Below are 72,089 nucleotides of genomic sequence, written 5' to 3' on the forward strand. Positions count from 1 at the left end.
TCAGCAATATTCCATGCAATTGACATGCATCAACCAAGTCAGCGAACCTGACCACCCGATCCCGTTAGTCGCCTCTAACGACAAGCATAGCCGCCTTTTACGGCAAGCATGGGTTGCTGAAAACCTATTCTGGCCCGGATCTTCACGGGTCGCCGACTTTTGTAATAGGGCCTCTTATTTATTGTTGCTGCCGCATATTTGACCCATTGTTTTGCCCTTTATGATTGTAAACCTAATCCCACTTGTTTCAATATAATTTGTTGACTGTTCATTGATTTTGTGGTGTTTTTTTGCTGATTTTATAATTTAGTTCTGTACATACCAGTTTCTAGGTTAACCTTCGTGTTTCAACTTGGGAATAAACAAGTAACAGTCACTGCCGAGAACCTCCATATAGAATCCATGGGACATTCGTGCAAGTGATTCCGTGGCATTTGGTTGGCTAACTGAGAAAATGTTACTCCCAAAACATACCACTTTTTCCTCAACGGGTGATAATTGAACGGGTGGGGTTAGTGTTGTATACAACTGGACGATGCGCTAATTTCGTTTTGTGTTTTAATGATAAAATAAGCAGTTCGTGAAGTCATTGTTGTTGGCATGTATATTTCTTGGAATGGACTTCAATATGTTTAGAGTTATAAACGTAAAAACTTATGTGAATGCCTATATACACAGTGTGCACATGCAAGGTTTGTCATTTATTCCTTCATTAACACAAAAATATTTAAGTAAATTCTTAATAAATCTGGGCTATATATATGTGAATCTGGACAATATCCCTGGGAAAAAGATGATGTCCAGATACTCAAAGTCACTCCAGATGGTCAAGGTCAGAACAGATGATCAAGGTTAGTACAGAAGATCCAGGTCAGTCCAGATGATACAGGTCAGTCCAGATGATACAGGTCAGTACAGATGATACAGGTCAGTACAGAAGATCCAGGTCAGTCCAGAAGATCCAGGTCAGTCCAGATGATACAGGTCAGTCCTGATATGATCAATGGTGGCCTGGGTGGTCAAGGTCAGCACAGATGATCAAGGTTAGTCCAGAAGATCAAGGTCAGTCCAGAAGATCCAGGTCAGTCCAGATGATACGGGTCAGTCCAGATGTTCCAGGTCAGTCCAGATGATACAGGTCAGTCCAGATGATCCAGGTTAGTCCAGATGATACAGGTCAGTACAGAAGATCCAGGTCAGTCCAGAAGATCCAGGTCAGTCCAGAAGATCCAGGTCAGTCCAGAACATCCAGGTCAGTCCAGATGATACAGGTCAGTCCAGATGATCCAGGTTAGTCCAGATGATACAGGTCAGTCCAGATGATACGGGTCAGTCCAGAAGATCCAGGTCAGTCCAGATGATACAGGTCAGTCCAGATGATCCAGGTCAGTCCAGATGATACAGGTCAGTACAGAAGATCCAGTTCAGTCCAGAAGATCCAGGTCAGTAGAGAAAACCCAGGTCAGTCCAGATGATACAGGTCAGTCCGGATATGATCAATGGTGGCCTAGGTGGTCAAGGTCAGTACAGAAGATCAAGATTAGTCGAGAAGATCCAGGTCAGTCCAGAAGATCCAGGTCAGTCCAGAACATCCAGGTCAGTCCAGATGATACGGGTCAGCACAGAAGATTCAAGTCAGTCCAGAAGATCCAGGTCAGTCCAGAAGATCCAGTTCAGTCCAGAAGATCCAGGTCAGTAGAGAAAACCCAGGTCAGTCCAGAAGATCCAGGTCAGTCCAGATATGATCAATGGTGGCCTGGGTGGTCAAGGTCAGTACAGAAGATCCAGATCAGTCCAGAAGATCCAGGTCAGTCCAGAAGATCCAGGTCAGTAGAGAAAATGCAGGTCAGTGCAGATGATACAGGTCAGTCCAGAAGATCCAGGTCAGTAGAGAAAATGCAGGTCAGTCCAGATATGATCAATGGTGGCCTGGGTGGTCAAGGTCAGTACAGAAGATCCAGATCAGTCCAGAAGATCCAGGTCAGTCCAGAAGATCCAGGTCAGTAGAGAAAATGCAGGTCAGTCCAGATGATACAGGTCAGTCCAGATATGATCAATGGTGGCCTGGGTGGTCAAGGTCAGTACAGAAGATCCAGATCAGTAGAGAAGATCCAGGTCAGTCCGGATATGATCAATGGCAGTCTGGGTGGTGAACGTCAGTCCAGAAGATCAAGGTCAGTCCAGATGATCAAGGTCAGTACAGAAGATCAAGGTCAGTACAGAAGATCAAGGTCAGTCCAGAAGATCAAGGTCAGTACAGAAGATCAAGGGCAGTCCAGAAGATCAAGGTCAGTACAGAAGATCAAGGTCAGTCCAGAAGATCAAGGTCAGTACAGAAGATCAAGGTCAGTACAGAAGATCAAGGTCAGTCCAGAAGATCAAGGTCAGTACAGAAGATCCAGGTCAGTCCTGATGATCAAGGTCAATCCAGATGTTTAAGTTCAGTCCAGATTTTTCCACTCATCATCAGCAGAGCTCCAGTTGACTCATTTGGTCATAAATATGTTTCTTTGTCTTTGTGATTATAATAGCTATTACAATTATTTGATAAACAATGCATCATTAACATGAATAAGTGAGTGAGTATGGTTTTACGCCGCTTTTAGCAATATTCCAGCAATATCACGGCGGGGGACACCAGAAATGGGCTTCACACAATGTACCCACGTCGGGAATCGAACCCGAGTCTTCGGCGTCACAAGCGAACGCTTTAACCACTAGGCTACCCGACCGCCCCTTAACATGAATAAACAAACAGAGAAGAGTTTATATATTATTTTTATTGTTGTTATTGACAACTAAAAGCAAAGCTCCATGGGTGTGTAAGGCATGACAAGCAGTGTTTTCTTGGATACAAAGCAATCACAGATTTTTAGATTAGTTTTTTTGTTTTCATTGACTGAAAACATAACAAAGTATCCACCCAAAATCACTTTGAGTAATTAACTTGAACTTACTCATAAATGGAAATGACATCACACCAACACAAAAAATAAATGCAGTTACAGAATGATCATCAAGGTAATGAAGTAAAAAAATGTATTTTCATTATATAAAAAGTAGCAGTCATGATCTATTGGTACATTCGTTTTGTTTCAAGTTCTTATACAACATTGAACACTTTCTCAACAAAAGTGTCATTGTTTCAACCTTGACCTTCAGGGTGACTTTGACCTTTGACCTTTGACATCAAAGCACTGCAGCTGATCTGATCATGTAAACATGGTAAATGTTCAAATACTGAAACAGCTTAAAAACCAAGCAGAAAATGTTGGCTATGCATCCAGTGATGGTATATATAAATGAATTATACATCCAAAGAGCAATTATTAGCAACGCTTATATAAATAAAATAGCTGCAACTCACCATTTTGGAAATTCTGGTCAAAGAAAGTTTAAGTGCAATGGCATATTATGGATGTTGTGGTTTCTGAGAGGACAATGTTTTCTGACGTGAAATGTTCATAAAAAAACAAAGTTCTGCTCTGTTTTGCCAACAGTTTCAAAGTCTGTGACATAAGCTGTTGGAGGAAAGCATTACCTGGTCTACAGACAAATTATACAAATGTTCAGGCTGAAAACCAATCTCATTGAAATCAGATCTCAGTTCTCGCTGCCGCTAAACAAAGCTTTGTTTAGCCGTAGCGAGAACTAAGATGTGATTTTAATGAGATTGGGCTGAAATTGGGACATCACCGTACATTAAGGATACAGCTCAAAAACTGAATGATTGGCTCATGAAGAAAATGAAGAGCCATCCACTGATCATCTTTAATACTTCGTGGGTTCCATAAACAATGCTCCTCCATCACCTGTGTGAACATAAGGCTGTGTTCAGTGTAGTTGGGATGTGCATCTAATTTCAGTCCACAAAGGAAATGAGGCCGGTGTAGTACAATTTTAAATACAGAATCATGGCCTGCTTGTTTGTTGTTTAACGCCGCACTTAGCAATATAATAATAATGATAATAAGTGCATTTATAATGCGCCAGATTTCATTCACCGAGTGGATGCTCATAGCGCTACACTATTATTACCCCGGTCAATGGATCAGTGAGCACTCGATTTTCATTCTCAGCTCCCTGGGGAGTATACAACGACAGCGATCTGGAAATAATTGAGTCTGGACCAGAAAATCCAGTGATTGACATCATGAGCATCGATCCACGCAATTGGGATATGATGACATTCATCAACCAAGTCAGGGAGCCTGACCACCCGATGCCGTTAGTCGCCTCTTACAACAAGCACAGTCGTCTGTTACAGCAAGCATGGGTTGCTGAAGACTTATTCTACCCCGGATCTTCACAGGTTTCCAGCAAGAGGGACGCTTGCAAGTACATGTACTCTCACCAATGAGATTAGATTTCATAACAACACTGGTTCGATGAACACACAATATCTGGGATATCACTTTCTTAGTAAAGCACAGATTTTAATACTTTTAGGGGGTTGAGTCCGTCCAGGATTCAAACCACACTCCCAGAGTAAATTTACATCTTACAGCACTAATATAATACAACACTTAAATATTCTATCTAAGCGTTGTAAGATGTAGATTTACTTGCTGTTTGTTGATCCTCGTAACATGACGGTCAACTCCCTTCTTGTTCTGTGCATGGCTAGTTTGGAAGGTGGCGGTCTGTGTGTTTTAGTGTTCCTGTTTCCATGTTTTAGGCAGCCTGCTCTCAGATTTATGATGCTGTTTCTCAGTTTTTGGTTACATTCTCAATTTTTTCTGTTGGTGATCCCTTGTGTACTGGGGAGCATGGGTGGCCCAGCGTCTAAGGGGCTCCGATTCGCTGTGCAGAGTTGCGTCCCTTGGGCACGCCAGAAACCTATGATTGTGGGTTCGAATCCCGGTTTGCCCCGATTATGTTTCTAGGATTGTCAGCACCATACCTCTGCTTGTGGGTTTCACCAAAGTGGTAAACATCTGAGGCCGTGTCACTTCGGTATTTCCTCCCACATTAAGCTGACATGCTGCGATATAACTGTAATACTGTTAAAAACAGCGTTAAACCCAACTCACTCACTCCCTGTGTACTGTAGACATGACAGTTTTTGGTTGCAGTCTGTCAGTTTTCAGTGGTAGGACTGATCACAGGTTTGAGTGAGTGAGTGAGTGAGTATGGTTTTACGCCGCTTTTAGCAATATTCCAGCTATATCACGGCAGGGGACATCAGAAATGGGCTTCACACATTGTACCCATGTCGGGAATCAAACCCGGATCTTCGGCGTGACGAGTGAACGCTTTAATCACTAGGCTACCCGACCGCCCCATCACAGGCTTGAGAAACAAAACGTGAGTGCATTGGTTGTGATGGAGACAAGCATAGAGTTGTAAACATATATCAAGACCAATTAATTGCAAAACATTTTGTACAATTCAACACATATCAATGCCATCATGCTAAACAGGTCATAAAATCATTTCAGATAAAAAATCAAAATAATACAGCAAACAAAACAAACTAACAATATAATAGGTAATATAGACCCTGGTAAAATCAGAAAATACAATAACACAGCCACTACATTATGTATATTTACAGAATGATCTTTAACATCCACATCCCAGTAATCCCCTTTCAAGCACCTGTCATCAAGGTTCTGTTAAATGACCCACCACTTAATAATCCAGGACTGGAATTGTGTAAGAGACAGAATATATTTTTAGTCATTTTCAAGACATAAAAGTGAAGAAAACCCCTCAAAATATTTTTTCACACCTGTTTTTTCATTGCATGCCGCTATCCAGTGAACAAATTCCTTTATGTGTAGAGCCTGATTTTTATTTCATTTTTAATATTAAGTATTAACTGGGGGTTTCTATTAACTAGAACCTTGTATGTGCACATGCATGCTCTTTCTCTCACAAGCATGCAGACAGGCAGACACACACATTTACACACGCACGCACGCACACACACACACAGGCAGGCAGACACACAAATTTACACACGCATGCACATACGCACTCACCCACGCATGCACACAATGAAGACAAATAATCATCCACCTTAATTCCTCCAGGGAATCCAATTTGTCAGAACACTGTCTACAGTCTAAAGGGACAGGACGTTGACTGTTCTGATGCTTTGTTTGTAAGCAGAAGCCGAAAAAACCCAAGCTTACTCTGACATTTCTGCTTGCCTTATTCCATTTCTGCTCCAGTGGTCACATCGAGGCTTATCATGCGACTGGATTTTCCTCTTACAATGTACATGAAAGCAAACACACTTGTTGTAAAAAATGAACAGACAGGCATAATGCAAGCTTTTCGCTTTACGCTTTGTTTTGAATAATTATATAGATTTACTAAACACTGGCTTCTTATCTAATCAAGCTGGCAGTTTGTATTTTGTAACTCAGCTACAATGTATAAGAAAAACACACAAACTTTCTTTTCAGTTTGCCTCTTTTTGAAAAGCAACACTGAAGCCACTCTGTGCAGCACTTGCATTGTCAGCTTCACTGTGCGGAGCTCTATCGTTTTGGTTTGAGAATTGAATCGGCCATGTGACGTCAAACTCGGAAATTATTTCATGCATGATTTAAAAACATTCGAGGTACTGTCCCTTTAATACTCATCTTGATGAGGACTTAAGTAACCATGGTTACATTAGACCAGATATTTTATTTTTGTTGGTAAAACTATTGTTATGTCAATACTTAAACATCAGCTTACAATATTATGGCGATAACATCTTGTTCCGCAAGTAGGTCAAAGCATTCTTATCACACCAAATATCGTAAGCCTATGGTAAAGTGTTGGAGCTACGATCACCTTAGCGCTAAGTTAGCTTTGTGGAGAGAGGCCCTAGGTTGTTGCACATGATCTTAGCCCCATGACTACTTAATGTTTAAAGTATGGGAGTTATGATCGTCTTAGTACTAAGATCACTTTGTGATTGTTGGTCTTTTGCAGTGTTACACAAGAGGATTTAAGCGATACAAATATTGTAAATCAGTAGGAAACAATGGGAGTTAATAAGATCATCTTGGTACTAAGATTGCTCTGTGCAGTGGGACTAGGGCCCCGTTCCAGAAAGTGAACTTAGCGCTAAGGTGATCGTAACTACCATACTTTAACATAGGCTTACGATCATCGTCGCGCTAAGATCACTTTGTGGAATGGGGTTCAGGGCCCCGTTCCTCAAAGCGATCTTAGCGCTAAGGTGATCGTAAGTCCCATACTTTAACATAGGCTTACGATCATTGTAGCGCTAAGGTGGCTTTGAGGAACGGGGCCCAGGTCTGTTAAAGGGCAAGTTCACACGGAAATGAACCTATTTTTCTTGTACTTTTTCCACATTAAAAGTGTTAACCTAGTAGTGTCATAGACAAAAATATAAAAATATCACAATTAATTAACATATGTTTTGCATTAAAACGATTTATATTTTTCACATTTACCAAGTGTTCTATTTTCATAACAAAAACACCATGGCTTATGCCCCTTGCAATATGACGTCATTGGTGCCAACTGATAAACATTATGACGTCATCATGCTATGTTAGAGCCGCTTCACGTGGTGTAGGTACAGCTGTGTGATTCTAGCGTCTCAGATGCCAGCCAGCATAGTGTTATGCTGAGTCACCACTGCGCCGGAGTGTGTCGTAGGCCATGTTGTTTTACCGAAAACTGGTACTTGATATTTTTTGCGTTGAGAATAGACAGGGATCCAGTTCGAAAAACAAAGGCCTCATAACGGCATATCATTTTCACACTATTGTGAGCTTCCTACTTTCACTGTGAAAAAAATGAGTTTACATTTTCAAACACAGATATTAACTAATTCTAAAATTGCGTTTTGTTTAGAAAAAGAAAGAAAGTGATTTTTGCGTGTACACTTCCCCTTTAAAGACAAAGCCATTTTAGCATTACAAATACTGTAAATCTGTGTTAACAATGGGAGTTTATAAGATCATCTCGGTACTAAGATCGCTCTGTGTAGTGGGACCAGGGCTGTTAAACACAAAGCGATTTTAGCATTACAAATAATGAAAATCTGTGTTAATAAGATCATCTTGGTACTAAGATTGCTCTGTGCAGTGGGACCAGGGCTGTTAAACACAAAGTGATTTTAGCATTACAAATAATGAAAATCTGTGTTAATAAGATCATCTTGGTACTAAGATCGCTCTGTGTAGTGGGACCAGGGCTGTTAAACACAAAGCGATTTTAGCATTACAAATAATGAAAATCTGTGTTAATAAGATCATCTTGGTACTAAGATTGCTCTGTGCAGTGGGACCAGGGCTGTTAAACACAAAGTGATTTTAGCATTACAAATACTGTAAATCTGTGTTAATAAGATCATCTTGGTACTAAGACCACTGAAATGGGCCCTGGTTCATCTATGTGGGAAAAAGGAGAACACATTTCAGTTTCGTCTTTTTTCCTTTTGTTCTTCAAAAGGGTCAGTGTAAATATGAGTAGTGTTTCAGGACTCCCCAATTTACCAGTTTCGCCTATTGAATGCATGCTAGATTTCAAGGTGAGGACAGTTACCTCCCTTTAGTACTTGAATAACAGATGAAATGTTGAACTAAAATAACTATTTGAAACTAACAACGTCTTCCCAGTGAAGTATATTCCTCAGGTAGCTTTGATTATCTCTGCAGTTTAAACACAGATGTCGATAGTTGTACCCTGTACAATCGGGCAACACTCTTCGTTATGTATATGACAAAATACAAGTATGACTGTACACTATCAGTCTCATTAAAATCAAATCTTAGTTCTCACTACCGCCATACAAAGATCTGAGGACACCCCATCATGGGTTAGTCAATCCTTTCATCTGACCAATCACAGCGTCACTTTCCAAATCAGGAAAGTGACAGTCGAAATGTTTTTTTCTATTCATGCAACCTCGAAAAGGTTAACACGTGGGTATTCCAAACGACAGAGAGTGAGTGAGTGAGTGAGTGAGTGAGTGAGTGAGTGAGTTGGGTTTAATGCCGCTTTTAACATTATTCCAGTTATATCATGGCGTGTCAGCTTAATGTGGGAGGAAAGCCCGAAGTGATGCAGGTCTCAGACATTAACCACTTCGGTGAAACCCACGAGCACGGGTATGGTGCTGACAAACCTAAACATAATCTGTGTGGCCAAGGGATGCAACTCTGCACAGCGAATCGCGGCGCCTTAGACGACTGGGCCACCTGTGCTACCCCCAAACGACAGTATGGGCTGTACGAGTGAATCATTGTCTTTCTTTCGCTTCAATAGGATAGACATTTGAACGGAAAAGACCTCGCATAGCCCTGTGAAATACTATCCTACAATTTCAGTCATCTATTAGACATTCCAGAATGTTCTTTCGTTCAATCCTCAAATTCTGAATCGAGAACTTTGTCAAGATATTTTTCAAAGTGTAGTCTGGAATGGAGGTTGCCAGTTTGAAACGAGTGCTGTATATCCTGAGAAAGCTGCTTTCTGATTGGCTAATGTTGATTTATTGTTAGTCATTTCATTGGTCGGTCAAAGTTTTGCAAAAGGTCATTGTGATGTGATCTGTAATGGAATGTCCTTAGAACTAACATCTGATTTTAATAAGATTGGTACAATATACAATATATATGACTGTATAATATTAAATATGTATGACTGTACAATATTCAGTATGTATGACTATATAATATTTTGTACCTACAGATTAAAGTCTTGCTTCTGTCAGCAGTTCAATACTGTTTGAGTTAGGACATCTCTGATAAACATGCAGCACACTTAAAGCAAAGAATGGCAAACAACCACAACGCTTTTTAGCAATCACTGACTAAGATTCTTCCCGTAATTTTTTTCAGCAAAGGACAGGTTAATTTTTTCAAACAAAACACTGTGTTTCTTTGAAAATATGACTTATTTTAGTATCATGTTAATATTATTTTAATATGTGTTATTACTTTATGAAGACAATAACTGCTTGTCAACCGAGAACTGTTTAATATTCATTTTGACTTCTGCATCTTAATGTGTTCGCTGAATCACAAAAAAACAACCAGCTTACTCTTTTCAAATCAACTTCAATTAATTATTTTACAATGAATATTATATCTAAACATTAAATCCATGACAGCTCATGTGGGTTGAGACGAAGTTTAAAGTACAGTAAACTATGGTTTATAACGAACTCAAAGGGACCACTAATTTTAGTTTGTTATAACCGTTGTTCGTTATTTGCATTTTGACCCTCGGACATCTCAGAACATTTGGGTGGGCGGGGCAGTTATCTACCAGTACCAGGATGTTTCTCGTCATGGACTTGTCTAATTCCATAGCCTTATCACTGTACGTGTTACTATTGATAATTGTGGGTGTACTTGATGACCACTTAAGAGTAAATCAATTGCCTTCAATTGCTTTGAACAGCAGCGCTTGGCCGCGGATGTTTTGATAGGCAGATTGGTGCTCAGCTCAGGGATTAACAGTTCGTTATACACTTAAACATCATCGTTGACAGAGTACACATGGGACCAGAAGGTGAATTCGCTATATCTGTTATTTTTTAATAAGCTTGTTCGTTATGTCCATCAATTTTAAATGATAAAATATACAGCAAATGACCTGGACTAAACAAACAATTCGTTATATCTGTCAGTTTGTTATAAGCATGTTCGTTATAAACCTAGTTTACTGTAGTTTAAAGTTAGTCCAATGTGTCCTCATTAAGTGCCAAAGATTGTTAGTGATTATCATAGGACATTCAGTTTGCTAAATCAATCATGACTTTTGTCAAAAAATGGACAAAAAACAACTTAAAACATTTAAAAAAAATAGACATCACTGTAACAAGATGGTCTCTCACCAATATCATTAAAATCAGATCTTAGTTCTCGCAACCACCAAACAAAGATCTGAAGACATCCCATTACGGGTCACGTCAGAACGATCTTTTATCCGACCAATCAGAGTGTCACTTACAAGATCATGAAAGTGACATTCGGAATGAGAATTCTGATTATGCAACCTTGAAAACTTTCACACGGGATATTCCGAACGATAGATATGGGTTGAATGACTGAATCCATACAATCTAGACCATCTATTAGCCATTCCAATTTGTAATCGAGAATTTTTCAAAATATGTTTCGATGCGTAGTCGGCAATTTGAAATTTGTGCTGTAAAGCACGAGAAAGCTGCCTTCTGATTGACTAATGTCGACTTCTTGTCAGTCCTTCTATCGGTCGGTCAAAGTTCGCGCAAGGTCGGTTTGACGTGACCCGTAATGGGATGTCCTCAGATCTTTGTTTAGCGGTAGCGAGAACTAAGATCTGATTTTAATGATATTGGTCTCTCACACTCTTCAAATAGATTAATGTTTGTACAATATAACACTGTGCCATGTTAATTCCATAAAGTATATATAAATATATAATAGACTTAACATTGTAACCATGGTAACAAGCTGCTAAGCAGACAATACACACACCTGAACAAAAACAATGTTTTACATCATTTGTATTGATTAATGAATTTTCTTTGAGAAATTCACTGAAAAATAATTTATGGGAGCATCGTGACAACCCTTGTGATCTTGGGTGGCTGTAACTTACTGCAGATTGCAGTATCTGATGCTATACACTCCTACAGGTGATAACAAACATGACTAAGTAAACAAACAAACATCAGGACAAATATAGTTCACATAGTATATCAAAAGGATGTACCATATTCACTGTATTAACCCCACTGCTCCCATGGACTTCCCCTGACAAACTTTTAGACCAATCTGTAATCTAAAAAAGTGCCCCCTACAACGATTTTATTTATTTTTTTAGTCCATATTTTCTTGAGTACATTACAGATTCTGTTACAGAAAACTGCAGTGCAGGAGGGGTATAGATTTGTCCAGTAATCACTTTTGGAAAAGTTTTAGTTTAATTAACTCTTGCTTATCTGAAAAGACACTGTGTATGTTTTTTGTAAGCGCAGCGTCTTTGTCAAGTTTTTAAGCCACAAGGACGGTTAATAAGTAAATATGGTAATTCAAATTAACAGGTGATGTCGGAAAATTGCAGAAAAATGTCCCAAGCAACATTAATGATAGAAACATCCAACTCTGAGGGAAGACAAAGGGACCTGTCATAAAATAGCAGGGTACAATAAACCCTCTCACGCTTGCACTCCCACAATACTGACAGGATCCCGGCTGGGCACCTTCACAACACAAAGAATCAGCATCAAATGCATGTATGTAGTCCAGAGGTTGAAGCTGACCTTGACCTTTTAGCCACCAATCTCAATAAAGTCCATTCTTTCACCCAATTCCTCTGATGACACCTCCACAGACGGTCGTATCAGGTGAACCCTGAGAGAACTGTAACCCCCCATTCTAAGTTTGTTTTCAAGATACAGAAATCAGATATGCGGTTCTGAATGCTTTACTCACTCGTACCGAGAATTTAGAAGCCATTGGCAGTTAGAAAGCTCCCCTGTGGAGGTGTTGTACAGTTACATGCAGAGAGGTATAGTTTCCGAGCAAAAGATCTGATTTTGTCACTATAAGCTTTTATATCTTCTACTTTCCTTTTGATTCATAAGGAGGTGGTTGGGTAGCCTCATGGTTAAAGCATTCGCTCGCCACACTGAAGGCCTGGGTTCAATTTCCCATATGGGTACAATGTGTGAAGCCCATTTCTGGTATCCCCACCGTTAAAATGCTGGAATATTGCTAATAGCAGCATAAAACTATACTCACTTACTCATAAGAATTTGACCTTGTTTAATGTCTGCTACACTTTAACCTTTTTAAAAAAAAGTCTGCCCTTGACCTTGTTTCACAAGTCTGCTACACTTTGACCTTGACCTTGTTTCACAAGTCTGCTACACTTCGACCTTGACCTTGTTTCACAAGTCTGCTACACTTCAACCTTGACCTTGTTTCACAAGTCTGCTACACTTCAACCTTGACCTTGTTTCACAAGTCTGCTACACTTCAACCTTGACCTATTTTCACAAGTCTGCTACACATCATCCTTACTTAGGCTTACAAACCTGAAATACCTTGTTTCACATCAACCTTCACCTTGTATCAAAAGTCGGCTACACAATGACCTTGACATTTACATGTCTGCTGGATGATGACCTTCACCTCCTCCAAGCTGTCCATGAGGGTGCAGGGGGGGAAACACAGGAGGACCATGGTCATGATTGTGTAGGTGAGCGGGCATGGGATTGATTGGTGGTTGGAGAGGCTGGAGATGGGACGACACTGTGACCAGAGGCTGCAGGGTGTGGGACTGACCAAGAGCAGTCTGCATCGGGTCGGGCTGATGAGGGACTCCAGCGTTCAACATATGGTGCGATGGGCTCTCCCTGTGGGGTGAGGCAGGGCAGGGGTAGTTCCGGGGGGACAGAGGAGGCTGATACATCCCCGCTGATGGGGACATGGGAGCTTGGTACACATGGGCGCTGGGAGACACAGGTGCTTGGTACACTGGCTGGGGAGGGGAGACTGGAGACGGTTGGTAGTTGATTGGTAGCTGCATATTCACACCCCGAGGAGTTTGGTGGATTGAGGTTTGATTGTGGCTTGTCTGAGGGTACACTGATGCATCCTGGGTTTGCGTTGATACCTTCGGAGCATGAAGCTGAACGTCGGTTTCAGCTTTGGATAACATCTGTCTAGACAACTCTAATGACTTCTCAGCTATTTCTTGAATATCTTGATTATCGCCGGATGTTAAGATCTCCACAATGAATTCAGATGCATCCAGGCCACCAAGTTCTTTGCCGTGACTCTTGATGTGTGTTCTCATGTTGTCAGCTCTTGTCCCGACCTTCCGACAAAGCTTACAAATAAACTGCTTCTGTGGTGAATGAATGGTCCTGATGTGCTTGGTGAGTCCACCTTTGTCTGGGAAGCAAGCCCCACAAGTTGAACACATGAAGTTTTTCTTGGCATTGTGGCGTTTCTCATGAGCCTTGCAACAGTTCTTGGTCTTGAAGGTCTTTGTGCAAATGCCACATTTGAATGGCGTTGTTGTCTTGTGGGTATACTGGTGGGTGTAGAGGGAGGACATGCACTTGAATGACTTCTGACAGACGTTGCAAACAAACGGCCGCTCATCCTGATGAACGAATGAGTGTGCCTCGAGGTTACTCTTGAACATGAACTGACGGCCGCAGATGTCACACATGAACCTGTTCACATCACTCGTGTGACGTCGCCGGTGGACATTTCGCAGATGTTCAGACTTATAGAATTTCAAGCAGATGTCACACTGGAAGTTCCTCTCTTGAACATGGTACGACTCCTCGTGAGTCTTCAGCGCTTGTCTGGTGACGAAGCCCTTCTCACAGATGCTGCACTTGTATGGCCGATCCCCCGTGTGGATCATCTGGTGAGTCTTGAGGCTGTTCCTGTAGGTGAAGGTCTTCCCGCAGGTATCACACACAAACTGACTCATAGTCCCAGTCTCATGGATGGCCTCCTTGTGTGCCTTCAAGTGGGTTGCAGTCAGGTAGGACTTCTGGCACTGATCACACTGGTAAGGCCGCTCGCCGCGATGCTTCCTCATATGCAGCTTGTAGCTGTGGTGAAAGTTGAAGGTCGTTCCACACTCCTCGCATGAATACGGCTTTGTGGAGCTGTGGAGGCCTCGTTTATGATGAGTCAGCGAATCCATAGAGGAGAATGGTTTCCCACACTCATCACACTGAAAACTCTTCCAGTGACGATCAGAGTGTCTCTTATATGCTCTCTTTGTATCAAACTTCTTTTGGCATAGTGTGCATGTTAAGTCAGCTGGTATTGGTTGCTGTGGCTCTTTTTTCGAATCTTTCTTCACTTTCGTCTTTGGCTTGACAGATGTCAGCTGTTTCAACTTAATTTTCAGTGACAGTTTGGCAGCAGTTTTTCTTCCTCTCTTTTTTGGAACAACAGATTTTGTGACAAGCTTCCTCTTGAGGCCAGGCTTCCTCTTACTTCTCCGTTTGGATTCCAACCAGTCTTCATCATTATCAGCTTCTTCATCGTTGTCAGCCTCTTCCTCATTGCCATCTTCCCCCTCTGCATCATCGGCTACAGCAGCCTCTTCTCCAATCTCGGGCAGGTAGTCTTCGTCCTTCTTGTCCTCATTGTCCTCCTCAGCATTGTCCTCATCCACCATCCAGTCCTCATCTGGATCCTGTTCCGGTTCTAGTTTGATGTCCTCGGATACTGCCAGGTCATCTATTGGCGTCTCTGTGCTCAATCGGATTGGATGGTCTTGGCTCGAGCCTGCAGATCCACTGGTGGCAGATCCTGTCCATCTTGTGTCGGTGGTAGGACTGCCTGCAATTATACCAAATATATTTTCAACATTTCGTAAAAATAAACAGCATTTCCAATATTGGAATTCTAATTTATATCATATATTTATTTATATTTATATTCCAATTTATTTGTGAATTAGTGAGTGAGTGAGTGAGTTGGGTTTAACGCCGCTTTTAACAGTATTCCAGTTATATCGCGGCGTGTCAGCTTAATGTGGGAGGAAAGTGGGAGGAGGTGCTGACAAACCTAGAAACATAATCCGGGCGAACCGGGATTCGAACCCACAATCATAGGTTTCTGGCGTGCCCAAGGGACGCAACTCTGCACAGCGAATCGCGGCGCCTTAGACGACTGGGCCACCCGTGCCCCTATTTGTGAATTAAGGTATCAGTCCATGGCCCACTTGCACAAAGTAGCACTTAGCACTATGACTATCCAAATCATGACCATTACAATAGTCTCAATACTAAGAATGTTTTGAGCAAGTGGAACCAGATCCCCAAAGACTGCTAGAGATTTTGTACATTTGGCCATTTGTAAATTTGGAATACTATCACAAGGTCATTAATATTGGTCCTGGTACATGTGGAGTACTCAATTTTCAAATATTTGCCTAAATTGTGAATCAGGTAGAATTCATGGCTGAATGTAGGTTCTAACCCCATTCACACAGAAAACGAACTTAAAACAAAATTTGTCGTTAAGGGAACACATGACAGAAATATGTGGGTATATTATATTTGATAAACATACTCATTTAAAATATATGTAACTTGTTTTGTATTTACAATAGATTTATTTGTTCATTATTTTTATTGAAATAGTGTGCTGATTCAATTTAGAAACACGATATTAACTATTAAAATTGTCAATTAATAGCACCAAAATTGAGGTTGCTCCTTTTGAAAACAAAATAAATTGTATCATTAATTAAATTCTAAAACTACAATATGTTATTATAGTCTCCTTTGATAAGTGACAAAAAAAATTAGAAGGAAGAATTAGAACAAATTATACGAACACCAACTCATTCATCATGTTCATGATGCAATATGAATAGTGAAAACTCCAAATTGTCTCCCTTGATGTGTAAGGGGAGAGAACTCTAGTAAAAGCAACATGGCTGACATTCTACTGAAGTCTGTTCCATTCGTCCTCGACTTTCTTGATATAGACAATACAGACATCCTACAATCAGGTATTTTGAGTGACAGTTCCTATGATGATGACATAATTGCTGTAATTATCCATGCAATGAATCGGAGAGCGTCTGAGAATGGAACAGAGCACTATCCCAAGACAAACAGACACGCGAGGGTCGTGCCTATTTACAGATTCTGCAGCGAAGAGGACTACAGAAGGCACTTTAGAATGAGCAAGGCGATGTTTGAAGAGTTACTGAAAACACTTGAAAATCAGACAGATTTGCAGCAGTCTACAAGTGTGGGCGGGCGACCAGAATTATCGACAGAAATGAGACTCTACATCACCTTGAATTACTTAGGTAGTCGCAAAAGTATGAGGCAACTGGCTAAGATTTATCAGGTTAGTGAAAGTTCAGTTTTGACATCTGTGAGGAAAGTCGTTTCTGCAATCTATCAGGTCATGCAAACGTTCATAAAATGGCCTGAATCTTCAAGACTGTCAAACATAGCTGAAAACTTTAGCCAACAAACTGGAATGCCGCGAGTGGTTGGTGTGATAGATGTCTCACATATTCACGTGAGGGCACCTGTGGCCCAAAAAGACTACTACACAAATCTAAGAGGGAAGCTTTCAATCATACTTCAGGCAGTCTGTGATCATAAAATGAAGTTTCTACACTGCTGCACAGGCTGGCCTGGGTCAGTGGACGATGCAAGTGTTTTTCATGATTCCGATTTATATATGGATGTAATGACCAACCAATCAAAATTCTTTCCTCCTGGGCACTACCTGGTTGCAGATTCAGCTTACCCCCTTCAAGACTGGCTACTGACTCCCTTTGATGAAAGTGAAAATTTGAATGAGTCTCAAGTGAAATTCAATCAAACCCACAAAGACACTGGAGAAGTGATACAGAGAGCATTTGCACATTTGAAGGCAAGGTTTCCCAGACTCTATTACATTGATATGGTGGACATGGAAGACATTGTAAAAGTGATATTAGTTTGCTGTGCCCTTCACAATTACTGTCATGAGAAAGGTGATGTTGAGTTGTTCAAAGATACTGAAACAAACGAAGAGGAGACTGCTGTTCACGATGCAGACTTCAACACTCACAGGGAGGAGGGGATTGTCAGGAGAATTGAGATCACTCAGATTATTGCTTCTCCACAGAAATAATTCAAGTCATGTGTGAACATTCAGAAAATGGGTTGGTCAAGTTATCACTAATATCAGACATAAGACACAAATTACCAGTGCAATCCTTAGTGCAAATGCAGATGTGCATATTATAACATATTGGGAAGAATCCATGTCTGAAAAACAAAATAGTGTGTTGTGTCAGACTTTGATAAATGCATCAAGTGTTATTGCTGTTAATGGTACAAGGAAATATCAAATAAATACAAGTATACATTTTGCTTTGTTATTATTTATTGATTTATGTGATGACAGCATGACCTCTCCCCTAATCATACTAATTGTTTTAACAGCTTGCAAGTACATGTACGTGATAGTGAAGGGTTGCTTCTGTTTACAAACACCACTAGAACCCTGTCAGTACAACTGAATTCTAGAGGATAATACTTCTGAGGATGAAATGTTTGTCTATTATCATGAAGTAACAAATGTTATATTTGGGATAACACTTTCTGCGTAAAGAACAAATTCTAGTACTTTTGGGGGTTGAGTCCCATCCAAGATTTGAAGCCACATTCTCAGAGTGAGGCACCTAATCGCAAGTACACAAAGTCCGAGATCTAACCCACTCAGCCACCGAGGCTTCCACAACAATGAAAGTCTGACAACTGGTAGTCTAGATCACTTACTTTGTGTCCCCCTCTCACAGGTGTAAATTGGCACTGCTCCCAAAGTTATCAGTACACAATGCCATTTAGAAAGTGGTCAAATGTGACACTTTCTTAGTAAAGCACAATTTCTTGTACATTTTGGGGTTGAGTCCCATCTGGGATTCAGCAAACTGGTGTGGTATTCTGTTTCTTATAAGTTTTTGAATTAAGATTCCAAATCTTGATCCTATGTTGAACATGTTAAGGAACTTAAGCACTAACACAGAACATCTTCATTGAACCTGCTTCAGTCAAAAGTAACACTGGGGCTCAGATGACCATGCTTACACTTGTTTGAAAAAGGCCTACCGTATTTGACGTAATAAGCGCCCACAGCGATATTTGCTAATATATTGGCTAGTGAACAATCCCAATTAGCACTCCTTCCGATTGATCAATGTACACAACACTTATTTATTCGCGTATAATACGCACTCGTGTGTTATATGCATTCTTAATTATGGGCAATTAAATTCTGGAAAAATGTATCTGTCGCATATAAACATTTCAGTGTGTCAGCATAAACCACGAAATTTATCTTTCAACTCTCTTTTCCCCCCAAAATAATATCTAATAAGAGCCCCCTATTTCTAATTTTGAGAGCGCCCTGGGCGCTTATTACGTCGAATACAGTATTTAAGTATAATAGTCCTACTTTATGAAGCTGGTAATGTATTGTTAATACAGTCTGGGGAAATTAGTTTAAGATGCATACATTAAAGGGGCAAAATAACTTTTTAATTCTATTTTCATAAGAAATCTGTAAAAAATATAATTTTGCATTGCAACCAACTCTGCACTCTTCATTGAAATGTCTGAGGGAGCATATGATATGTTTGTGATTCAACAGAAACAAATTTAGGTTGACACTTTGGTATATCCACCAGAAAGTAACAGTTTTATGCTTTTCCTGAGGTTCACAGTTTAAATTAGTTTCATTTTTACATGGGTAGACCCCATTGATCATATCCAACTAGTCTGCAGCTCATTTTGGACTAGGGGCGGTGGGGTTTGAGTATAGAGTCTTTTGAATATAGTGTTTTTCAGTATGTCTGATACACCTATATACACTATGCCATCTCACTCTCACTAAAGACGGGGGCGGTGGGGTAGCCTAGTGGTTAAAGCTTTTGCTCGTCACGCCGAAGACCCGGGTTCAATTCCCGACATGGGTACAATGTGTGAAGCCGATTTCTGGTGTCCCCCGCCGTGATATTGTTGGAATATTGCTAAAAGCGGCATAAAACCTCACTCAATCACTCATTTTGGACAAGTGATAAAATAACTTGATCTTGGGATAAAACAACTAGTCCGTCTTGATTGTTACTAGTCTTGGGCTGACAGACTAGTGGCTGTGTCTATCCCTGGTTTAAGATACATAACTGGGACAGGAAAAACAACAACCTTTATTCCATTTCCATTAAAAATCTGCAGCTTTATTCTAAAAAATTAAAACTAAAAATATACCAATGTGTTGTGGCTGAGCATAAACATTCCCAGGTTGACAGTTGACGGCCATCTGCAGCCTAAACTATTCCAGGTACAGACAGTGATTTTCAGCCGTCTATGCACATGATGCAAGCATGGTTGAAGATAATTTAAAAGGGAGGGCTCCAGTGGGCATTTCGGGTTAGAACTGGTCCTCACCAACCTATGCTGGTCATAAGAGGTGACTAAATGGCTTCTGTGGTCAGACTTGCTGACTTGGTTGATGGCATGTCATTGTACCCTGAGCGGATATATCATTGCTCATAATATCAATCACTTTATTGTCTGGTCCAGATTTGGTAATATATGGATCCCTCATAGCTCGAATATTGCAGTGTGTGGTGTTAACAACAAATAAACACACAACGACAAAGGGGAAGGTTGCATTTTGTGATTTGATAATTCGTGTTTAGTAACCAGGAAGTTTTGTTCAAAATACATCCCTAATGAAGCTGGCATAGTGTTGTTACACATTTACATTTAGTATACCTATAAACATTGAGGGTGTGAATGATGAGTATGCTTTGCAAAGGGGTTGTGCACACCCTTACACCCATCTAGATTTGCATATTCTTTGTACCCCTTTTACCTACCAACTGTCAGATTCTTTGGTTGAGGCTGCTGGTCATTATCTACACTGTCATACTTCCTCATCAGCTCCAGCCTTCCAAGGGAGGTAACTTTGTCAAACCAGTTCTTATCGAAGACCTTCGGCTTTGGAGGCAGCGTTGGGAAGGGTTTGGCCATCTTTGATATGCCACTGACCTGACTGCCCTCTTTCTGTGAGGGTGCACCAGGACTAGAATACGAGGCGGCAGTGCTGCCTCCATATTGTTGATTAGGGAACACATCTCCAAAAGAATTTCTTTCCGTGGTTTCAGAGACTTCGATTATGCCTATTTCTTCATTTCCGTTGATACTGATGGACAGGGTGCCATTGAGGGACACAGAGTTGACGGTGAGAAATGTTTGGTAAAGGTACTGTGCCTCCTCCAAGAATATCAGTTTGATCTTTTCCTTCAAGCTGTAAGTACTGGCTGGTACGGGGGAATATGTGGAGACATCTGGAGGAGGCCTGAAGTAATGAGGAAGGATATATAGTTTTGGTTTTGTTTGTTTGTTGTTTAGCACCGCACTCAGCAATATTCCAGCTATATGATGGCAGTCTGTGAATAATTGTGAGCAGACAATACTGAGATCGAGATCACTGTTGCTTGCATCAACCAAATCAGCAAGCCTGACCACCCGATCCCGCTAGTCGCCTCTTACGACAAGCAGGGGTTGCTGAAGACCAATTCAGACCCGCATCTTCACGGGGATAACGATATGTAGAGATGCACCGGTTAACTGCAGTATAGTTTATCATGTTTATTACACACAGATACAATTTTAAAACCATAAATTTATAATCATCATAACACATCTTGATTATCCAGTGCATACCTCCATTCTATTAGGCCTTATATATTTTTAGTTTTTTTACGAAACTGACCAACAAAAGTATTTTTAAAAATTAAAGGCCTTTTGACACTTATTTTTTCGGCTGACTGTTTTACAATTAGCTGAACTGAAAAAAGCAACAAGATTTTATCCTTGATGATCATAATAAATGGTGAATAACATATAATATTATTTATTCTAACTGAAACACAATCAGTTATCTCTCAGTATTGTTTTGCTAGCGTTCCTCCATGACGGTGTGGGCTACAAGTGTGTTTTTCATTCATTAGTAGGAGAACTAATCTTGAAGTTGAAAATTATTTTACTTTTATCAGTGCACCTACATTGAATATTAGGCCAAACAGTTTGTACCCTGGACCTTTTTGCAATAACAGCATTTTGTTGCAAGTGATATCACCATCTCAAAGTCTCATATTTTGCACAGAATTTTGCTTACGTGTGATTTCATTAGATGGCTATTTGTAAGGCTGTGTCCGTCCAGTCGAGCTCTCACCATAGTTTGGAAGTAAACAGGTCCAGGGTATTTATAATGATAATATTTGTTTGTTTGTTGTTTAATGCCGTACTCAGCAATATTCCAACTATATGACGGTGGTCTGTGAATAATCAAGTCTGAACCAGACAATCTAGTGATTGACATCATGAGCATCGTTCCATGCAATACGATGACATGTATCAACCAAATCAGCAAACCTGATCCCCCAATCCCGTTAGTCGCCTCTTACGACAAGTATAGTCGCCTTTTACTGCAAGCATGGGTTGCTGAAGACCTATTCTATCCTAGATCTTCACGGGTCTATCATGATAATAGAATGGAGATATAATTGCCCGGAAAGTCTTCATGGTTTGAGGTGATATAGAACACAACAAGACACAGAAGAGATTCATCAAACGGAAACAGCAGCCAGTCTTGAAGCTGGATAGCTGAATCTGCAACCATAGTGCCCAGATGAAAAGAATTTTGATTGGTTGTTCATGACATATATAAATTGGAATTATTTAAAATTGGTTTAATAGACAGTCCTAAATGTCTGTGTGAAAATGTTTATCATTACTTAATAGAGTGTCAAGTTTATCAAACTGCAAGAAAAATAATGTTTCATAGTATAACTAAAGTTGTAAAAGCAAGCTCGTCCGCGATATGTCAATATTGGTAAATGGGATCTCCCATTTCAGCAGATCTGTGAAGATCCGTGATAAAATTGGTCTTTAGCAACCCATGCTTGCCATAAAAGGCGACTATGCTTGTCGTAAGAGGCGACTAAAGGGATCGGTTGGTCAGGCTCACTGGATTGTCTGGTCCAGACTCAATTATTAACAGATCTCCGTCCTATAGCTTGAATATTGCTAATTGTGGTGTTAAACAACAAACAAATCTCTCATCTCCAAAAACAATGTTATTTCACTTTTTCCATTAGTATATAAACCACAGAAATAGATTTAAGTAAACATGTCAATGTAAAAACATGTTTCCTGCTGCAACTCCACAAACCAAATATTTGTTTACATGAATTTGGATTTATTTAAATTCTGTGTTGGGAATTTTACAGACATTTGCTGCAGATTCAAGGCAGCATTAAACACAACTCTCACTCACATCAACCAGATTCCTCAAATATATTTATGTAAACAATATTCTATTTTCAAATTATTTCATTTAAAAAATAAATTGTTCAACCAACTGCCATCAAAACATTTTCATAAGTTTCTATTTATGTGGATAGCATCTTTAGAATCTGCTGAGAGTTTTGGTATTTGGTTTATTTGGGATAAATATATATGGGGGCAGAATGGAGAATTCAATACACACTATTCAACAAGGAATACTGTTATTACTTTTACATAAATATACAGTCAATATTTGTAATTTTTATTTTGAGTTGATAACTGAACAGTGGAATCCTTGAACATTCATGTATGTTTACATCTCAATAATTAGTATATCAGGATATGATTATATATTGATAACCATGTTTAACAATTATTAATTATTCTTATTAGTCAGCTTGTTTTTAGGGGCCGGTTATAAATTATCATCTTGAATATACACTTCCAACAAATATTCATACACCAATACCCTATATTATTGATCTTTATTGATATATATGTCAGAGGAAATGCAATCGTAGTACATATTCAATTTATTTCAATTGATCCAAATTCGTTGGAAATGTATTTCCGCATCACTGAGAAAGGTTGTCAAAAGTTACCTCCCCTTAACTAACAAAGGTGATTTTTAGTCCGGGATCGACTGACTGTTCACGACCTTAATTGGAGCGAGAGTATATATCAGGGAAGCTGACATGCATCACCACATCTGTTTTGAAGACATGTACGTCACATGGATGTGTTATGTGGACAAAACAATGTATAATTATCCCAAGAAAATTTGGGGAGAATTCGCTAGGCCACGCAAATAGACATAGTCGCTTTTCATAATAATCTACCAAACACACCTTCCATATGCGTCAGAAGTCGGACAGGACTGAATTAACACATTTCAGATATACAAACTACAAAGCACGAAGAAGGAAATATAAACAGTTAACAGCATTTCTTGGAGTTTAGCGGTTCCAACTTACCGATCCGAAGCCATTGTGAGAGGGCGCTACGAGCGGGCACTTTGGTGTGGCCTAGTTTCAATGCAGACTCATAAAAACGCTTCTTGGTTTTTAGCTATTTTACTAAGACATGTTTAAATTCTTCCAATATATGGTTCGAATCCACCTTCTCTACACGATGGCCCATCTTGGACCATGTTTGTTTTGCACGATCGAGGACCTGAATTTTGACTTTAAGTATTATTTTGGAATTATTTTATTGACCGAGTTATTATTTTTTTTTACATCGACTGGGGAGTTTAAGGTAAATGAAACATAGGAAGTGTTTTCACGAAACATATTAGGTTGTTGATGTCTTTTATCGGAAATGATAACAGAATATGCAAAAGTTCTGAAGATATATTTTCATGCAGTTACCTTTTTTATAGGTATGGTAACAAGTAAGGTGTTATCATTTCAATAATGATAATTATATACTGCTGTTTTGCCTTTAACGCCCAGTGAAATACGTATCGTGGGATAATCACTGGAATTGAAGCTTTATATCATGTATATTAACTTGGATAAATTTGGCATATATGGTGTATAACTGCTGATATCATCCGTTTTACGTCATCAAAAAATAGCATGACGTTATTGTGACGTCACAACAACGTTTTCTTGTCTGTTCACGACAAAGGACCGGCATTCCAGTTATCAAACAAGACAAGATCAGGGACCTGATTCATAAAACAACATTGCAATTTGCGAAATGCCGCACCCAGGATCATATTCAGGATAAGGTCCTTGCATGAAGTATAGGGCAAATAGAAAGCTACGTTGCAAGGTTTGCAATGCATCGTGCGCAGTTTTAAAAATATGCACTGCATATATAGTGCCAGTCTGTGTTAACGTTGCGGATCGAAACTTGCATTCATGCGTGTCACACAATATCATTTATGCATACGACCGCCTCCGTGGTCTAATGGTAGAGCGTCCGCCCGGAGAGCGGAAGGTCCGGGGTTCGACCCCCAGCCGCGTCATATCAAATGACGTTAAAAGATGGTACTTGTTGTTACCCTGTCTGGCGCTCGGCATTGAGGGGCTAAAACAAGGACTGGTCGGCTCGGAGTCCGTATACTGTGTCTGAGTGGGGTATTCATGTTAAACTGCGGCATGGTATCTCAGTGTGCTAGCACTATAAATCGGCATCAGTCCGGACTAGAACAAGCATCCACACACGTGCATGCACGCCGCTATATACGTTAAGCGGCGTTAAACCCCATTTCACACACCTCATGTATGCATACAATTATCCACATATTACAGTTTGTAATATTCTGAATGGTCTCTCCATCATTTCAAAATTGATCAGATTATGTAAGATTTACACAATGTTATTTTTTTTATTTAGCCACCCGGTAGCCCAAACACTATTTCACCAACCCTTATATTCCTTGGTGCCGTTGTACAAAACAACCTTAGACCAACGACTTTCATAAGTCTATGTTAGGTATGGAGTTACGATCACCTCAGCGCTAAGATCGCTCTGTACAAGGGCACCCAGGCATACAGAGAACGGTCCGACGTCAGGCAATATTTCTTGATTTTCTGATATTCTTGCACATGGAATCTTTTGCCTCATGAATATATAAGGGCCATTTTGTACGTTTATTTTTAAATATTTTGTTACATAACTAATGATGTGTGCAGCCATGTCAATAATGAATTATTATGGATATATAGATGCAATACTAGAAATGTGTGATACGTTTGTGTCTAAAATCGACTTTGGGAAATCTAAAATATCTTCTCAATAAAACGAAGGGTTTATTTTTTTAAACCAACACAAAATGCACATAAAAGCATCAACAAAATTTATTTAATAAAAATATACAAAACCAAAACTATATACAACGATCAAAATCGCAGGCAAAAAAACCCTAAATTACAATCAATCAATCAATCAATCAATCAATCAATCAATCAATCAATCAATCAATCAATCAAAAGAAAGAAAGAAAGAAAGAAAGAAAGAAAGAAAACAAACATTAAATCTTCAACAAAATTAATTAACAAAAATATACCTTATATACAAATGACTAAATACAACGACTAAAACTACAAACAAACAACGACAAAAGACTTTGAGGCTCGACCGGAGAGTACAAATTGGCCTCCATCTCATTTTGTTATCAGGTGGATGAGACAATCTACAAAAGGTATCCCATGCTCACGTGACATGTTATATTTACAAAACGAAAGTAGCTGACGGGGAAAGATTTTGACAACTCGTCTACTGCGCTGTGACGAGCTGGCGAGGCGACCACACGTACGTATCTATTTCCTCTTGTGTAATGGGTGACTGAAAACTGCCTCTTAAACTTTTTTTGATGGACTATGCGCCCTGTCAAAATAACTAACACCTATGTGTCTATTTACTACATAGGTAATGTCAATAGATAAGACGCTTCCCCGTAATGGCAGCAACAGCGCCTTCCCGGAAGTGTCTAATTGTCGCATTTCGTGGAATTATTTGTTAGATAGATAAACATTCATTTCAGGGACGTTATATGAAAGACACCTCCCATTTCACGTATACAATGTATCTTGCTCCTTGTCTAGGGGTGTCGTCACATACTGTTTCTCTACTCCTTCAGTGGTACGCTTAGGCGAAGTCAATAATATTTTGTTGTTGCAGAACGTTTTATACAAGGCCGTGGTTAACCTTTTTGACAGGGGGGAGCAAATAAGATTATTCTTTTTTTATTCAAGTTAACTTTCACAGGGAAAAATGTTTTCTGTAAAAAATCCACGGGGGATAAAATATTAAAATTGATCCCACAGTCCAACAGCCTTACAGGCATTGTAGGATGTGTGTATTCAGTTCTTTACTTTAACCCACAGATACATTTTAGTTCAGTTATACCATCCTCTATAACAATGAAATGAAAGCTGGTGTGAATATCAATATACAGACATTAATGAGTCCCCCCCCCCCCCCCCCCCCCCCCCCCCCTGCCCCCAACCCCTCCAATCCTGCTTTGCCCCATTCCTCCTCCTAAATTCCCCAACCACCAACAGCAATCCAGCCACACCACAAGAACAGATGCCATACTTCCCCCATAATTGTCCCCACCACAAGAAAAGATGTCACCCTTCCCCCTCCCGCCAGCTATCTAGCCCCACCCCAGCCAAATCCAACAAAAGTGGTCCCCCTTCCTCCCCATAATCCCTCCCCCCTCAGCCATCCAGCCCTACCCCCACCCCAATAATAGATGTCCCCTTCCTCCCCATAATCTTCCCAGCTATCTAGCCCCCCAGCCCATCCTATCACCCCCCTTTCCTCCCCTTACCCCCCCCCCCCCCCAATCCAGCCCTACCCCAACCCCAAGAAATGATGTCCCCTTCCTCCCCAATATGCTCCCCCCACCCCAAGACCAACCCTAAGAAAAAATGTTCCCCTTCCTCCCCAACCCCAGCCCCACCCCAAGAAAAGATATCCCCCTTCCTTTCCCATAATTCTCCCCCACCAACAGTCATACCCACTACCCCCAAAATATTTGTCAGTTCTTGACAGTTCTTCACTGCACTATCAATACACAATGTTATTGTTCAGTGTGATGCATCTGGTATTATGAAAAGCTGAAACACCTGTAAAATCATTGAGGTGACTGTCCTATGTATTTCATTTCCAGTGACCAGGTGAGAGGTCAGCCATGAAGGTCGAACTGGTGACGGGCAGCATCGCTGACCAGCAGGTGAGTGTCTACTGCTTCATGCCTACATGTGCAGGAATACACCACAGTTCAACATGACCATAGTGCTGGGATGGCCTCATGGTTCAATAGCCACATGCTTAAAATGTGTGAAGCTCATTTCTGGTGTCCCATGCCATGACACTAACTCACTGACACAATAACTCACTGACACAATATCTCACTGACACAATAACTCACTGACACAATAACTCACTGATTCACTAACTCACTAACTCATGGACTCACTAACTCACTGACTCACTAACGCATGGACTCACTAACTCACTGACTCACAAACTCACTAACTCACTGATTCACGAACTCATGGACTCACTAACTCACTGACTCACAAACTCACTGATTCACTAACTCATGGACTCACTAACTCACTAACTCATGGACTCACTAACTCACTGACTCAAACTCACTGACTCACTAACTCACTGATTCACTAACTCACTGACTCACTTACTCATGAACTCACTAACTCACTGACTCACTTACGCATGGACTCACCAACTCACTGACTCACAAACTCACTGACTCACTAACTTACTGATTCACGAACTCATGGACTCACTGACTCACAAACTCACTGATTCACTAACTCATGGACTCACTAACTCACTAACTCATGGTAAATTTTGAAATGTTGGAAAGACTGTTCATTTTAAAAGCTGTAAAATGGGGATAAATTGTCTACATCATTGTAACATGCATGTTAATACACTGTCTGCACAGAGCAGCCATATGCAGGGCATATTTATTTAACTGGATGATCGCAAACCTTGCGACCTGGATTTCTATTTACAATATGGTTTAAGCAACGGTCACATCCTACACAGGACTGTGACATATCGCAGAACACCAATGCTGTTGCGAATTGTGATTGCTCTTAGTTCTCTAATGTACACATAATGGACCCTGGCTCTGACTTGAATTAAACTTGCTAGACCTGCCACTTGAGTCTAGTTCATTCCTCTTTAAGACACAGTTGCTTCTGTCTTGAGAATACCTGTGAAGATCCAGGTTAGAATTGGTCTTCAGCAACCCATGCTTGTCGTAAAAGTGACTATGCTTGTCGTAAGAGGCGCTTAACAGGATCGGGTGGTCAGGTTCACTGAATTGGTTGATGCATGTTATTGTATCCCAATTTCGTAGAATGATGCTGATGATGTCAATCACTGGCATGTCTGGTCCAGACTTCATTATTTACAGTCACTGTCATATATATCATGGTATAACATTTATACTAAGTTATCCTATAATAATTAGATCTACATCAAGTGCTTTTATGAGTTATAATGGTGTAATATTTATACATCATTTCATATAATTATAGTTTAGCAAGTAATACTTATCATCAGGTAAAATGCATATATAAAATATCAGTAGTTTCAGTTATAGCTTTTTAGATAGATGCTAGCCTAAGGTATTGGGAGCGCATCTTCTAGACATACTATTCAATAAGACAAGAGTTACGTCTACATAGTTTAATAGATTTGAAGCTTTTAGATAAATGCTAGCCTAAGGTGTCAAGATCCCATCTCCCAGATAAAAGATATGTCTACATAGTCTTATAGATTACCTTAAACTATTTTAAAGTAAATCTGTCATCACCTATATTAGAATAACATTCAGCAATAACTTAAATTTAGACTCATTAAGGATTAGCCCCCATACAAGCTCGTCTATAGGGCATTAAGGATTAGCCCCAACACAAGCTCATCTGTAGTGTCACCATAATCTCTTTCAAAGCATCCAGTAAATATGTCAACAAGATTAGTGCCAGTCCAACAGGATTAACAGGATTAAGTATTCCCCTCTGTCTAGCCATTCATTTAGCATAGGTCACAACCCATCGTGTATCAACCAATCATATTCCATTTTATTGTTCTAATTTTTGTTAAATACATACAGTAACCTCTTGTTAGGACCGTGTGCGAAATACGCTCCAGTCGGAAAGCGCACGTAAAATCTCCTAATATAAGTAAGTAAGTAACTTGTTAGGACAGAGAAGGGGTTTGACTCTCTTACCAAGCAGACCTCTCTCCCACAGCCCAGAGGGTTGTACCGACTCTCTGTGGCACCCTCAGCTATTTTTCTAAGTATATTGTAATTTATTCTTGTAAATAAAATTGTGATTAGTCTCCTGTGACTCCGGCTCTTTGCTGACTAATTCCCAAAGAAAACCAGCACGCCATTTGGAAGGTATTGTTCACCCAGAACAGTTCCATGATATATAGCTGGAATACATCTTCCTGAGGCAAGGGAGTTAACTGATTATCTAAGTCCAGTTTCCACCCATGCCCAACTAGGTTTGAATTCCAGAATTACATTTAGGCTGGACTAAGGTATGGTTTTCAACCAATCTCATCAAAATCAGATCTTAGTTCTCGCTACCACTAAACAAAGATCTGAGGACATCCCATTACGGGTCACGTCAGACCGATCTTGCACAAACTTTGACCGACTAATGGAATGACCAATCAGAAGGCAGCTTTCTCATGCTTTACGGCACTAATTTCAAATTGGTGACTACGCTTCGAAACATATTTTGACAAATTCTCCATTACATATTCGAAACCTGAAAAAAAGAACATTCTGGAATGGCTAATAGATAGCATAGATTGTATGGTTCGGTCGTTAAACCCGTAACTATCGTTCGGAATACCCTGTGTTAAAGTTTTCGTGGTTGCATGATTAGAAATCACATTCCGACTGTCACTTTCATAATCTGGTAAGTGACGCTCTGGCTGGTCGGAAGAAAGGTCGTTCTGACGTGACCCCAATTGGGATGTCTTCAGATCTTTGTTTAGCGGTAGCAAACTAAGGTCTGATTTTAATGAGATTGGGATTTCAACGTGCAGATTTCAGTTGATTGTAGGATTTGCAAAGCATGTGTACAGTCAACTGGGCACTGACAGATATTTTGCCAATCTTTTCATGTCTTGATCAAGGTGCTCAATTATATGATGCACTTCGCACGGGACCAGTAAGACCAGTTTTAGTACAAAATAGACTTAATTATCGACAAGATTGTCTTCACTGGGTGCCGCCATTTTGTTTGAAGCACATACAAGTTATATGAGAGATGGAATCTGATTGGTCAGTAGGAGGGACATAGAAGGGATTTAATTTGTAATAGCCACTGGTGGCGCTATGATCGAGCCTTGAAATTCAAGCCTAGTTCGTCAAGGGTGGAAACTGGACTTTCATAGTCAGTTAACGCCCTAGCCTCAAGAAGATGACTGGAGTATTGCTGAGAACGAACGAACGAACAAACAAACAAACAAACAAACAAACAAACAAACAAACAAACAAACCCTTAAGACACGCTTGCATCTACCCAAAGTTAATGAATTGCCCAATTTATGATGTCCGCAGGTTGATGTCCTGGTGAACACCACAACGAAGGACTTGGACCTGTCGTCGGGGCCGGTGACGAAGGCGATCCTGAGTGGGGCCGGGCAGGGCATCCAGCAGCAGTGTCGGGATAACTGCCCCGGTGGGATAGACTTTGGGGAGATATGTGAGACAGATGGCGGAAGTCTCACCTGCAAGCAGATCTACCACTCCTCTCTGCCTGTCTGGAGTGATGATGCTGAACAGGTAATGCTGGGGCGTGGGGCTATGGAATCAGGGGTGTATGTGTAATTATAAACCTACTGGCTGTTTGTGTAACTCGACATGTACTTTTTGAAATTGTGGTAACATCTTGAAGGAGGTATAACAACGATTGTAACACCTCACAGGAGGGCTTACAATCATTGTAAACCCTTGATAGAACAAAAACTATGAACACCCTACAAGACGCACATGCAGATTTCGTGCCATTGTGAGACACACGTGGAGGTTTGGCACTGTTGCGAAACCCATGTGCTGAGGTCACCAGTTTCAATGAACCAAGTTCACGACTGCAGGCGATATTTCATCTCTGATACAGGTTATACATTTGAGTGTTTTTATTACAGTTATTTAATTAAAAACGTTGTCTATGCGATGAGTCGGTTTATAAGTTGGACAAACCATGTCTCCTCGAGATTACTAGATATTGTAAACCCTCACATTCGGGAATGTCCCTCAGGTTAAGGTTTACAATCTCTAGTAATCCCTCGGAGACATGGTTTCTCCTACACGTAAATCACTCCATGTTGGGTTGGGAGTACTGTATGTGTAAGTGGATCACTCCATGTTGGGTTGGGAGTACTGTGTGTGTAAGTGGATCACTCCATGTTGGGTTGGGAGTACTGTATGTGTAAGTGGATCACTCCATGTTGGGTTGGGAGTACTGTATGTGTAACTGGATCACTCCATGTTGGGTTGGGAGTACTGTATGTGTAAGTGGATCACTCCATGTTGGGTTGGGAGTACTGTATGTGTAAGTGGATCACTCCATGTTGGGTTGGGAGTACTGTGTGTGTAAGTGGATCACTCCATGTTGGGTTGGGAGTACTGTGTGTGTAAGTGGATCACTCCATGTTGGGTTGGGAGTACTGTATGTGTAAGTGGATCACTCCATGTTGGGTTGGGAGTACTGTGTGTAAGTGGATCACTCCATGTTGGGTTGGGAGTACTGTATGTGTAAGTGGATCACTCCATGTTGGGTTGGGAGTACTGTATGTGTAAGTGGATCACTCCATGTTGGGTTGGGAGTACTGTATGTGTAAGTAGATCACTCCATGTTGGGTTGGGAGTACTGTATGTGTAAGTGGATCACTCCATGTTGGGTTGGGAGTACTGTATGTGTAAGTGGATCACTCCATGTTGGGTTGGGAGTACTGTATGCGTAAGTGGATCACTCCATGTTGGGTTGGGAGTACTGTATGTGTAAGTGGATCACTCCATGTTGGGTTGGGAGTACTGTGTGGGGCTATGGAATCAGGGGTGTATGTGTAAGTGGATCACTCCATGTTGGGTTGGGAGTACTGTATGTGTAACTGGATCACTCCATGTTTGGTTGGGAGTACTGTATGTGTATGTGGATCACTCCATGTTGGGTTGGGAGTACTGTATGCGTAAGTGGATCACTCCATGTTGGGTTGGGAGTACTGTATGTGTAAGTGGATCACTCCATGTTGGGTTTGGAGTACTGTATGTGTAAGTAGATCACTCCATGTTGGGTTGGGAGTACTGTATGTGTAAGTGGATCACTCCATGTTGGGTTGGGAGTACTGTATGTGTAAGTGGATCACTCCATGTTGGGTTGGGAGTACTGTATGCGTAAGTGGATCACTCCATGTTGGGTTGGGAGTACTGTATGTGTAAGTGGATCACTCCATGTTGGGTTGGGAGTACTGTGTGGGGCTATGGAATCAGGGGTGTATGTGTAAGTGGATCACTCCATGTTGGGTTGGGAGTACTGTATGTGTAACTGGATCACTCCATGTTTGGTTGGGAGTACTGTATGTGTATGTGGATCACTCCATGTTGGGTTGGGAGTACTGTATGCGTAAGTGGATCACTCCATGTTGGGTTGGGAGTACTGTATGTGTAAGTGGATCACTCCATGTTGGGTTGGGAGTACTGTATGTGTAAGTGGATCACTCCATGTTGGGTTGGGAGTACTGTGTGGGGCTATGGAATCAGGGGTGTATGTGTAAGTGGATCACTCCATGTTGTGTTGGGAGTACTGTATGTGTAACTGGATCACTCCATGTTGGGTTGGGAGTACTGTATGTGTAAGTGGATCACTCCATGTTGGGTTGGGAGTACTGTATGTGTAAGTGGATCACTCCATGTTGGGTTGGGAGTACTGTGTGGGGCTATGGAATCAGGGGTGTATGTGTAAGTGGATCACTCCATGTTGTGTTGGGAGTACTGTATGTGTAACTGGATCACTCCATGTTGGGTTGGGAGTACTGTATGTGTAACTGGATCACTCCATGTTGGGTTGGGAGTACTGTATGTGTAAGTAGATCACTCCATGTTGGGTTGGGAGTACTGTATGTGTAAGTAGATCACTCCATGTTGGGTTGGGAGTACTGTATGTGTAAGTAGATCACTCCATGTTGGGTTGGGAGTACTGTGTGTGTAAGTGGATCACTCCATGTTGGGTTGGGAGTACTGTATGTGTAAGTAGATCACTCCATGTTGGGTTGGGAGTACTGTGTGTGTAAGTGGATCACTCCATGTTGGGTTGGGAGTACTGTATGTGTAAGTAGATCACTCCATGTTGGGTTGGGAGTACTGTATGTGTAAGTAGATCACTCCATGTTGGGTTGGGAGTACTGTATGTGTAAGTGGATCACTCCATGTTGGGTTTGGAGTACTGTATGTGTAAGTAGATCACTCCATGTTGGGTTGGGAGTACTGTGTGTGTAAGTGGATCACTCCATGTTGGGTTGGGATTACTGTGTGGAGCTATTGAATCAGGGGTGTATGTGTAAGTTGATCACTCCATGTTGGGTTGGGATTACTGTGTGGGGCTATGGAATCAGGGGTGTATGTGTAAGTAGATCACTCCATGTTGGGTTGGGATTACTGTGTGGGGATATTGACCTTTTTTACACTTTCGCCATCTTGGATCGAAAACGAGGCTTGGAGAGCATAGCTCCATGCAGTGTGAGTCGCATCAGCTGATAGGGAACAGACAGTATTTCACTGATGGACATTTCAAACAAACAAAAAATGGTATCCTCTGTATCTAATACAGAAGATATTTCACATTTAATCCTGAGGTCCAACTAAAATATGCCTGTAACACACTCGAATTAGCATTTTGCTGTCAAGATCCCGGAAGTGAATCGAAAGGTGCATTTCGAGATATGTATTTCAGAAATAGATTGTTTTATCATAACCTTGTCGGCATATAGGTACAATGTGACAGTACATTCAATGACAGAATTTTGTATCGTAAATGAACCGCATAACATGAAACAGGTCAGTGTACTTTTGCAAACTTATTAGTCAATGCGTGGCTTGGCGAACTCGAGCTCGTCGATCATGTTTATTTCACGTTTCATAGTGGTGTTTGCTGCATAACGCACTATCGTTTTGCCATGAGTCCAGTTGACAAAAAAACACTTTTTCTGCTATGATTTTCATCTAAACATATTACGATGTAAATGAAATCAGCGATAACTCTATTCAGTGTGTACAATGACAGATGAAACTTTACTTGTTCTTCAAACATCACTTATTTAACCGATTATTAACGATTGAGATTGCACCGTGCATGACAAAAGCAATAATGTGTGAAATGTTTAAATAAGTTAAAAGGAAACTTAAAATTGATAAATATAAATAATGCATGAAATTGAAGAAATATAAGAATTGATACAAACACCAACTTCTTGAACACCCTCACCTAATCCTGTATGATGATAGGTAATTGTATATCAAAAGGAAGATACTAATACATTTATCCTGAATAGTTTGAAAATGTCTTGATCAGATATGAGTACAGATAAAATAACATAAGATGAAAAGGAGTGAAATGAGTTATGATTGCAATACGCATGGGAATTAAAAATAATTCTGTTTATACTTTAAGTTTATAGTAATGTCAATATCAATTTATGAAATTTGAAATACAGACTGTTAAAGAGTTATCTGTTTCTGTAAATTATATACAGATCACATGTAGATTGAACACTTACTGGCCATTAATTAGTAGTGTTTTTGTTCATTTCATGACATGATTAATTTGGTACAGTAAAGTAAATATCATTTTGGTAGAAATATTGTTTACAAAATTGCAGATCAAACTGTATTTAACTTCAAATATTTACACACCCTTTATGTAATAATTCAGTTGAAATATTACACCTCATGCTATCTAATCTGTCAACATTGACAATCAAAATAACAACTGTTCACAATCACAACAGCACAAGTAGATCTAGAGGTCTAATATTTTATTGGAATGCATTTGAGTCCATTACAATTTACATCAAATACGCAACTGATGCAAAATTCTGATTTGTTACGATTGTAAATTCTCAGTAGGTTACAATTTGATACATTATATCAACATATCAATTAAGTTAGTTTCTGACATATATCTAGATATGGTCAAAATGTCAATATTTCGACTTCAAATACAACCCGTAAAGTTATTTAAACTAACAATAAATTGTTTGGCTTAATGGTGTGTAAACAATCAATTATTCTTTACAAGATTTCAGTAGCATTTGTATTAAGCCTGTTCAGCTACCATAAACTGCACTGGGAGTTACCAGGTGGTCATGGATATTTTAAATTGAAATCACAACAGAACGGCCAGACTCAAATTTATATCGGTAAGGAGACCAGATAACAGTAGAATAGTTTGTCAATGATAAGAATAAGAATAATGTTCAATACTTACGATAAATGTACCTGGATTGTTAAATTGTCACAGTTTGTCCCGAGTGCGTGCCTTGTTGACATCTCCATGTGTTTCATGTGCTATCCAGCCTTCACCTTCTGCTCTCCAAGCCTCGATCGCTTTCAAACCGGAAGTAGCGAACTGTGAAAAAGGTCAATAGGCTGGTGTTAAGACATAGAGAGGGTTTAGTGCTGGGGAATATGGACAGATGTTGAAGCTGGTGTGGGATAAGGTCTGGGTAGTATTGTTGGTGTTAAAGCTGGTGTGAGATAAATCCTTGGTAATATGGTTGGTGTTAAAGCTGGTGTGAGATAAGTGCTGGGTAGTATTGTTGGTGTTAAAGCTGGTGTGAGATAAGTGCTGTGTAGTATTGTTGGTGTTAAAGCTGGTGTGAGAATCCTTGGTAATATGGTTGGTGTTAAAGCTGGTGTGAGATAAATGCTTGGTAGTATTGTTGGTGTTAAAACTGGTGTGAGATAAGTGCTGGGTGGTATTGTTGGTGTTAAAGCTGGTGTGAGATAAGTGCTGGGTAGTATTGTTGGTGTTAAAGCTGGTGTGAGATAAATCCTTGGTAATATGGTTGGTGTTAAAGCTGGTGTGAGATAAGTGCTGTAGGAGAAAGTAATTTGCTAAATACAAACACAATAGGTGTTTACCAATCACAGTTATAATCTTAATATATATTTTTCTCTGAAGGTGCTGCAGAGTTTCCTAGAGACGTGCCTCAAGGAAGCGGACGACTGTGAATATAACAGTATAGCTTTCCCTGCCGTCGGCACCGGGGTGTTAAAGTATCCTCCAGAGACTGTCGCCAGGGTATTCTTAAGGACAATTGTTGACTTTGTCAGTGACACAATCAATATTAGCCTGACTGTAGTCAGAATTGTCATTTACCCCTCAGACAGTGCAGTCATACAGGTGAGCTTCAGCCACAACTTATCATAAAAGCTGATATATACTCATCAACAAAAGAAACGTGAATACCATACATGTTGGTTAATATATGTAAACTTAGTCATGTTCAAGAGATATTTGATTATTTCGATGCACAAATGCACAATCTGATATGTTGTGTGAACCGACGCTCATGAACGAATCACATGTGACGTTATAGATCCATGACACGAGATGCACCATTTGTCAAGATTAGCTTGTAAAGTTTGCAAATCACGTGCAGCATATCGTGATAAGAATAAAGATTCCATGGTTACACTTGACTGATAGTTAGTTTCGTCTTAGTGGTACACATTGGAAACATTTCTTCTTAACGTACATACTTCTCTGTATGTTTCTTTGGTTTGTGGTTGGCCCAGTCGTCTAAGGCGCCGCGATTCGCTGTGCAGAGTTGCGTCCCTTGGGCATGCCAGAAACCTATGATTGTGGGTTCGAATCCCGGTTTTCCCCGATTATGTTTCTAGGTTTGTCAGCACCAAACCCATGCTCGTGGGTTTCACCAAAGTGGTAAACGTCTGAGACCTGCATCACTTCGGGCTTTCCTCCCACATTAAGCTGACACGCCGCGATATAACTGGAATACTGTTAAAAGCGGCGTTAAACCCAACTCACTCACTCACTCACTTTGGTTTGTGTTTCTTTTGGTGGTGAGTATATTTTTTTTCCATGTTATTTTTGAATGGTAATGAAGTGCCTGGTAACTTTGTCCTTGTTTGATGTGGTGTACATGCGCCAGATACATAAGGAAGTGGTGTTGGAAACGCCAGACTCTTTCTGTCATGTTTCTTGTTCCTGTCTGTGTCACATCACATCAAGTTTCAGATCCATAAATAGATAAATAAGACAACAGGCAGTAGTCCAAACATTATAGTTGGTTCTTTCACCTCTGTTGGTCTTACGGAAGCTTGACATTTTCATTCTTTGTTAACAATGAAGGCATTCAAAGCTGTGAAGACAGACTTCGCTCAGGAACTTGACATCTCAAGTTCTCTAGACAAAGTACAATGTGTGCCTCGACTTAAACCTCAACCTCAAGGTCAACCTCAGGCATCTAATGTTGGTGAGTTTCTAGTCACATCTAAACCATCCTCTTCTGTTACATAAACTTATTTGTTAAGCACAGCATAGTCTGATTTAGGGGCATGGGTTGCCTATGATCGCTACCTTATCTTGTTAAACTGTTCTTTTATAACTGAATTAAATGGCGTTATGCCCAGTACTCGATTTGACTTTTGTGTGCCGTTTAAAATAACATTTTAACTGAAAGATCCTATAGCAAAAGGACTTCCCTCACACAGTCAGAAAAACATGTTTTCAAACTAAAAATTAATTTACAACAGTCATCTGATTCTATTGATATTATAAGTGAAACGATACATCAGTGCACCGCTGCATTGTGAGTTTTCATGTGACGATATGATTAGCGATATGTTTTTTTACTGTATTGATGCACTTGTTGAAATAAATTACTTACTATTCATTTAATGACCCCTTGCATTTTTGTCAGTCAGATACAGCAAAATTTGTTTTAATTAGCGTTTCAAGTTCACTACTCAAAAAATAGCCGCTACAAACATGTGTCTACAGCTGGCTTTTCCTTTTGAACATGCTCTGAAATATTCATTGTCAAGAAGCTTTCATGCGATTTGACGAAAAAAAGGGTATCAAGATATGTATGGTATCGGGACCTATGTATCATGATACGTATCATACCGTGACCTTGCTGTATCGTTTCACCCGTAATAAATATATTGAGGGCTTGGATGAGACCGTGATCTGTGCCAAACTCGTATTCAAAAATTAATGAGTGAGAGAAATTCTGTGAAATGGAGAGATGGAGAAAGTGAAATTAGGAGATGGAGAAATGGAGAGAGTGACATTTCGGAAATTAAGCTGTGTTGGTGAATGGGTACAGGGTATATACCATAATAGAATGAAGATGTGACAGATGGTGCCAACCCTTCTTGGTATACCGGATGCCGACCCCGGGCAGGGTGGGGAGGGTGTATTTTATGCAAATACGCAGTTTATCTGAAACTCTGAGAAGAGATTAACACCCTCATAATTCCATGGATAATCCAGGATGATCTTCCCAGGAAAATGTTCACTTGTTACTGGTGCTTTGTTACAGTGGTTGTCGCCTCTCTACTGACTGGAGACATAACAAAACAAACGGTAAGATAATCTTTTTCTCATATTATGAGATTGAAGTGTTTTTGTGACTCTAGCTCAACATCTTCCCGAGGCAAGAGACTTTAAAAGTCCAGTTTCCACCCTCGCCGAACTAGGATGGAATTCCTTGGCTCGATTGTAGCGCCACCAGTGGCTATTACCAGTTATGTCCCTTCTATGCCTCTCCTATGGACCAATCAGATTCCACCTCTCGTATCATTTGCATGGTCTTACATTACGAAATGCATCAAATCACGTGAGCACCTTGATTAAAAACATGAAAAGATTTGGAAAATATCTGTTGACAACGAGTTGGCGGTGCACTTGCTTTGCAAATCCTGCAAATGACCGAAATCTGCACGACAGTTTACGAACCAGATTTCAATTTCGTTGCACGATTTTGATTGGACTATGCATAGACTCATTAGTCCAGCCAAAATGTAACTCCATAATACCAGTCCAATCAAAATCGTGCAACGAAATCAAAATCCAGTTCGTAAACTGCCGTGCAGATTTCGGTTGACTTTTAAAGTCAGTTAACTCTCTTGCCTCGGGAAGATGGAGTGCTTATTACTTTGTTTTTATGTTAGCTACAGACAAAGGATTGTTTGTTTCAAAGTTGTACTGCATTGGACACATATTTTCCCAAATCGTAACAGATGTTATTTAACCGGAAGTGTTTATATTATTAATAAGCTATATTGTCTGGACAATCCTAGTAATTTTCATCCAACAGACATTTTTGGCTAATATATTCTTTAAATCTGGTATCTTTGTACAGGGAGAGGTAATATATTGAAATGAAATATATATGAATTATTAATTGTTAAAAACGGAAAAATGTTTATCATTTGATGAATGTTGGTGTTTAGACTGATGTGATCATTAACACAACCAACCCAGCTCTGAAACTGGCACATGGGGGGTTGTCGAAGATCCTGCTTGAGGCAGCTGGGGATGACCTTCAAGATGAATGTAACACAAAGTATCCCTCAGGGGTCAAGGTCGGTGAAGTGGCAGTGACAGGGGGAGGTAATTTGTCCTGCAAACAGGTGTACCATATCACCCTGACCGATTGCTGGCGCAGTGATCAGCCAGGTACTGAAAAGGTATGCTGTTGCTACAACTGTCTGAATGAATGGCGAATATAAATTTTGGAAGTCCTGTCAATAAAAATATATTTATTATCAGCTAACCATGCACTTTAATAATTTCGAGTAAGAGGTGACCAAATGGATCAGACGGTACCCCAGCAGCGTGAATCATTGCTCACCCCCCTGTGAAGATCCGGGATAGAATAGGTCTTCAGCAACCCATGCTTGCCGTAAAAGGCATTGTAAGAGGCGCCTAACGGGCCCGGATGGTCAGGCTTGCTGATTTGGTTGATGCATGTCATCCATCCCAATTGCGAGGATTGATGCTCATGATATCAATCACTGGAATGTCTGGTCCAGACTCAATTATTTACAGTTAGCTGGATAGATATCATATAGCTGGAATATTGCTGAGTGCGACGTTAAACAACAAACCAACCATCCAATCAATCATTGCTCACAATATCAATCACTGGATTGCCTGGTCTAGATTATTTGCAGTCATCTGTCATGTAGCTGGAACATTGATGCATGCCCCGTTAAGCAACAAACAAACAAAACAAATAGTGTAAAATGTTAATACATTTTCAAACTTTCAGAAATATTCTGCCATGTCATATTAAGTGCACACTACCTATGTCTATGTCCTTGTGATGTTGATGTTGCAGCTGCTGAAGGCCACGATGTTGAAGTGCCTGAAGACGGCAGACGATGCCGGATTGACCAGTCTCAGTTTCCCGGCCCTAGGCACTGGGAAGCTGAAGTACGACCCCTCGAGAGTGGCCCAGCTGATGTACGACGTCTGCCTCAGCTTCAGATCCAGGGGCCTCTCCAAGGTCATGTTGGTGGTGCATGCAGGCTCCCCTGACGTCAAGCAGGTAGCCACAGCAAGGTCATATGTGATGGACAAAGCAGTGTTAAACAATTCAGAATCAAGTATCATGTTCTTTGCATTTTAAGATGCGGCGATAATGGTGCATCCACACCAATTATCAATCAGAGAAATAGTTTCTTACAATGTATCTAGACCCGTGAAGATCTGGGGTAGAATAGGTCTTCAGCAACCCATGCTTGCCGTAAAAGGTGACTATGCTTGTTGTAAGAGGCGACTAACAGGATCGGGTGGTCAGGCTTGCTAACTTGGTTGATGCATGTCATCGTATCTCAATCGTGTAGATCGATGTAAATGATGTCAGTCACTGGATTGTCTGGTCAAGACATGATTATTTACAGAGCGCTGTCATACAGCTGGAATATTGCTGAGTGTGCCATGAAACAAATAAACAAACAAAAATCATATGGGCGCTTATATGCAGATTGGACTCGAAGTTGGCTAGGGTGCGATTATTGGAGCAGAGCAGAGCGGTTAATACGGCAAATATGGTAACTAAATTGTTGGGCAAAAGAAAGTACACACTTGAAAATTGGATTTGACCCAAAAATTACAAATGATATAAAATGTGACAAGCCTGAAAAGTGTTGCAAAAATACTGCATACTTAAGGTCCAAGACACGGCTGTGATGCCTATAACAAATACATCACCACCAAATAACCATTTTTTTGTTTGTTTTATTTTTAACCACCATGAAACATGGGTGTATATTGTCTTTTGCCCGCAGTTTATATTAGGTGAACTTCTAGAAAGTGTCAAATTTGCTCATTCAATTTTTCAATATGGCATCCATTGCGGCCATTTTGAAAATCCAAATTCAGGCATTCTGAACCTTCACTCAGCTGTATGTATTAATGTAAATACATGAATGTGAAATTCAGCCTGAAGGTTGGATGTAGTGTGAACTTATATCTGACATTATTATGCATGTTTGGACTTTGTAGCTTTCTTTGGAATTTGAACTTTGATAATTAACCCCTAAATTATAGTGGCACAAAAGGGATTTCTTTTGACCTGACATATTTCTATGAATGTCACACTTGTGGCTTGTCATGTAATAACAAGAAATATTTTCCAGGCATTTGATAATGAGTTGGCAAAAAGGAAGAAAGCCAAGTCAGCCGGATCCCCCAAATCGCACCCCTCGCTTGCCATGACAATAGGTAGGTGTGAGGGAAGTAGTATATATCTTGTTCTGTTGCCATGACAATAGGTAGGTGTGAGGGAAGTATTATATTTCTTGTTCTGTTGCTTTGACAATAGGTAGCTGCGAGGGAAGTAGTATATATCTGGCAGAGCTCCAGATAACTTTTTGAGCAATTGAGTTTTTTAATCTCGGGTTTCTATTTTAATTGGGTTATTACATTTATCATTGGGTAACCAATATTCTTTCACTCATCTATTCATCACTCTAATGGGGTTTTCCCAAAATTAGTGAACGTTTTAAGATTTAAAAAAGTGAAATATTGTTTTAGATGTATATAACTGTTCTAAATCTATAGGCCTGACTCGGAAAGTAAATTAGCTCGTAATTGTGTTTCAGAAATTAGCTCATTTGTATGCATGTGGAGAAAGCTTCACTGCATTTTTACGCGAGCTGTTTTTATACGTTTTAGTTTTTGATTTAATGTATACGTTCCTGTAAGCAAGTTAAGTGAAAGTAATTGGGTTTTGAATATTTTGAGGGTGTATTTTACGCAAATATGCTGCTTATCTGTGTCTCTGATCTTGTTCTGTCGCTATGACAACAGGTAGGTGAGGGAAGAATTATATTTCTTGTTCTGTTGCCATGACAATAGGTAGGTGTGAGACAAGTAGTATATATCTTGTTCTGTTGCCATGACAACAGGTAGTAGTACATATCCTCAAATTGGAGATAGATGTGATGGATCTTCATCTCAAGACAAGCCAATAGTTGGGTGTTGGGATGTATTTTTTTTATGACCAGGTGTTTTGGAAAAAAGTCTTTAGTATAAATTTAACATGCTGTTTATGAAATTCTACTAAGTATAAGGTTAAAATATGAAATTGAGACAATTAGGGTGTTTGTACTGGGGAGAGCCATAGACTGGTCAGACCAAAGGATATTGATGGGTTGGGGATAGAAATATTTGTTCATGTGTAGAAGGAAATTAGCAAGGAAATGGAAAAATGAAGAAATGGTCAAGCACGAAAATCAATCTCATTAAAATCAGATCTTAGTTCTCGCTTCCGTTAAACAAAGATCTGAGGACAACCCATTATGGGTCACGTCAGAATGACCTTTCATCCGACCAATCGTTGATAAAAGTGGCAAAATTCTCGGCAAGCCTTGGAATTTTTCCACTTTTATCAACTTGTGTTGATATATTTGATATCAAAAGACACTCAGGTGAGATTCTCTACATCAATGAGTGTTGATATATATGATATCAAAAGACACGAGGGTGAGATTTTATTTATCATCCAACATCATTCTTCCAACTTTTTCAATTTGTAGACAGTAATTAGCAGTGTTTTCAGTGTAAAAAGTACTGCTAACAGCTTCAGTAGCAGAGCCATTAGTGATGTCATTTGATTGTGACGTCATGGTAATCAGTGATGTCACAATCGTCTGCAAAGCATTGTGATGTAATTTCATTGCAGTGATATCTAAAGTGTAGATATCGCTTGATCTAATCCAAGCGATATCTCCTGTGGGAGCGAGTTTTGGATGATAAATTCTAATACGTGTATTTTCCAGGGCAAGTATCATCTGTGAAGATCACCCTTGTCAAGGGCAGCATTGTTGATCAGAAGGTAGGAAGTCTGGACTTATGTCTTTTTACACATAAAAGTGTGTAAAAATATGAACAAAACAGACTATTGTGAAAATGAGCATAACCAGGTGTTAGTAGATCACCTTGACGACAGGTGAAAACAGGTGCTTGAAACCCACGTGCATGTGATTTGTCAGTGGTTAGTGATTTGTGAGTGACATTGTGGGATAGTGAATCATCGTCAAAATATCAGAACGTAAAAGTAACATATTCTCTTCTCAAACAACAACTTACATGTCATTATTATTATGTACACAAACATAGCTGTTATTTTTATTGTTGTTTTGATAACTTTTTTCCAGGCTAATTTGCATAATGCCTATAGCCTGTTTCTGCCATGTCAATTTGGACTTAGTTTTTGAATGTTGAAAGTGCCTACAAATTACCTCCTGTAAAGTACATTTTGTATTGAGCACTGAGATAAAACTAGCAAATCCAGACTAGTACTTTTCCAGTTGTTTTGTTATTTCGTATTTACATCTACGTAATGCTTTGTGTCGATTATTAAATCCAGCAAAACATATTTTTTTTCATTTCCATGAGTACTTTAGTAGATGAGTTCAATAGCACATATTAGTGTGTCCTTATGTGTGGTACCCGATGACTGTGAAAATGGTAACAGCAAAATGTCAAGCCTGAGAATGGATGATTTGGTCACGCTTACCTGCTTGACATGTATATTTGTTTGTAATTAACTTCAATCAAACAGTTTTAGAGAATTCTAGTATCGACTTGTCACATCAACCTCTTCTTAACAGTCTTCTGTCCATGGGAGAGTAGTCAATTTTATTGTCATGACCTGCACGCTTACTTGGTGTCATCGTATCCCAATTGCGTGGATCCATGCGCATGATATCAATCACTGGTTTTCTGGTCCAGACTCGATTATTTACAGACCGCTGTCATAAAGCTGGAATATTGCTGAGTGCAGCGTTAAAAAACAAACAAACAAACAAACAAACAAACAAACAGTGGCCACCTGACCCGAGAACCTACCGGTACCATCCACGGATAACTAGTTATGGTGCATTTGTTCCCCATTTCAGGTAGACGTGGTTGTTAACTCATGCACCCCGAACTTGAACCTGTCTAGCGGCCCGTTGACGAGAGCAGTCCTGGCAGCCGCAGGGGAGACAATCCAGGGTGAGTGCAAGCAGACGTACCCCAATGGAATCAAGCCAGAAGAAGTCGCTGTGACGAGTGGAGGCAAGATGAGCTGCAAGCAGATCTTCCACATAACGCTGAATGATTGGAAACCTGATGATGCAGAGCTGGAGAAGGTAGGATGTTTGTGCACATGTATTTTTGAAAACTCCTCACAGCATTGCCTCTTTTCGTCCACATTGAAGGCATCGCAAAGACAACACTACCATGTGTGGAGCTTGGAATTCTCTTTTAACTCTATTTGTTTTGTGACAGATTGATATCTATTTTTAGCCAATACCTAAGTTGGGAGTGCCACTTCGATGAGAGCCCAGTACCTCATTACATTTTTGAGTAATATTTATCTATTTATTTATTTATTTATTTATTTATTTATTTATTTATTTATTTATTTATTTATTTATTTATTTATTTATTTATTTATTTATTTATTTATTTATTTATTTATTTATTTATTTATTTATTTATCTATTTATTTATTTCAGGCATTCAAGAATGTGATCCACTTGTGTCTGAAGACAGCATGTCAGGGAATCCATTCAAGCATCGCCATCCCGATCCTTGGCTCTGGAGTTCTGAAATATCCACCTCAGTATGTCACAAAGTGGGTGTTTGAGACTATACGTAACTTTGGTGCCCGGAATCCTGCGTGTTCATTGGCTGAGGCCAGGATTGTTGTTCGTCCAGAAGATTCGAAAAATATACAGGTGAGATACTGTTGAGCAGTAACACAACGTGGGGCTTTGAAATGATACACGCCATTAATCAACATTCAGTGAGTGAGTATGGTTTTACGCTGCTTTTAGCAATATACCAGCAATATTACGTCGGGAACACCAGAAATGGGCTTCACACATTGTACCCATGTGGGGAATCGAACCTGGGTCTTTGGCATGATGAGCGAACGCTTAACCACTTGGCTTAATCAACAAGAAGGTGGATTGATTAAGATCTCAAATATAATCCATGATCACAGGCAGCCCTATGATCCATGCTCTGCAGGGTTGTGTCCCTTAGCCATGTCAGGATCCGTTACTATTACAGTAACAGTTGGGGGCCTGATGTATTACAACAGTTCAAAACACTGTTGCAATCAGGGTAGAACTATTTGAATAGTAGAACTATATTTCAGTTTTAAAAAAAATAATTTTCAGATAATATCAATACCATATTTTAGAAGATTATAATAAGAAATATGATGTTGCCTATTGAATAGTCTGTAGAGGATAACATGGAAGACAGTATATAAAATACACACCTGGAAAAAAGTAGGTGCAATTTTATCAGATGAACCCGATTATTCTTGAAAAATAATTATGATGTCTCAAAACCAAAATGATATGTATTAATATGGACTAGCTGCCCTCTTGTAAAAAACATCTCACGCTCTAAGGATATGTGTCAAGGTCATAGGGACTGTTTTATAAGGCCAAACAGAAATTTAGCTGCGGTTCCGATTACACTTCCTTCAAAATTAGGGTAGGTAGGTTGGGATTTTTAGGGAGGTCAGTTATTTTTTTACACATGTTTAAACTTGTAACATAAAATGTGAATTTGCAGCAGAAGAACAGGAAAAGATACAGAAATTTTAAAAGATATTTTATGGTTTGATGGTTGAAATACTGCTTGAACTCAAGAGAAATAAATCCAACATGATTGGACCTTAGAACATACAATAAAACAATTAAATAAGTACTACCGTATTCGACGTAATAAGCGCCCTGCTCTTATAAGCACCCACAGCAATATTTGCTAATATGTTGGCTAGTGAACAATCCCAATTAGCACCCCTTCCGATTGATCAATGTACAAAAGACTTTTTAATTCATGTATAATACATACTCATGTGTTAAATGCACCCTTAATTATGGGCAATTAAAATCTGGAAAAATATATCTGTCATAAATAAACATTTCAGGCTGTCAGCATAAATCTCGAAATTAACAATCTTTCAACTCTGTTCTTTTCACTACAATAATATTCTTATAACAGCCCCCTAATTTTGAGAGTGCCCTGGGCGCTTATTACGTTGAAAATGGTAAATGAGTAAGGCTGCTATTAGAGGGGAGGGGCATGTTGACTACTAGTACAGACTGTACCAAGTGTGCTGTGTGGGATGTTCCAGGCCCTGGAGAGTGCCGGCGCCGGTGGTGCGCAACCTGTCAGTGCCACTCCCTCTATTGCAGGTAAGGAGCTCCGAAGGCAATACCAAATAATGTGTTCTGGAGACTACATGGAAACAATTCTTTTGGACAGGAATCTAAAGCTAATAAAAGCACTTTGAAGCAGTCATTCAGTTATATCAAATGTGTCCTTGTGTTAGAAAGATTGTGTGCCATAGTCAAATATTTCAAATAAATAAGATATATTACTCCTACATGATACTTCTCTGCCTGAAGATCTGAGGAAACCTCCACAAGTCATCTCAGGTGCATCTTCCCGAGGCAAGAGCGTTTACTGACTTTAAAAGTCCAGTTTCCACCCTTGCCGAACTAGGCTGGAATTCCTGGGTTCAATCGTAGTGCCACCAGTGGCTATTACCAGTAATGTCTTTTCTATTTTCTCCTATTGACCAATCAGATTCAACCTCTCGTATCACTTGCATTTGATTCAAACAAAACGGTGGCGCCCAGTCAAGACGATCTGATCAATATTCAAGATCTATATTGTGATCAAACGAGTCTTACATCGCGAAGTGCATCAAATCACGTGAGCACCTTGATTAAAAGCATGAAAAGATATAGAAAATATCGATTTAGCGGTGCACATGCTTTGCAAATCCTGCAGTCGACCGAAATCTGCATGACACTTTACGAATCGGATTTCGATTTCGGTGCGCAATTTTGATTGGACTATGCATAGACTTGTTAGCCCAGCCAAAATGTAACTCCATAATACCAGCCTAGTTCGGCAAGGGTAGAAACTGGACTTTTATAGTCAGTTAACTCACTTGCCTCGGGAAGATGTGTCAGGTGAACCCTGAGCGACCTTGACCCCCAATCTAAATGAAGGGTTTGTTGGTCCGTGAGCCAATCTGATGCCAGATTCTAATACAATTCAGCTTTGCACCTCCATTAATTCCATTCAAATTTTTGTTTTAACAACATTCCTTCGAAGGAGCTCCCATTCCGTGGCACTCAGAAACAACTGGGTGTATGAAATATTCACAACAAGTAATGGCATGACCTTAATTATTTCCATTTGGAACTGGTCATTTTAGTTCATTCTTGAGATACAGAAATTTAGTATGCTGGCTGCATTTCTCCCTTGTACAGAAGATTAAGAAACATCAGCACTGATTGGCTGATTAGAAGGGTCCCCAACTGCACCCTCCTACAGTGAAGCTGTTAAATATTCATGCATGAGGTATCGTATTTGAGTAAAAGATCAGATTTTAATGAAATTGTTTGATTATCGTGACCTGTTGGGATTCTAGGCCAGTGAAGTTAGGTAGAATGAACAAATGTTTGACCTGGCTGAGTGTATGTCACCATGCCCTAACAAAGTGGATTGTTGCTCATGCTATCAACCACTGGTTTGCCAGGACTGTTCATGCTTCTGACAAGGCCACTGTGACATGGATGAAATATTGCTGACTGTGGCATTAAACTGTTCCCTCACTCACTTAAGTTATTCCGGCATCATACTGACGGTCCCCATGGGGATTCAGTGTTAGAATTGGTCCCCAGCAACCTATGCTTGTCGGCAGAGGTGACCAAATGATTGGATGGTCAGATTTGTGACTTGGCTGACAGCCTGTCATCGTACCCTGATTGTTGTGGATCCGTCCAGACCTGATTGTCTACAGGCCACTGAGTGAGTGAGTGAGTTGGGTTTTACGCCGCTTTTAACACTATTCCAGTTATATCGCGGAGTATCAGCTTAATGTGGGAGGAAAGCCCGAAGTGATGCAGGTCTCAGACGTTTACCACTTTGGTGAAACCCACGAGCACGGGTATGGTGCTGACAAACCTAGAAACATAATCGGGGCCTCACCGGGATTCCAACCCACAATCATAGGTTTCTGGCGTGCCCAAGGGACGCAACTCTGCACAGCAAATCGCAACGCCTTAGACGACTGGGCCACTCGTGCCCCCTACAGGCCACTGTCATATAGCTGGAATACTGCTGTGTGCTGCGTGAAACAATCAAAACAATCAAACATCATATATTGTATTAAGGTGTGAAACAACTCCTGTATTTCCTGTTGTTTAAGAAAACCTGCTGTGTCCCCCCGAGTGGACTCCCATGGCCCATGACACCTACTTCGAAGTGATCCCGGTCACGCCAGGAACCCAGGAATACCAGGATGTGGCGACTCACTTCGGTCAGTCGATGGGATCACATACCATCGTGTCTGTAAGTACCTAACTGTGGATTATCAAGCATAGATTGACAGTAGACACTAGGGCTGGGACGAGTCCAAATTTACTCCCCGGGTACCCACCCCCTATTACCCGACCCTACACGGGTACCTGCTGTAGGTCTCAGGAGATGTCTCAAAATGTCTGATTGGGAACATTTTTATCATAACCCTGCCTAATAAGTATTTAGATACACGCATTAAACAATCTGATCATTCATACACTGAAGTTGAATAAAGTTATATCTTTATTCAACCATATGAAAAATCAGAAGGAATGTGTGCATAGTCAGAAAGAAATGCGAACATTAGTGACTAGTAGTGTAACCATAGGGTTCTAGATAATTTTTGTCATTAAACAATATATCACGTGACTAACCACAGGTCTGGGTAGTCCTGCGGGTACCCGGGTCCTACTCAGTCTCCACCCGACCCGAGTACCCGAGTTACCCATCCCAGCACTAGTACACACTGATAATGGACTTCACGTATTAAGTGAGTGAGTATACTTTTATGCTGCTTTTTGCAATATTCCAGCAATATCATGGTAGGGGACCACAGAAATGGGCTTCAAACATTGTACCCAAGTCGTGAGTAAACGCTGTAACCACTAGGCCACCTCACCACCCTTTCATGCATTTTTTAATATACTTCCTTTCCCATATTGACCCTCAATGGGGATTCTTGATTAAAGTACTATCAAAAATGCTCGAAAAATGCTTTTTCTCGTTAAAAAAGGATAGAAGTATTCACAGACTGTTGCTATTGTTATATCAATAATTACCAATCGACCTACTTGTGGTGTGAAGTATTTCAGTCACAATTTACAAACATTCGAAAGAAAACAGCAAGTTCAGATTTATTTAGTCAAATAAAAGAAGCGTGAAACGGACTATAGAAATATGCGCCAACTCAGGTGACATTTGTTGATGTGAGGTCATCACCTCAGGACAGGTGTTAGGTAATTACCTCAGGTTAGTTATAGGCCGTTTCATACTTGCATGACAACACACAAATATTTACAAAGTTTATCATCATTTTACCTGTAAAAGTACATTTTAAGGCTTATTACATTGTCAGTTAGGATAGGCTAGATTAGGTAGATTTGCGTTATTTCAATATATGCTATTTTCATAGCATTTTCGACAGTAATTTAGTGTAGCAACCAGCTGCCATTCTTATGGTAAGAGGGGCGGTCGGGTAGCCTAGTGGTTAAAGCGTTCGCTCGTCACGCCGAAGACCCGGGTTCGGATCCCGACATGGGTACAATGTGTGAAGCCCATTTCTGGTGTCCCCAGCCGTGATATTGCTGGAATATTGCTAAAAGCGGCGTAAAACCATACTCACTCACTCACTCACTCTTATGGTAAGATTCAACTGAAGGGATAAGGTGACACGCTCGGCGACTTGGTTCACCTAGTGTCATCATACCCCAGCTGTGTGGAACATTACTCATAATATCAATCACTGGTTTATCTGGTCCAGACTTCATTATTTACAGATCGGCATCATATACTGGTGATATTGCCAAGTTCTGTGTTAAACAAGAAACAAAACAAACAGATCCTATCCTGACCTGCCTTGAAGCTATTTCCCTTCACAGAAAAATTAAAAAACTTCAGCAGGAAGAAAAGAAGACTGTTCTTATGATTTGATCTCAAACTCATTAAAATCCCATTAGGGGTCACGTCAGAACGACCTTTCATCCGACCAATCAGAGCGTTGCTTACCAGATCATGAAAGTGACAGTCGAATTGTGATTTCTCATCATGCAACCTCGAAAACTTTAACATGGGGTATTCCGAACGATAGTTATGGGCTTAACGACTGAATCTATACAATCTAGACCATATATCAGCCATTCCAGAATGTTCTTTTGTTCAGGTTTCAAATTTTTAAGCGAGAACTTGTCAAAATATGTTTCGAAGCGTAGTCGCCAATTTGAAATTAGAGCTGTAAAGCATGAGAAAGCTGCCTTCTGATTGGCTAATGTGGACTTCTTGTCAGTAATTCCATTGGTCGGTCAGAGTTCGCGAAATGTTGGTCTGACGTGACCCGGAATGGGATGTCCTCAGATCTTTGTTTAGCGGCAGCGAGAACTGAGATCTGATTTTATTGTTGGTTGTTGTTGGTTTGTTGTTTAACGCCGCACTCAGCAATATTCCAGCTATATGACGGCGGCCTGTAAATAATCGAATCTGGAACAGACAATCCAGTGATTGATATCATGAGCATCAATCCACGCAATTGGGATCGATGACATGCATCAACCAAGTCCCGTTAGTCGCCTTTTACGACAAGCATAGTCACCTTTTATGGCAAGCATGGGTTGCTGAAGAACTATTCTACCCCGGAATCTTCACAGGTCAGATCTGATTTTAATGAGATTTGAGTTAACTTGGTCATATAACGTTTCAGATTGAGCGGGTCCAGAACCGGACACTCTACATCCAATACATGGCCATGAAGCAGAGGCTGGAGGTGGATAGGCCTGGTCTTCAGAATGAGCGGATGTTGTGGCACGGCACCAGTGAGGATGTCACCATCAACATCAACATGAGGGGATTCAACCGCAACTTCTGCAACAAGAATGGTAAGACCATCATAGGCTCCAGGTCGGTTTGACTTCCATTAGCAATATGCATTCAAGGTCACATCATTGCACCCTTCCCTGACTTGTGATGGATGCTGATGCTGAAATAGTCATACAGTTTATGTACTGCAGGGGATTGGTGCCACAAATGGTTAAAAAAATATAGATTTATTTCAGTTTTCATTAACTGAAAGTTCAGGATTGCTAATTTCGCAACAACATTCCATCTATCCAGATGTTTCCCTTTATGGCGTCTCCTTGGAAGCCATTAGACCTATGACACTAGATCTACAAATAGAAGCTCCGAGCTTCCAATTCTGAACATAATAGCTGCTTTCCCTGTTATAAACTTTTACCCTGCTGTAGTAATTAATGTCACATTTCTGAGTTTTCCCCAACACAAAATCTAATTCTTTAACAAAATACGAGCAAAGGTCTCTCTAAAGTTTGCCCTTAAACTTGGGTCTTATTTTAAACATGGCTGCCATGTCAGCCATATTAAAAATATCATTTTCCTGTTTTGCCCATTTTCAGCCATTGTTAAATGTAGCACTTTGAAATTTGATAAGCATTAAGTATGACTAAAAATAAGTGCGTATTTGTGTATTTTGACCTTCACTTGTACCATATAGGCTGCAACTTTAAAAATAATTTAGATTTTGACCCTCCAAATTTAGTTTTATTGTATTAATGTGTAATTCAATGTATATGCATTGTACATCTTCAAGATCTAATGTTGCAAAAACTAAAAAAGATATTTAGGTGAGCTACAGGGCCTTGTCATTCAGTGTTTGCAATCAGGTTGGCAATGGATCCACATTTAACAAATCCTGAAACAAGAACAAAATCTTGGATGGGACTAGTGATGACAAACTAACTGAGATGCCTGTCTCTATGAAACCATTACTACAGTCTCCTCTATTCCTTCTCCAGTGATGTACGGTGAGGGTGTCTACTTCGCACTCAACTCCAAGTATTCCGCCCAAGACCAGTACTCCAAGAAAGACCAGCAGGGTCACAAGCGGATGTACCAGGCCCAGGTGCTCACTGGGGAGTTCACCGCGGGGACCAAGGGCATGAGGCACCCTCCCCCCAAAGACCCTAGCACCCCCCATGATGCCTTCGACTGCCTCGTCAACCGTGTCAGCAATCCAGAAATATTTGTGATATTCCATGATGCACAAGCATATCCAGCATATCTGGTCACGTTTACTGACTGATGTTATCCCGTTTACTGACTGAGGTTATCCTGTTTACTGACTGAGGTTATCCCATTTACTGACTGAGGTTATCCCGTTTACTGACTGATGTTATCCCATGTACTGACTGAGGTTATCCCGTTTACTGACTGAGGTTATCCTGTTTACTGACTGAGGTTATCCCATTTACTGACTGAGGTTATCCTGTTTACTGACTGAGCTTATCCCATTTACTGACTGATGTTATCCCGTTTACTGACTGAGGTTATCCCATTTACTGACTGATGTTATCCCGTTTACTGACTAACGTTATCCCATTTACTGACTGAGGTTATCCAATCTACTGACTGAGGTTATCCCATTTACTGACTGATGTTATCCCGTTTACTGACAAACGTTATCCCATTTACTGACTGATGTTATCCGTTTACTGACAAACGTTATCCCATTTACTGACTGATGTTATCCGTTTACTGACAAACGTTATCCCATTTACTGACTGATGTTATCCGTTTACCGACCGAGGTGATTTGTGGGTCTCCCCTGGAGTTCTGAAATGTACAACAAGTCGGTGTGGCTCAGGTGGGCTTATTCTCAAGCAGACAGAGTCTGTCTGCTTGAGAATAAGCCCACCTGAGCCAGGTCAATTTCATATATGTGACCATGAAGTAAAGCAAATCTAAGAATAATGTTGATATTTCAGTTGTTCATTAACTGCAACTGGATACTTATAATCAGGTAGGAATTTTAATTTTAATCTCTTTAATATTTGAAAAACGAGTAATTCATGGAAATCGTCTGTATGATGCAACATATATAATTTGTCAAGATTAAGAAATTTCCAGATAAACAGAATCATGTCTGCTTTTGGAGTAATCTCCATTTTGTTGTAATAACATGAAGTCTCAGATTATCTTTAATGAGTAAACATTAAAATGCAATTAAAGGTATGTATTCAGAACACTTGAGGTAAACAATATCTCTGATATTTATTTTGATTATTTGGAATCCATTTAGAAGGGACTGGGTGCATTCAGTGTAGATCCTGGACTAAATTGTCTGGATTAATTAATATCAGATCTTTTACTCCAATACAATACCCTTCTGCCTGCAGAAATTTGTAGGACACCACCTCGCGTCTGGTGAACTTTCTAATCAGCCAATCAGCATTGAGACCTCTAAATTCTCGGTATGAGCACCAAGTGTTCAGACCAACTTATCAGGTTTCTGTATCTCAAAAACTAACTACAACGACCAGTTCTGAATGTAAATAATTAAGCCCCCAGTTGTTTCTGAGTGCCATGTATCTTGACAAAAAAACGACCAGGTCCAAATGAAAATACTTAAGGTCATGCTATTACATTGTTGTGAATATTATACACCCACTTGTTCATGAGTGCCATGACATGTATCTTGAAAAACAAAACCGACCAGGTCCAAATGGAAATAATTAAGGTCATGCCATTACAATGTTGTGAATATTATTCACCCAGTTGTCCCTGAGTGCCATGGCATCTTCAACAAATGGAAGCTCCTTCGATAGAATGTTTGTGGTCTGTGTGTTTGTCATTTAACAAAAAGAAATAAAGCTGAGTCATTTTAGAAAGCTGACATCTGATTGGCTCAAGAACTCACACAGCCTTCATTCAGACAGCTGGGTGGTCAAAGGTCACTCAGGGTTCACCAGGCGTGACCTTCTATGGAGGTGTCCTCAGGTCTCAACACAGAGAGGTATCAGATCAGACTAAACAATCTGATTTAATGAGATTGGGATACTGTTTACCAAACTGATAGAAGGATTTGGCAGCTTTCATCAATATTTCACTTTTTGGCAATCCTTATGAGTACCTATGTTGTAAAGTAACTTGTTTGTTTGTTTTTTGTTTAATGCCGCACTCAGCAATATTCCACCTATATGGCAGCGGTCTGTAAATAGAGTCTTGACTGACAATCCAGTGATTGACATCATGAGCATTGATCCATGCAATTAGGATAAGCTGGCATGACATGCATCAACCAAGTCAGCGAGCCTGACCACCGATTCCGTTAGGTGCCTTGTGCCATAAGTCTGGTCCCCTTTTACTTGAAGCATGAGTTGCTGAAGATCTATTCTAACCCGGATCTTCAGGGGTCAGCAAAGTAATATCAGATTCCAAAATATCAAAAACTTCAATGAACACCCACTTATTATTCATGTTTGGATCAAATATCATTTCCCATCCATCACCTTGTCTCAGTGCCTTGTTTTGTGAACATAATATCAAAGACCATATACCGGTATATGGTCTCTGATTATATATTTCTTGACATAGGAACTTCTAGTGTTTCAGACATGGATGCATTAAGTAGACGGAAATGTCGGAGTAACTCTCCATTCCTTAAAATAATAGAGCAGTGTCCCCGCAGGGCCAGAGGTCCATTATATTTAAGAGTTGAGAGTTACGAGGATATTCCCCTACCTAAAACATATCCCTACTTTTTCACTTTGACAAAATATTCTCTTGTTGAAAATATTTAAAAAATATACCAGAACTCTTTGTAGACTGTATTTATGCTGTGTGAGTCGTTCTTGCGTGAGGCACAAGGAATTTATTCTCTGCCGCTGTTGCACGTGCGCCACGCTCCATCGCGAGCTGACATTTACAATGCATGGTACACGGCTTGACATAATTTTGTGGGGCCCTAAACTAGTATTTATTAATCGCTTGCACATTGTAAATACATGCTGATGGGAGTGATTGGAAATTTTAGACCCCCCCGAACAAGGATATATATTTTTCCTGATTTGTTTTTTCTCGTCAAAGGTTTATCTATTTGCTATAAATATGAACATTGTTTAGGTAACATGCTCTAACACAATATTATATACATATTATTTTGAGCTTTAAAGCATTATGCAAACTTATGAAAATATTTAATAGTTAATTTCACACTGTACGCTCATGTGTTGCTGTAGTTGAGGTTGACAATTACACATTCTCAAATCAAACGATGTGTGTTCAAACCCCGCTGGCGACACATGTTTTCGGAAAATAATTGAAATTATTCACTTGTCAATAAATGTAAAAAAAATATCCGTCTATTCCAAGTGGAAGTTAACTGAAATGTTTTGTTGTTGTTTTTTTCCAATCATTTTATTCCAGTTTCAGTGGTTACATACACAGTGATATATACATATATAGCATTATTAACAATTTGACACCGCATATTTGGAGGATAGGCCTTGATCTTGTAGGATCGAGCAAGATGTTCTGGCATGAAAGTAGTTAACACCATATTTATGAGCAATCGTAGAAAGATAAGCTAATAATAAAAGAATAAACAGTACCGAATGAAAACTGAAATGTTAGTTCAAGATAATGTATGATTGATAAACAACTCTCCATTCCTGAAAAATAATGGAGCGTTCAAACAATAGAATGATGTCACGGATGTGGGTTGCATTAAATTTATGACTAAAATCTGACATTATTACATGCATTTGACCTTGCGTAATTGCAATACACAATAATCAGTCAGTATTAATAGTATCAATACTTGGCCAGTAACGTGTGTCCAGTGTGCTATGTAGCAATTGTCATCTCTCAAAAAATGTTTTCATATAACAGGGAAGTTTGTTAAAAGGGGTAGATAACTCTACCAGGCAAAGAAATGATCATTATTCCAGTCCAGTTTGTTTTGTGTTTTTTGAATAAGCCGAATCTGAAGAGTAAGAATTTATTTAAAGAATATTGTTTGGGGTTGAAAACAATCTCATTAAAATCAGATCTAAGTTCTCGCTGCTGCTAAGCTTTGTTTAGTGATAGCGAGAACTAATATCTGATTTTAATGAGATTGGGTTGAAAATAGTCTTGTTTAACATTAAATATACATTAATTTGGGATTTGTATTTATATTTAAATTTTTAGTTCAAGAGTAGATCAAAATATTTTAGAAAAGAAACCTTAATTAATTCCTGACAATATTGTATATTTTAAATTTTGTTTCTTTATATATTGACTTTAAAAAAACCTTTTAAGACAAGAAATTGAATTTGTATGTCTTTCACCTCACTAACAGGTGGAAAACCTCCCTGAGCTGTAGAACTCGACCCGGAGGGACACTTGTCTTTGCCTGACCATGTATGTTAAGTGTGTATATATATGTGTATATATAATATCTGCATTTACTCAACCCTTTCTGGTGTGTGCTTGGGCATTGGGGGAATTCCTGTGGTGCAAAATGTAAAAAAAATATTTTTTTAAATTTATCTAAAATAAAACTTGTGAGACATTGTTTGCCTAGTCACAGGTTGTGGATCCCCGCCTCAGTGTTTGTACTTTAATATTACTGCAACTCCTATATATAACCTTTATAGAATTTATAATGGATGAATAAATATATAAAGTTTGCGATTTATTATTTTTATAAGTTGTATTGAAAATATGTTTATTTTGCTACAAGTTATCAAGGTGTTTCTAACAATATTAAACTGATATCAAACTGAGTACATAGGGATAATTTTGTTTTATTTTCACCCTTGAAAATCTGTACAGCAAATAAAACATTGTTCAGTTGTACAGATTGTCTTGACGGTGCTTTGTTCAGTTGTTCAGATTGTCTATAAGGTGCTTTGTTCAGTTGTACAGATTGTCTTGATGGTGCTTTGTTCTGCATATATTTTATTGCTAAATGTTTGTCATTGTATGTATCAAGTTGTTATTTATCATATAAAGTTTGATTGTGACGGGGCTGTACGTTTAGAATTGTTTTTTTTTAATATTTGCTTGGACATAGCCGAAATATTTGAGCTAGATTTATCAACACTATGAAACTTTTTTTAATTTCTTTTTGGTTTCCTATTAAAATTATATTTATCTCAGTCATTTCCACATTTTCTGTGTTTTGGCCGATGATGAATAGTGATGTTTGGTTCCAGAGCAGATAAAATAACATCACTGTAGTCTAAAACATTCCTAAAGAAAGCAATTTGACAAAATTAAAATAATATTTTTTTTTGCATGATATGGATAACTTGTGTTCAGCTATGAGAGAGGGTCACATGACTAGACTAGACCCTGCCTGGGACTGGTCCATTCAGGATTGATTTATAGCATATTCAACTTGTAATCCCCACATGGTCTTTGGTATGTTGAACATTTACGATCTCTGGAATGTGAACCATATATTGTCTTTGGTATGTCATCCATTTATGGCCTCTGGTATATTAACCACATGAATGGTGTGCCCTGATCGTGTTTCTAGGTTTGTCAGCTCCATACCCATGTGGGTTTCCAAAGTGGTACTTAAACGTCTAGGACCTGCATCATTGTAAGATGACATGCCCTGGTATAACTGAAATACTGTTCAAAGTAGCGGATCTCATAAATATCTATGTATAAAACTTTGTTTCTTTTGGGGTATTTAGTCAAGATTCCACAATGTTGTTTCATTACACTGTTTTAAAGTTAAAGCTTTACACATGTGTATTGTAGCCTGTACTTAGCTTTCAAAAGAAATCCTATTCTTTGTTGTAAACATTTGACAGGAAATAAAATAGGTCTTTGTGTATAATTTGTGCTTATTGTCTCCAGGGTATGCTATACGGGGGACATAGTAATAAGCTTGTGCGTCCGTCAGTCCGTCCAACTGCCTGGCTGTCCGTCTGTATGTTTGATTGTCCGGCCGTCATCATTTTTCGTCCGGATCATATCTCTAAAAGTAATAGGTATTCTTTCAAGAAACTTACACGCACAAACAAAAAAACAAGACGGGAACATATGGTACAAGTGAAAATTGCATCGGATTTCATTGTCACTGATGCGTAAAAGATGTCAAGATGCTTAATGCAGTCGATATACATCAATTGTTATTTAATCTTAGTCAATATTTTCATAGGTTGAAAAGTTCACAACGGCCTTGCAGTATGATGTTTTAGCCGAACACGGCTTCCACACCTATCTCTTCTGAAATATGTTGTATGCAGTTACGTTACAATTCTGATTTTCATTTCGAAAATCAAAATCAAAATGGCATCCAATGCATCACTAGTTAAAAACGTCCATTGTCCAGTAGGAATATAGGGACCCACTCACGTCACAGTTGGGGGTAATACTAACAAGCATGAAACGCTCATACCCCCTGTTAATACCCCCTTTTGCAGTCGAAGTCAATGTCATTGCCATGGAAATTCGAAAAATATATTTTTCAAAACTCCCAAAATATGAAAAAGCACCAATTCACCACTAGACCTATCTATATGCCAAGTTTGGTTAAGATATCTCTCATGGTTTTTGAGAACTGCTCAGGAAACGAAACGTGACAGACAGACAGCACCCATTCCTATATCACCCTTCCAGTTCGTGAATAATAATTTGATTATTAGGGGAACACAGGTGGCTCAGTATCCTGTGATTGTAGGTTCGAATCCCTCATTCAACTGGTTCCTCGGCACCGGGAATAGCCTCGTGTGATACAGGAGTAAATTGTTACTTGTGAATAGCTATGAATTCCTGAGCTCACTGATATTTCAATAGCTCGAAACTGGTTCGTGTTTGTGTGATCTGTGAGACACTGAACGAAGCATTCATAATATGTTTTAACAGCTGGTACTTTTGGACACGGTACATCTTACATAAACACCTTAATATTGAAAGCGTGATATGCGTAAAGCTCTGTGTGATATAATTGTCTGCTATCAAATAAGATTAGTGCCCCTGGAATGTTTCAGCACATCGTCAATTATCTGATTAAGTTGATTGAATGGTTGTTATTTAACGAAACACTCGGCACTACTTCAGTTATATGGCAGGCAATCTCATTAAAATCAGATCTTAGTTCTCGCTACCGCTAAACAAAGATCTGAGGACATCCCATTACGGGTCACGTCAGACCGACCTTGCGCGAACTGTGACCAACCAATGGAATGACCAATCAGAAGGCAGTTTTCTCGTGCTTTACGGCACTAATTTCAAATTGGCGACTACGCTTCGAAACATATTTTGACAAATTCACGATTACAAATTTGAAACCTGAACAAAAGAACATTCTGGAATGGCTAATAGATGGTCTAGATTGTATGGATTCAGTCGTTAAACCCGTAACTATCGTTCGGAGTTAAAGTTTTCGAGGCTGCATGATTAGAAATCACATTCCGACTGTCACTTTCATGATCTAGTAAGCGACGCTCTGATTGGTCGGATGAAAGGTCGTTCTGACGAATGGTGTTCGGTGCGTCAGGGAATATCTTCTGAAGATATACCCTTGCCATTGTGTCTTTAAAGGATAAACTTGTACATCATCCGATTACCTTTCTCTATGACAAAAAAATTATTGTTATTATTATTATTATTGTTGTTGTTATTAGTATTTGTTTACCCAATTGCAACTCGTGTCATTCAGGGACACGCTTTCGGGAAGATCCGAGTTGTGTCGAATTTGGGCAACTAATGTAGGTAACGAAAAGATGCAAATATCATCGGAAATCCTCGTCCCTTTCCGTAACCGCAGCAGAAATGGCCCATCGTGTTCAGAAGAGTGACCGGTGCTGCAGCTTGTCCCGGAATGACCCGAGTTGTAAGGAATTGCATTGATGAAGACAAGGCTGCAAAACCTATAGATAACTTTGTACTGTAAGGTGCGGAGGCGGTCATTGATGATTGACGCTCTCTATTTCCTTGTAGAATAATTTGTTCAAGATCAGTCGGTTAGGACACATTCGTCACCACTGGTAGTTATTTCCGCCCAAGAAGGTATGCCGTGTTCCGGAATAGCACGAGTGTCCACGAATTGGTGGTACCGTCTTCCAAGCGGGACACGGAAGTGGCATATGTCGTCAAAAGCGTTTGGCGTCAGTATCTATAAAAATGTATATTGTTGAGAAACGTAGAAATTGGAGTTCTTCATGAAAAGCGTTTATAGTTATCGATTTAGATAACGGTATATATTCCTAAGAAACGTACGTCGTCAGCGTTTTCATATTAGAAAAAATACTTTCATCACAGCTGAAATTTCTTCCAATGACGTCCGTGACAAACGAGTTCATTTCTCAAGTTGAGGGGGGTGGGCTGAGATTTCTCAGACAACGCCAAATAAATGGGAGTCCGACAACTAGTAGTCTAGATCACGTACTTTGTGTACCCCTCTGATAAGTGTACATTGGCACGACTCCCATGGTTGAAGATCTAAATAGATATTGCCTTTTTGAAAGTGGTCAAATGAAGTATATGTTATATTTGGGATTACGGCTTCTTCATAAGTACACTTTATAGTACTTTTTGTGGAGTCCATCCGGGGATTCGAACCAACCAATATGTTTTGTGTATTTTGCGTTTTTTAAATATTTTTGCCCAAACTACAGGATATATAATAATTACGCTAATAGGAATTTTCCTTTGAAATGATTAATAACAAAGTCGGAATAAGTATGTGGTGCACATTTTCCACTTTGAAAACGCATATAAACTGCCGGGGAAAAAGTATACACCAATGTTTGATTGGGGCTAAAAATGAAACAAACAAGAAATGGTTATTCGATGGTGAGGGGCGGTCGGGTAGCCTAGTGGTTAAAGCGTTCGCTCGTCACGCCGAAGACCCGGGTTCGATTCCCGACATGGGCACAATGTGTGAAGCCCATTTCTGGTGTCCCCCGCCGTGATATTGCTGAAATATTGCTAAAAGCGGCGTAAAACCAAACTCACTCACTCACTATTCGATGGGGATGTATTTGATTCGGGTATCATAGTTGTGATCTGGACTTTAAGTTTGCGGTGTTTCGGCGACTGTTTTCAGCCGTTTTGGTAACGTTTGTGATATTTGGTCAGGTGTACACTTTCTTTTGCCCCGCAGAATATTTTCGCTTTGAAGGGGTCACGTGTCATGTTTATCATTGTTGCCCAATATTCCGCCATTTGTATCACTGTAAAATTGTATAGTTTGAGTGAGTGAATGATGTTTTACGGCCCTTTTAGCAATATCCCAGCAATATTTTAGCAACATCCCAGCAATGTTGCGGCTGGGGACCCCGGAAATGGGCAATACGTGTGAATTGTGGTATACATAGAATATGACTGTTTGTTGAGACAAGTATACAATCTCATTAAAATCAGTTCTCGCTACCGCTAAACAAAGATCTGAGGACATTCCATTAGGGGTCACGTCAGAACGACGTCAGAAGTTCGCGCAAGGTCTGACGTGACCCCTAATGGGATGTCCTCAAATCTTTGTTTAGCGGGAACTAAGATCTTATTTTAATGAGATTGGACAAGTATGCTATACGTGTTTTCAATTTTATGACTTTTTAAACAATGTGTGAACTACAGTGCTGTTTCTTTGTATGATGGTATCTGTATATCAAGTCCACATTCAGAACCAAGATAAATTACACTCGATCTCAACAATAGTAGTTTTTATATTCAAGTACTGATCTGACGAACCCAAACTCGATGTACGAGGAAATAGAGAGTTAACACTTTTGATTGGCATTCTTTGAAATAGAGAGCGCCAATCACCCAGAACCGTCTCTGCGTCATATCTTGTTAATGGAGCCATGTCCACATCACATTCGTCACCACTCGCCCCTTTCCGTAACCTGTAAACACGAGTTGGTCACGACTGGTCCACATCATAGCGATTCGTAACCACTCGGGCCATCCCGGGACAAGTCGAAGCACAAGTTACATTCGTATCTTTATTACTTGCCCGTGAAGAGATCACCCGTTTAATAAACATACAGCTGTATTACACATTGTGTAATACCAAAACGCGTGTTTATATACTTTTGGAACACGTTTCACGAACAAATATTGAAAACTCTCAACATCCCTTGGCTTATTCAACGACATTGCGTATGGAGTTGATAGATCACTGAGAGGAGCTTATGCACACTCGATGACCCCAGCAACCTTGATTTGCGATTAGCCCTACGATCATTTTGTGGAACGGACGCCTGAATTCTAAAGGAGGACCGTTGTATGGTATTAAATTCATACGTTTCAACTTTTGACATGTTTGAAGTATTATTCTGTTAAACTCAATTGGACTATGCCGTGGATCATGTAGGTGTCAGCCTATTCATACTCCACAGTATAATTCAAAAAACGTTATACATTGCAAGTAATAAATAAAATACTAAACTCGCTCCCGTGTAAAACCAATTTTATGAAACTCGTGAATAGTTGTGGTATCTGACTCGCTTTCGCTCGTCAGATACCACAACTATTCACTCGTTTCATAAAATTGGTATTACACGGGAGCTCGTGTAGTATTCTATATTTATGATTTAATAACGACCACAACAACGGAAATACGGCCACACCGACCAAGAAAGTCTATTTTTTTCTTCCCTTTAAATCTGTCAACTAATTTCAGAAATGAAAAAAATATAATAAGATGGGACAGTCACCATTTGACTTTATATGATATAATACTTTTTCATTTCTATTTTATTCCACCGTACCGAGAAATGTTCTCCATGGATGACTTAAAAAACTGCCCTGGTGTCGTGTCTGTGCTAATACTCTGTCATCTTGTCCGCATCTATACCTAGCTACCCATGTGATTGTGATATGTAACTAAACCATAGCCTAAAACAAGGAAGAGACCCACGTCAGTACACAGCGGTATTGGACACGAAAATGACAACCAGCTGTTTGGTTTCGAATAAAACCCATGAGTCGTTAGGGATCCATCATTAAGTATTACCGATGAGGAGATGCAGCCTTGGATGCGGGGAATATGATTAGAGACAGGGTATTTTTCGGTCACTGTATCCAAACACACCCAAAAAAAACCTTGAAGGGAGGAGGTACGATAGATATATATGTCACAACCCCTTAAATTTACACATCCAGCGTTTCCAGCGAACTACTTTTTGCAAAGCTCGGGGAACAATAATAGCAAAATCCCCCCCCCCCCCCCCCCCCCCCCCCCCCCCGACAAAAATTATATACAAAATAAAAATATATATATATCGAAACTTAAAAGTCTACCGCAAACACTTAAGTTTACACATCCAGCTTTTCCTGCGAACTTCATTTTGTAAAACTCGGGGACATCCCCACCCCACCCCACCCAAATAAATAGATAGATAGATAGATAGATTTATTAGATTTATTTAACTTTTAATTGTTACCTTACACGTGATTGTGTTAATGTCCTCCTACCTCATCAGATGCAGTAGCGGGTTTCGGTCACGTGCATGGGCGTGTACGCAACGCTACTGCCTGGGTAGTGTGAGTCACTGGTGACACCAGGAAACACAACTTGATTATTCCGTAGTTTTTTACCCTCATCAAATCACCGTTATTTATCTAACCTGAAACCGGCTTTGAAGAAAGCGTTGTTTCAATATATACATGGATATACCGTAAAGGTCAAAAGAAACTATACCTCCCAGGTGATTTTATCATATGTTTCATTTTCAGTTTAAACTTGAACTGTATTGGCGGTTAGTCGGCACTAAAAGATTACTTTCATACATTTTTATTCTTTGAGATATAATTTGATTTAAATTTTGTAAAACTTAAAAACAAAATTCGCGTAATACACAACTACTGGTGGGTATATTAGATACGTTATCTTTGAAAATCAATACATTGGCTTTTTTCGGCACAAATTTACATTTTTAAACGTGGTAGAGGTCAAGTGGTTGCAAATTATTTTCTTACCCCAGTCTTTATTGAACGAATTTATTTTTTCACAAAATTACCCAGTCACATGTCATAGGACTTTTTACAAACTGTTTAACAGACATTATTAAATTTAACAACAGTTCTTGCAGTTTTCAATTACAGTAAACTACGGTTATAACGAACTCAAGGGGACCACTAATTTTAGTTCGTAATAACCGAAGTTCGTTATAAGCATACATACAGCATATAAACAACAATGGCCTGGACTAAAAAATAAGTTCGTGATATCGGTCAGTTCGTTATAAGAGTGTTCGTTATAAACGTAGTTTACTGTACATAAAAAAGAAACTCGGTGTACTGTTTTTGCCCCTCAGCTTACAAACAGAGTTGTTTACCGTGGACTGATTCCTGCAATGCCTTATTGCATGTTTTCTTATAAAAGACATTTATCATATTTCATATTTTCCATTCATCGCAGTGAATGATATTGGGTGTGTTTTTTTCTAACTATACGCTAACTATTCGAGGAGTAATGTGGTCTAATAAGTGCAATAATACTAATAATACATGTAATGTCTTTTATGATCATTTAAACTTATTTATTTGAATAAAAGCGACAAAACCCTTTCCATATTCATAAGAAAGCTCTGCTAAGACCAGAGTCCATTGAACAATTCCGACTATATCATGAGCATGAATCACTATCAAAGATTGATGATACCAGGTGTTCACAAAAATGTGAGCGTATCCTGCTCCACCTGTGGCACCTGTCACAAACACATGCAAAGGCAAGTCAAATGTTCACATGAACAAACATAGGAACATAATATGGTACAAGACAGAATTGAGAATTGCATCGGACATAATATTGGTCACAAATGCATCAAATTTAGAAATGTGTTCCGTGCGTCTACATTACGCCTTACCATTACATGACCTTGAATGCAACCTTGATCAAACAACTTTTGAGTGAGTGAGTGAGTTTGGTTTTACGCCGCGTTTAGCAATATTCCAGCATTATCACAGCGGGGGACACCAGAAATGGGCTTCACACATTGTACCCATGTCGGGATTCGAACCCGGGTCTTCGGCGTGACGTGCGAACGCTTTAACCACTAGGCTACCCGACCGCCCCCTAACAACTTTTGAGCAAGAGTCGAATGGCGCTCTATAAATCTACGAAGACTCGACCACCAGAAAAGCTGTGATACCAAAGGAGGGAGGATCTGCATATTGCTCGACATGAAGGGAACGTTGTCTATTGGAAAGTCAGGTTTATTGTCAAACTACTTGTGGCTACTGTCACACCGAATCAGTAGGCACAGATCTAAATATGAAACAGCCCAATACAAGAAACACATTTTTATTTTGTTATCAATCCACGTTAGGTTCACCTATTTCCAGTCCGACATATTTTTTCAGGGCAATTGTGTACATGTACATGTATTCGTTATTTCGGACAATAAAATACGTTCGAGACAACTAAAAATTAGAGAAATCCGATTCGATTAATAAGAGCTCATAATTGATAACAATTAAACGAATACGCTTGGACAGGACAATCAGTTCGACACAACGAAGAATTCGACACATCAAAGTTCGCCATAACGTGTTTCAGCTATTAACAAAAGCAAACGAAGGCGTTCGAAGTATCCACACTACCCCCTTTACACGAATGTAGTCCCTTTGTAGTGAGTGAGTGAGTATGGTTTTACGCCGCTTTTAGCAATATTCCAGCAATATCACGGCGGGGGACACCAGAAATGGGCTTCACACATTGTACCCATGTCGGGAATCGAACCCGGGTCTTCGTCGTGGCGAGCGAACGCTTTAACCACTAGGCTACCCGACCGCCCCAGTCCCATTGTAGATATAATAGCTATGTTGAGTACTCATGCATCGCTGATCTGTATAAGGAAGTTGCTTCTTGACGGAAGCTTGGGATGATTGTTTGATGTACCCAAATATAAAACACCAACGCATGAGAGTTATCAGTCTCAATTATCTGCCGAAACAGATGGGCGAAAAAGGCAACATAGCTTTGGAAATTACATAAATGAATCACTTAAAATCAATGATGACACCACTTGCACAAAGCAATCTTAGCACTACGACTATTGTAAGCCTATGCTAAAGTATGGGAGTTACGATCATCTTAGCGCTAAGATCGCTTTGTGCAAGTGGGCCCAGGTGTTCGCGTATGGGTAAGCGTGTCCTGCCCTACCGGTAGCACCATGCACGCAAGCTGCATAAAAGGGTAACTGTTTTTTGTTTGACGCCAACCAATAGTATTCTGCCATACGGATGCGGCTTTAGCCTTGCTCCAAGGTTGACTGAAAGAAAAGTACATGGATGTGTAGTAATTCTATCCTCCTAATAGGCAAGTCTAGAAATGTGGACAGTAAGGTCCCTAGTCTCTTAAAGGGGGAACTTGTGCTTATTATTTACATAATCTAGAACTTATAATTTAAACTAATAATTATTGCCTTAGAGACTTGTGCAAGTCTAATGCGGCCTGTAAACAATCGAGTCTTGACGAGAGTCAATTGATGAACAACCCAGTGACCTTTCACATATTGTGCCTTTGATCTAAGAAACGGGGGAATATTGATGACTTTCAAACAAATTTTTTTGAAATATCAAAAAGTATTAGCGAAATAACAAAAACCCAATTAAATTAAGATGGGACGGACGCAGTATAGCATTTCTTCTAAATATACAATAACAAGCATGGGTTTCACACAAAACCTGTAATTGGCGGAGATGTAACGGTGCCTGTCTGGACAGCAAACAATGCATCATCCATTATGCTAAGAATACTACAATCAATACCCGTCGCTGTATGCTGTATAAGACATACATCCACCCGACATCCGTGTACTCAATGATATTTCTACCTTCACAATCAGAATGCTGGATGCTGACGAACGGTTGATAAGATCTAATATTTCCGGGATGACGAGGCGATGACATAATTCGATTCAGATCTATTGAGATGCAGTCAGTATGTAAATGTATCATTTTCTAAGGGGTTTCCACAACCAACCAGAGCAAAGAACCAAAATCGATGACTCTCAAGCCCTACCTGGAAAAAAAAGAGTAGAATTACCCTTGATGTTCTTGATGGCACAGACCAATCACAAGACGTGAGTATTTGTGAATTTGCCCATCACAATATATTTTTATCACTTGTATAATTTTCTATATGTTTCAATTTACACAGTTAGTTAGTGTTAATTTTATACCTATGGGTATTTACACTATTTCCTGTTCAGACACATATATAAATCTTATGAACAGTTCAAATGGTACTTACAACAAGTGAAGTAAGCTTTGATTCGAAAACACCCATGATGATAGCCAAGATGTCGTTTGTGTTTGTGACAGGTATGTTTGGACATTATTTCTGAAGTTATTTAGCCTTGTTCTAGGAGCAATTTTAATGCTTATAACATAGAACTTCTTTGAGAGGCATTTAGAAGTTGGAGTACTAAGTAAGGATAAGCTATATGGATGAACAACTTCTTTATTACAATTAGGAGCGACGTTTCGGTGTAGGTTGTAAAATTATTAAGCAAGTGTTAGAACCTACACCGAAACGTCGCTCCTAATTGTAATAAAGTAGTAGTTAATCCATACAGCTTATCCTTACTTATAACATATATATGTTTAAATTAATTCATAAAAAATATTCCATTTTTCAAAAATTAATACTTGTGAATTTACTTGAATCAAGGAATTGTGTAAATTCTATTAGGTTTTTTTTGATAGTTTTAGACGTTTAGATATCTCTTAAAGTTTGGAAGAATTTTTAAAGAATCTATCCTCAAACGACTAGTTCCAGTTTTCATAAATATATTGGAGAATACTGGTTGCTATACACAATAACTTAACTGGGCCGTGCCCCACAAAGCGATTTTAGCGCTACGACCATCATACTTATTGGGGATCAGCTTAGGAAGGGTCGCTATGCGGAATGGGGCCCTGATCCCAAATATGTCTAATCCTTATGTCATCTTTATCTGTAGGTAATACATACATACATCCATACATACATACATACATACATACATACAAAATACATACATACATACATACATACAAACAAAATACATTTCTAACCATTTAGAAGTAATTATATACTATTGATTTTGTGCAGGAAGTGTAAAAACATTAAAATAGATTCTCGATTTATTTGTATTGACCTGTCGTCAAAGCTAATCCGTAATGGTTAAATTGGAGTGAGTGTGTGGCGGTTTTATAAAATTGGCCAGAATGGTGTTTTCCGTCACAACTTCAAGATACTACTCAAAATAAGTTAAGGAACACGCGATTCTATTGTATTATAGTTAATCTGTCATACCATGACTGTCTGCTGTTCTATTCAAGTTTTTTTTATAATTTTTTTTTCAGTTGTTCTATTCAAGTTAGTTTAATATGTAACATGTCCCTGGGGACCAAGGACATGCATCGAGATAACAGTTTTCTTTAAGGGTTCAGATAAAACAGTGATAATTATATTGTAAGCGTGACCAAAGGAAAGTATCTAGATAAGAGGTTTGTTCATCTATAAGGTTTCTACTTAGCGAGAATGAACTATTTCACTCTGTGACTATTTCTTTCTCTGAATGAGAAACCAACCAGATTCCCGGGTCCCACGATTCATTGTTCCTCAGGTTATCCAGGGATCATTACTTTTGACACGCACGGAAATATTTTTTCAATTTTTGTTTGGAATATATCAGTTCTTGAATACAACCAGGGAAGGCAATAAGTTAGAACGTACATATCGCCGACCTACACACCTGTCAGGGGGCATAACATTTCTCACCTGTATTTTCTCCCGAGTAGTTTTAAACTGTATGATGTTGTGTGGGGATTTTAGTTCTACACTCAGGGACAAAGGTAAGAAGGATAAGCCATGGGACAAACACTGTCAAATCATTACAAGAATGTTTAAGATTTTGTAAAATCTGGTAATATTTCTACTGTTTTATAAGGCATTTTCTCTCTTGCAGCGCTTTTGGCGTTGACTAACTGCGCCCGGCTACCCAATCCATTGGCCAACCCATGCCTCCAGTACTCGCCAGGATCCGATGATGTCGAACATGGTGACTTTTTCTTTGGCCAATCAGAAACTATAGATATGTCACAGATTCTAAATGAACTCATCATTTCCATGAGAGAAGCCAAACACTCGGTGAATCAAGTTAAAGAGGCCCTAGTAAGTTATTTCGTTCCATGTTTATCCTGTTTATTTTTTTCTCAATACAATCAGATATTTTACATCGATTCGTTACGTCTCTCTGTCAAGATCTAACAGGCCGTCGTTGGATGGTCACGTCAGGTGAACCCTGAGTGAACTTTCACCGTCCAATCAAAATGAAGGACACTTGGAGTCTTCAGCCAATCATATGTTGGCTTTCTGAAAATAATTGGTTTCATTTCATTACCCTCTCTTTCCTCGAATCTGAAATGTCACCATAAACGTCAATAAAACAACAACGCCAGAGAATAACCAGAATCGATTATCCGCCGAAACAGATTCAATTGGAAATAAAAGGCAAACGAAAATGTACAAAATACAAAATGTACCCCTAAATTGTACCCTTCAATGATAGTAATCACCAGATAGGGCGGCCTGTTACATTCTGAACTGCTCGCTTTCGTTCGTTTTCGAGATACGGAAGTCAGAAATTGGGCGCTTCTTACGCAGCATGCACGCTAATTGGCTGATTGGAAAGTTCACAATTGGCAATACATGCATTACCAGAACATTTTGATCATCCATTTTATGTCATGTTAATCTGCACGTGCCTTTCGTTCGAAACGTGATGTTTGTTTGAGCTTCAAGCTTCATTAAAAGAGATTGCCTTGCTTTGTTTCCGGAGGCCATATCAAGCACATTCTTGGTTTCCCCTTATATTTTCAGAAAAGTAATGGGAAATGAGAAACTCTTTTGCTCTAAATATACAATGATAATTCATATCATCCAAAACTGGCTCCCACAGGAGATATCGCCTGGGTGAGATCAAGCGATAACTACATTGTAGAAATCGCTGCAATGAAATTGCATCACAATGCTTTGCAGACCATTGTGACGTCATTGTTACAATAACGTCACAATCAAATAACATCACTCATTACTAGGCTTGTAAGCGATGTACAGCGATTCGCCTGACAACAGTGCGCATACTTTCAGCTGCTTGCCAGCGAAACAATCGCTGGCAGAGGTCGCTTCGTTGTCAAACCAAAATGGCGGCTGACTTTGACGGCGGAAGATGAAATTCTTGACTGGATCAACGAGGAAATGAGCTGACACCCCATCATCCCCAGTCTGCTCCACATTTTCAAAGTAGTCATAAATTTCATCAGCTCGTCATCGAGCCTCTTCTATTATGATCTTCATTACGTCAAGCCAATCAAGCGGTAGTTGCGCCGCCATTTTGGAAGAGTGCGCAAGCGCTTCCAACTGTTGCAGACCCCGGGATGAGCGATTAATTTGCTTTCTCTTAGCGATTCGTGGCTTGCAACGCGCTCCTACTTTTTACACTAAGACACTGTTTATCACTTTCTACAAACTGAAAAAAGTTGGAAGAATGACAATGGATGATAAATAAAATCTCACCCTCGTGTCTTTTGATATCAAAGATATCAACACTCGTTGATAAAAGTGTTGATATATTTGATGTTCAAAGGCACTCGGGTGAGATTCTGTATATCTCTACCACATAGACATGCACCAAAGTGCTCTCTTATTCCATGTGACCTGTGAAGATCCGGGGTAGAATAGGTCTTCGGCAACCCATGCTTGCCGTAAAAGGCGACTATGCTTGTCGTAAGAGGCGACTAACGGGATCGAGTGGTCAGGCTCGCTGACTTGGTTGATGGATGTCATCGATCCTAATTACGTGGATCGATGCTCATGATATTAGTCACTGGACTGTCTGGTCAAGATTCGATTATTTACAGACCGCCATCACATAGCTGGAATATTGCTGAGTGCGGCGTTAAACAACAAACCAACCAACCAACTGTTATTCCATGTACAACGTATTATGTTTCCCAGGAGGACAGCAACGTGTCCAGTCGCTTAATCAGACAACTCTGGGGACAACATGGGCGGCCCGAGGCGGAACCGGAAATACATAGGACATTTACCCAGGTGAGGACAGTCACGTGATGTTCATTCAACCAGAGGGTTATGAAAATCCCGTTAACACAAAATCTTTTACTCGGTTAGGATACTTCTCTGCCTGACAGACCCATAACGGGACACCCCTCTATTGTACCCTGGGCGTGCTTGTACTGTCGTAAGGGGAGGTACCGTATTGGAGATCACGATTTTAATGAGATCGAGGTGTATGGGTGTCCCAGTCATCTGAGGCACATCAATTAATTGTGAAGAGTTGCGTCCCTTA

At 39.7% G+C, this 72,089-nt stretch overlaps 3 protein-coding genes across 6 annotated transcripts; 2 read left to right on the forward strand and 1 right to left on the reverse strand.

The window, feature by feature from the left end:
* Positions 1-11,232: 11,232 nt before the first annotated feature.
* Positions 11,233-23,833, reverse strand: LOC124136570 (zinc finger protein 583-like). Of its 3 annotated transcripts, none has more exons than XR_007220159.1 (4): positions 23,800-23,833; positions 20,350-20,831; positions 12,822-15,290; positions 11,233-12,786 (listed from the first exon to the last, which is right to left on the reverse strand). XR_007220159.1 is itself a non-coding variant. In XM_046502524.2 (3 exons), exons 1-3 carry the CDS (start codon positions 23,811-23,813, stop codon positions 13,078-13,080), a joined length of 2,709 nt encoding a protein of 902 aa, XP_046358480.1. In that variant the 5' UTR covers positions 23,814-23,833; the 3' UTR covers positions 11,233-13,077. The 3 variants fall into 3 exon arrangements, 1 of the variants encoding a protein (XP_046358480.1); XR_007220158.1 differs by having other exon boundaries at positions 11,233-12,780; positions 12,816-15,290; XM_046502524.2 differs by having other exon boundaries at positions 11,233-15,290.
* LOC124136571 (protein ANTAGONIST OF LIKE HETEROCHROMATIN PROTEIN 1-like) lies at positions 16,383-17,827 on the forward strand. Its single transcript, XM_046502525.2, has one exon. It carries the CDS (start codon positions 16,392-16,394, stop codon positions 17,595-17,597), a length of 1,206 nt encoding a protein of 401 aa, XP_046358481.1. The 5' UTR covers positions 16,383-16,391; the 3' UTR covers positions 17,598-17,827.
* A 2,133-nt stretch (positions 23,834-25,966) lies between the features above and the next one.
* Positions 25,967-58,609, forward strand: LOC124136569 (protein mono-ADP-ribosyltransferase PARP14-like). Of its 2 annotated transcripts, XM_048393589.1 has the most exons (17): positions 25,967-26,089; positions 27,456-27,518; positions 30,906-31,130; positions 36,526-36,747; positions 37,720-37,843; positions 38,915-38,958; positions 39,828-40,064; positions 40,718-40,927; positions 42,021-42,105; positions 43,665-43,720; positions 44,787-45,020; positions 45,390-45,611; positions 47,030-47,090; positions 49,121-49,263; positions 51,686-51,860; positions 52,794-53,081; positions 53,192-58,609. In XM_048393589.1, the coding sequence occupies exons 2-16, from the start codon at positions 27,477-27,479 to the stop codon at positions 53,078-53,080; spliced, it is 2,367 nt and encodes a 788-aa protein (XP_048249546.1). In that variant the 5' UTR covers positions 25,967-26,089; positions 27,456-27,476; the 3' UTR covers position 53,081; positions 53,192-58,609. The 2 variants fall into 2 exon arrangements, with proteins under 2 accessions (XP_048249546.1, XP_046358478.2); XM_046502522.2 differs by having other exon boundaries at positions 52,794-58,609.
* Positions 58,610-72,089: the final 13,480 nt, after the last annotated feature.

This window comes from Haliotis rufescens, unplaced genomic scaffold, assembly GCF_023055435.1.
Source record: "Haliotis rufescens isolate VD_foot unplaced genomic scaffold, xgHalRufe1.0.p SCAF_12, whole genome shotgun sequence".
NCBI lineage: Eukaryota > Metazoa > Mollusca > Gastropoda > Lepetellida > Haliotidae > Haliotis > Haliotis rufescens.

What these genes read in the sequence shown, in the direction of transcription:
- LOC124136571 (XM_046502525.2), top strand. Translation starts at nt 16,392, where the DNA reads ATGGCTGACATTCTACTGAAGTCTGTTCCATTCGTCCTCGACTTTCTT.
- LOC124136570 (XM_046502524.2), bottom strand. An exon ending in ACCAAAGAATCTGACAGTTG is followed by an intron (nt 15,291 to 20,349) that starts GTAGGTAAAAGG and finishes GTATAATTGCAG; the next exon opens with GCAGTCCTACCACCGACACA.
- LOC124136569 (XM_046502522.2), top strand. Translation starts at nt 27,477, where the DNA reads ATGAAGGTCGAACTGGTGACGGGCAGCATCGCTGACCAGCAG. An exon ending in GAGACATAACAAAACAAACG is followed by an intron (nt 38,959 to 39,827) that starts GTAAGATAATCT and finishes GTTGGTGTTTAG; the next exon opens with ACTGATGTGATCATTAACAC. An exon ending in GCAGCATTGTTGATCAGAAG is followed by an intron (nt 43,721 to 44,786) that starts GTAGGAAGTCTG and finishes TCCCCATTTCAG; the next exon opens with GTAGACGTGGTTGTTAACTC.